This window comes from Alligator mississippiensis, chromosome 1, assembly GCF_030867095.1.
Source record: "Alligator mississippiensis isolate rAllMis1 chromosome 1, rAllMis1, whole genome shotgun sequence".
Taxonomy (NCBI): domain Eukaryota; kingdom Metazoa; phylum Chordata; order Crocodylia; family Alligatoridae; genus Alligator; species Alligator mississippiensis.
In genome coordinates this window covers 20,235,081-20,307,169 of record NC_081824.1, presented here as the reverse complement: position 1 = coordinate 20,307,169, position 72,089 = coordinate 20,235,081, and the positions used below count along the sequence as shown (strand labels likewise).

The window sequence follows — 72,089 nt, the reverse complement described above, 5'->3', positions numbered from 1 at the left end:
TTCATGGAGAACATTGACATTTTCCATTTTCATTCCGATTTGAAAAGAAGTCTCAATCCGAAACCTTGAGAGCCTCTGCAAATCAGAACTTCCACCTTTTCATAGCATGACTTCTAATAAAAAGGGCAATCCACAGTTCAGAAACCTGTTAAATTAAGTGTAAGGTAGCAAAAAGTGAGGGAACAAGACATTGTCCCACTATCTAGCCTTTATCTAGTGTTTTGTAGCCTAGTGGCAGAAATGAGTTGGCTGAAGGTCAACGAGCATGTGATCTCCATATTAGACTGCTTTCTCCAGGATAAGACAAGGGGTGGGGCTCTTCTTTTCCTATGTGGACATGTAGGGAAGAATCTTATTTCACTTAATGCACCTAAATATTAGTTACACAGCACAGTAAGTGCTATGGGCACACCTAGGACTTTTAAATGTGCAGATGGTGTGGTGCAGCATCCCATATAAGACAACATACATTTTTCTCCAGTTAAAAAGAAAAATAAATGAGATGCTTTAGTAACATGCTAGGGATCTTGGACTATATAATTCCATTTAAAATCAAAGCAAAAAAACAAATATAACTTTATTGGTATATGCATTAATTTGCTATTATGTACAAAAAAATACAATAAATTAGGCAAAAAAAAAATCAAAAAGAATTTATTCATTAGTCTTGTATTCATTAGAGTTAAAAAGCTAACAGACAGCAAAATTGGCAAAAGAAAATTCAAAAAATAATTAAAAAAAAACATATTTTGATTAGTGGAACATCAAGATGGTAAGGTAAAGAAGTATGGGATGGATGAATGGACTGTAAGGTGGATAGAAAACTGGCTGGAGCAGCAGGCTCAGAGGGTAATAATCAATGCCTCAATTTTTAGTTAGTAGCCAGTATCAAGTGGAGTGTTCCTGGAGTCAGTCCTGGAGCCAGTTTTGTTCAATGTCTTCATCAATGACCTGGAAGAAGATGACAGAGTACCTACTCAGCAGGTTTAGAGAAAACACCAAGCTGGGGGGAATAGTAGATATGCTGAAGGGTAGGGCTAGGATTCAGAGTGGCTTAGACAAATTGGAGGATTGGGCCAAAAGAAATCTCATGGGGTTCAGCAAGAACAAGTGGAAAGTCCTGCACTTAGGACGGAACAATCCCATGCACCAGCACAGGCTGGGGGCTGACTGGCTGGGCAGCAGCTCTGCAGAGAAGGACCTGGGTGTTACAGGGGACAATAAGCTGAACACTAGCTGAACTGTGTGCCCTTGTTACCAAGAAGGCTAATGGCATCCTGGACTGCAGTTGTGGGTACATTGCCAGTAAGTCCAGGGAAGTGATTATTCCCCTCTACTCAGCATTGGTGAAGCCACATCTGGAGCACTGTGTTCAGGTTTGGCCACCCCACTACAGAAAGGATGTGGACAAATTGGAGAGAGTCCAGCAAAGGGCAACACAAATGGTGAGGGGGCTGGGGTACATAACTTATGGGAGAGAATGAAGGAGATGGGCTTATTTAGTCTAGAGAAGAAAAGACTGAGTGGATTTAATAGCAGCCTTCAACTATCTGAAGGGGGGTTCAAAAGAGGATGGAGCTGGACTGTGCTCAGTGGTGGCAGATGACAAAACAAGGAGCAATGGCCTCAAGTTGCAGCAAGGGAAGTTTAGGTTAGATATTAGGAAGAATTCTCTCACAGGGGCTAGGACAGAAATTATGCATAAACCAGTTTAAGTAATCAGAAAGGGCATTTATACACATACTTTTTCATCCCACAACATGCCAGAGATCCACCACTTCAAAGCAGATTCAGTTAATTGAGTCTTCTCTGCACGCAAGCTGTTGCTCACCGTGCTGTGCCACGGGCAGTTGTATAAGCAGTGAAATGTGTCAGCATGCAGAAAATGGTGGTGGTGCACTTTTGAACTAAAGCACCTCTGGTGTGTTTTAGTTCAAAAGTGCACCGCCACCATTTTCTCAGAGCTGATGGACATTTTTCTGTTGACACAACTGCAAGTGTTGCACTTTTCAAAGCTCCCGGTGCTGCAGCGCCCATGTTTGTAAAAAATACCCGTTCTGGTTTAAACCTGTAAGAGAACAGAAGCTCAGTGCACATAAACCAGTTTCAAAATGGCTGAAACTGCTTTAAGATAAATCTGGCTGAATGTAGTATCAGACTTAATGGATTTGGGTCAAATCATTTCATAAAACTTCTGTCCCAGACCCCTTCCTGGTTCAAGTTAAATCAGAGTCCCCCAGCATCCCTACATGTTTTGCAGCCCTGGGCTGGGTTGTTCTGTCTGCTCTGGAGAGGAGGGCTAGCCCTGCCCCTCTCCTCCCTAGCTGGAGCAGTGATGGCTGGCTGACCAGGGGTGGGGTAGGGCAAGCCCAGCTGGTGACACAGCCCAGTCTGCAAGGCAGAGGGACTGCCCCCAAGGCAAATCCTTACTTTGGTCCAAGTCCAGGAAGGAAGGTTAAACACCCCTTCCACTGCTCAAACTTACTGCTGGCTGCAACTGTGGACTACAAATCCCAGAGGCACCTGGAAGCAGGAAGCAGAAGTGATGAGCAACCCTGCAGAGTCCTGCTGCTGTGATTTTGGACTTTGAATCCCAGAGACCTCGGGGGCAGCAGGAAGAGGAAGCAAACACACAGCCCATACTGGATGGGCCAGAAAGCTGTGCTCTAGCATCCCCGGACTTCTGGCCTGAGCCACTGCAGGCATGTGACTATTTCATGAATGTCTGTTTAGTGCCGTTTCAGTTTAATCTCTGCAGCTCAGACTAACCTGCAAAAAAGCGAATCAGTTCAGCCACAGGCTTCTTGACTCTGTATTTAGCCTCAGAGGGTAGTAAGACACTGGAACAGGTTACCCAGGGAAGTGGTGGAGTGTAACAGGTTGCTCTCCCCAGTGCCATCTTTTGTATTATCTGCGCCCTATGTGGGGGCACCCCTGGAGTCCTCTTAAGGTTTCCCGCTCTCTACTCATCTGCCATGTCTTGATGGAAATATAAGCAGGAGACTGCCTACTGTTTTTGTATGTTGGGGTCCTCTGCCAACATTGTCCTTGACCCCAGTCTCTCTAGCTAGGCCTCCCCGTTTAAACCCACCAGGTAGGGTTCAACTCCGAGGCTCTAGCTCTTTAGTCTTGGGGCTCGTGGCCCTCCTTTTTGGCTCCAATCTGGAACCCAGCCTCCCTAGCCCAAAGGCCCATCCACCGCCCACCCTCCAGCCAGGGGGTCATAAGTTCAAAGCTGGGCAAAGGCCCTAGACCTCCAACGTCCCAGTTTAGAAGGAGAAGAAGAAAACAAAAACAACATTAACAACAAAAACCATGCACAGTCATACCCCGGGTGCACCAGGCTCCCCCGGTCTTTTAGGCTTGCCCTCTATGGTGTTGGGCCTGTGCCCCATGTATTGCACCTTCTCTGTCACTGTGCTTATGCGACCCAACCACTGCACCTACACAGGTACCAGAGCTCCCACGCTATGGTGGGGCTCCAATGAGGCCTCTTCCTTCCCCAAATAGCCTCACCCAAACCACCAGTCTTGTTCAATTAAGGGGGGGGGGGGGGAAAGGAAAATATGAACAGTCTTGTCCATGGACTATAACCATCACCAAGAAATTATGATTAAAGAGGGCAGCATGCCAGCTTACAGTTTCTCAGGGGTTCATGCTTCTGCTCCCTCACCATCTGCTACAGTCCTTCTCCTGGGGTTGCTACCACCACTCCAGGAGTCCTCAGTAGTTCCCCTCCTGCAGCCACTGGACCTCTCTCCAAGCCTCTCCAGGGAGTTCTGGGATATACTCCTTCTCCTTTGGCTGCCAGGCTCCACTGCTGCCCAGCCCAGGGTTTTTATAGATCTGGTCTGCCCCCTTCCGGTCAGCTGACTACCTGTCCAGGCTCAGCTTTTAACCCCCACCTTACCAGCCTGCTGTGCCCAGAAAGTTTAAGTCTTAAAGGGGCCAGCCTGCCTTCTGGTAACAGGGCTAGGGTTCCCTGTTATATGGAGTCTTCATCCTTGGAGGGTTTTAAGACCTGGCTAGACAAAACCTTAGCTTGGATAATCTTGTTGAGACTGGTCCTGCTTTGAGCAGGGGGTTGGACTAGATGACCTCCTGTGGTCCCTTCCAACCTTAATTTTCTATGATTTTCTATGATTCTAGGATTTTTAAAAAGGAGAGAAGGTCATTAACACCTGTGGAGTGAAGAGTTTAGAAGGAATCAGGTAAATTATTATGAGCCATCAAGTCAATTGACTCTCTCACTGCTGCTTGAATAGAAATGCTGCTGCCATTGCCAGGCAGTTAGTTTTAAAATTTGGGTGGACCAAGAATCAAAGCAGATGTGACTGTACCGCTCCACAGATTCACAGGATTTTAGGGTGGAAGGGACCTTGTGAAATCATCAGGTCCAGCCCCCCTGCTCTGGGCAGGAAAGATTGCTGGGGTCAAATAACCTCAGCAAGGTGAGCATCCAGTCTCCTTTTGAAGATCACCAGGGCAGGTGCCTGCACCAACCCCGCTGGGAGTCTATTCCAAAGTCTGATCACATGAACTGTGAAGAAGTTTTTCCTTACATCCAGTATTAAACCTTCTTCTAGGAGTTTATGACCATTGCTCCTGGTTTTCCCCTGGGGCACTTTGGTGTATAGTTGTTCACCTAGCCCCTGATGCTCACCCAATATATTTGTAAGCTCCCACCAAATCCTCCCAAAGTCTTCTCTTTTCTAGGCTGAACAATTCCTTATCTATCAGCCTTTCCTCATATGGCTTGCTCTTCCAGCCTCTAGTCATATGAGTGGCTTTTCTCTACATTCTCTCAAGCTTCTCCACATCCTTCTTGAAGTGCGGCGCCCAGAACTGGATGCAATACTCCAGCTGCAGCCTCACCAGTGCTGAGTACAGTGGGAGAATAACTTCCTTAGTTTTACTTGAGATGCATCTGTTGATGCATGCCAGCATATTGTTTGCTCTGCTAACTGTAGCATCACATTGGTGGCTCGTATTCATTTTATGGTCAATTATGACCCCCCAGGCCCCTTTCGGACGTGGTGCTAGCTACTGTAGCACCACCAAGCCTGTAAGTTTGGTGTGGATTTTTCCCCCCACCTCTCTAGATCTGCCCTGACTGCAGTCAGCAAAGCTTTGCCACTTTAGTAGACACAGGGTCAAGCTATACCCAATATGCCATTTACACTTTAAATGGAAAAAAGCTTAGGAAGGTCACAAGTGACTAATCTCATCTCATTATTTCAGTAATTTATCTAAGGTGAAAATAGGTTCTTTAATGGGAAATCACAGACAGTACTCTTACAAATAAAAATGACACTAGTTTGGCTAAATGAATGCCTTTTATTGTATTACACTACTTCAGCACCTAGGAAATTGCACTCCATTTGTGGCACATTGATGAAGCACTTGCTCCAGCAGACTGAACCATGCATTTTCTAGATGTTGCAGTCTGAGTTTCCGGCGAAAGCCAGCTAATTATGTTTCTGCGTGGTGCTGAAATATTACCTTGGTGTGTAATTATTTGTTTACCCTTTCTTACAGGTAATAGACAATTTCATTTGTGTCAGGATATAAGGGAGCGAGGACATTCATTTACCTAATATGCAGCAGTTCTCGTTGCCAAGGGAATGCTCACGAGGATACTTTGCAGGTCAGAGTGTAATTGTTCGAATATTTTTTCTCCACTTTGGCTAATTGCTTTGTGCAGATTTGTTTGAAGGTACCGGACCACAAAGTAAGATCAGAGCATTTAGCACGTGACACACAACAGCATATAGTCACCTTATTATATATTATATATAGTTGCTGAACTAGGAATCCTTGATGAGGTTATAAGCAATGGTGCACACAGCTGCAGATGAACATATGAGTAATAGCTGAGTCTGGTTCATTTACCGCATCTATAAAAAAATGTGAATATTATTTTTTTTTTCCAATGAGTTAGATACCGAGGTTTCTATTCAGGCAAAATTCCATTTAAGGTCAGTGGCAATTTTGTCTGAGAAAGGGCTTAATAGTAACAAAGACCTTCCAGCTTTTTCAGGGCTCTAAAGTCACAATCTGGCCCCAAACTGGTTTTGAAGGACCAGGTTCTGGGCTGAGTTTTCAAATATGTAATCTGGGGAGCCAGCTGAGCCTTCTAAATTTAGGCCCATACAACATGAACTGATTTACTTACACAAGGGGAAAAAACCCTAAGGAATTCAATCTCTGAACATCGAGTCATGAGTTTAATGCCTCTAAGTGCAATGTGCTTTTTCTCTGCTGTCTGTTTTTCTGTGGTTTGTATTATCATTCGCTAAACTTATCTGAGACATACTATTTAGTTTAAAGTTTTGTGTGCGACTTCCCCTTCTTAAGCCCAAATCTTTGGGAATTTCACAAATAAATTAATAGATTACGGGTTTAAAAGAAAAGCACATTTATATCTTGTTCTTTATCCAATGAATTCATTGTCCGGGGCTTTTGAAGCTTTGTGGTGGCAATCTGAAACTCCTGTAGAAAGGGATATTTCAGGCCCCAGTAATACTGAAGCACAATCCAGCATCAGCCTTGCTTGCTCAGTCTGATGACATTAAAGCATCTACAATTTGTAAACGGACTGCTTTGCGCCTCCAAAAAACAATAATGAGCTGAGGAGATCTGAGGGTTCGCAGTCGTGTTTCAGTTCTGCTTAGGAATGTCTAAGGAAGTGGTAATGATCGAGGAATGAAAGGAATTAGTGCCTCTACTTGAGTTAATATCTTGGCACTTTTCAGCCTGTATCTATAGTTTTACTGGGTTGCACAGGATGAGGATCCAAGCATTCAGTATTCTGTAAAAGTCAGATTCAGTGAACATTCCCATAATATGTTGCTGATAGGCAAAGCTGAGCAAAATATATTCTTTTTATGGAAAATGTTGGCTTTTCTTCAGTTGGACTGAATGAAAATGCAAGCAGTTAGTATACTATCAAATCAGATTCAACAAAAAGACAGCCCCTTGATATAATGCTGATATGGAGATCTGGTCTAAAACTATATAGTGAATATGCAGATCTGGTCTAAAAATATAAAGATTTATATATATATATATATATATATATATATATATATATATATATATAAGAAAAGTATAACTAAAAAGAAAAAAAGGATATTTTAGCCACTGGAAATATTTTAGCTAAACCAGCTGAAAACTGAAGGGAATTCTGCTTTTCACCAAAAAGGTTTGGGTTATGACATTTTTGATGGAAAAATTCAAGATGTTGAGAGAAGCAGGACCTTCCCGTGAAGAATTTCATTAGTCTAAAACAGAAGTTTGTTTTTTTAGAAGCTTCACTGGAAAATATTTGACCCTCCCTACTGAGAAACTGGTGTCAGGAGGCTGTTGAGGGCTTGTCTGCCTCAAGGCAGTGGTGGGTCTGTCCCAGCCAGGAAGGTCTCCTGTGTCCCACACACCCACATATATTTCAAGCCTCAAAGGTCACGGGAGTCACTCAGGATGTTCCCCTGCAGCTTCTATCAGCTTCTTGGTCTCCAGCAGAATTGAGAGCAGCTTCTGGAGCTGAACCAGGAGCAACCTCACAGCTGTAGTTCTCCATTTGGTCCGTGCCTGTAGGCATGGATGCGTGGTGCATGCTCACACCTGCTTTGGCTAAGATAGGCCCCTCGTGGTCATTTTTAAAGGTCAGTATTAACCTCTTTATGGTTTGGCCTGTAAAATGATCTGTTACAAAATCAAAATCAAACAGGTGAGGTTCTGTTTGACCTGGCAAAAGGGTGTAACAAGGGGCAGAGGAAGAAAGCAGCATCTTCCAGTTCTGCCAGGAGGGCATCCATAATCATGACTAATGGACTCTCAAAAGGCCATTACTGCCTCTCTGGCAGGACCAGAATTGAGACTGATTAGAGGATGTTTTCATGGAGATGTTTTCGCTTCCTTTCTCAAAGACAATCGGATTTCTTTAGGTTTGCAATTAGGATGAAGCCCTGTTGCATGAAAAAATGGTAGCGGGATAGGGACAGATAGTTCTGCTGCCCTGAGGGGAGAATCCAGCCAGAGGCAGAGCTAATAAGAGTGTCTTCCCTTGAAGATTGGAAGCAAGCAGTAGATATGACTGCTTTTGAACCCGGGAGACTGTCATATCTGTATCAGAGTCTTGTATCTCGGGTCTGCTGCCAACTTCACCATTCCTGTGAATGAAAAGCCCTTTCTGGGTGTAGGCAGAAGTGACAACTTTTGCCTGATCTGGCCGCAGAAAGCAATTTATAGCTGTGACCAAACACAAGTACATCGCTGCAGACCACTTCATGTCTGATCAGATGAAGATCTGAACCCTCATTGCCTGAGGGTTCAGATGAAGATGTTTCAAAACATAGCGTCTTCTGTAACTTGTGTCTGCCTGCCTGCCAGCCTGTCACCATTTTCAGAATGGGAATGGGGAAAGGGAGCAGGAGGAATTAAGTCTGGGGTTTTTTCAGCCCCCGCTGGATGGTGGGGTAGGTGAATTGGAGCTCCCCTACCCTATCTTGGGAGCTGGGGGACCCCTACAACAAGCTCCGCCTGCTCCCGTTCCCTCCCTCCCGTTCTAAAAACAGCGTGGGCTGGCAGGGAGGAGGGACCATTGCTAGGTGAAACCAGATGCAGGGTCCGAGCCAGCAGCTAGATCCTCCTCCTCCTGCGCACCAGTGAACTTGTGTTTGGTCTGGGGCATTGTTGTAACTCAGAACACTTCCTGCAAAGTGTTCTGAGTTACAGCGGGGAGCTGCACCTCTGTCTGCACCCAGTGTTTCTTCTTTCAGCTCCTTTCTCAACGCAAAATCTCGAACAAAACTCTTCTCTGCTTTAACAGAAGAAATTAAACAAGGAAGGGGTGGTTGGGAATCATATAGTGGTAGTGCCATCACTTGTGTATGCTTTCCAAATTAAGTTTAGAGTGTAATTGTCTGCTTCATTCTGTTATGCATCTCCAATAATCAAGATTCACTAGGAAAGTTTCCTTTGCACATTGGCCCATCCATGGTTGTTCGGTTTTTTTCCCCCTGGTCTGTCTCAATTTGCACATGGGTTGTGTTGCAAAGGTTCATTAATAAAGCTTTCATATCTGGAGTTATGTCCCAACATCAAATGCATACTTAACATAATTTACATTCATGACCATTAAAAGCAGAAACACCTTAGGCACTCAGCTAAGATTTTTCATTACCATATTTGGGAGTTTAGCACATAGTGAAGTCACTGTTGAACTGCTATCTTCCCCCAACAGAAATGTCGAGAGTTACAAGTAAAACATTAATTTGAGGAATCTAATGGAAGGGCCAGGTAACTCACCAAAGTTGACTTAAGTTTCCTGGTTCTTGCTGGCAGTACATGTGTCTCCAGCCACAACTAGGTGCAATGCTATGTAGTATGAGTGGACTACAAAAAGACTGCTGCTTAAATATTTTGGTTGCTTCCAGAGGGTTCTTTTAGATTATAAAGATATTTGTGTTGAGAATACAGTGATTTTTCTGATACAGGTAATAAGATATAAAGTTTTTCTAATAAAAACTCAGTCCTTTCAAGACAGAATTTCATTCTTTTTGCAAAATAGGACACTCTTTATCCATTTGAAGAATTTTCCCTAAAATTACTATTTCTATTGAATACGAATGAGGCCATATCTGAAGTAGCTCCACTAGCTTTTGATGGGGTTACTTCAGATTTGCTATGGTGCAGCTGGAAGCAAAATTTGACTCAAACTTTGTACTTCCAAGTCCACAGTCAGCCATTAAGGCCCATAAACTGTCATTAGCATTTGAAGGAAAGTAGAGTAATGACTTTGAAATAGGAAGTTACATAATACAAAATACAAGTATCTGTCTTCAATAAATTGCAAGTTCTATGTATGTTACTGCCATTATGCAAATCAGACTACGTGCATCTTGCATTCTGCTTTTTTAATGGAGCAGCTAGAAATGTACTTCTTTCCTTTTCTTCTTCTTTTTTTTTTTTTTTTGCTTTTTTAATATTATCATTTCCCTGACCACCATCAATAGAAAATTTCCAGTATTAACCAAGTAATAAAAACACACACACTACAGCTATTATATTTCAAATGACAGGCTTTTTTTGAGCTTTAGAGGGCTGGTCAGGCAGCAAGGCTATCACAGTGAGTGCCCCTTGTAGGATTCGACAGGCAATGTCCCTCCTGTGTGTGCCAACGATGGTATTGGTACAGGTCCTCTAGCATCTAACACAGTGCTGCAGATGCTGTCCGCTCTGACTGAGCTATGCAGAAAAGCAGCAGCTATGGTGCCTTCCAAATTGGTGGTGGGGTCCTCTGTTTCAGGGCAACCTGAGAATAGTGATAGAAATAATAATTTAGAAAGGTTCCCTAACAGGAGACTGAGGAATCTGGGAATTGTGAGATGGTCCCTCAGTTAGTTAGTTAGTTAGTTAGTTAGAGTCATATAGACGGTCTACAGAGGTGGCCTACTACTCCAAAAATAATATGCATTATTTAGTTCTTCTCATGCACGTATGCCTGTGTTTACTGAAACTGGTAATCACTACACTGGGTACAGGCTATGTGGGCCTGCCCGTTAATCCACCCCTGAGTAAAATGCTTTCTATGCTTTAAATGAAAAACATGAGTGGGAAATGCTATAATTTCTCTTATACGTGTCTCCGTAAATAAGCTGTCTGATCAGCTGTTTGTTGGTTGTTTATTGTTCAACATGACTAAACCTGTTTTGTTAGGAGTTTAGAGGCTATACAGGCACTACGAGAACCCAAGGAAGCTTCTGACCTTGATCCTCCTCCTTAGTAGTAATACTTTCATATTAATCCTCATTGTTCGCAGTGGATGGAAGCAGTTCAACTTGGGTGCGTCAGTGTTTCTAGGCTTTGTGGAAGACGAGAGGTTTGGGATGAGTTTGAAAGAGCAGACAGTGAATGCTAGGGATGCGGGAAGGGGTGTGAGAGATCAGGTCTGTGACAAAGCCGTGAAAGAGCAAAGTTTCAGCACTTTTTCACCGTAGGGTAATACCTACAATTTTGCACGAGGTTTGGTCTTTTGTAGTAACAGTGGCGCTCTTTGTCTGTCCTGGGTTGAGTCACACCATTATCTCAGTAACAGGAAGCAGCCTAGCAACAACGTTAGTAAACACCCATTAGTAAACATTATATTTACCCTTTCACTGCCGGATTAAAAAGAGCTGTCCATTGAAGTTGAAGCCCATTTTATGAAGAACATTGGCTAATACCACAGATATCCTGGTGGGCCCTGGCAGTACTTGTCAGCTGTGCCAGGTTGGCTGTGCTTAAATTTTTGATTCCTGTGCAGGCCAACATACGGGTCTCCTTTGTGGGCCAAAACAACACTTAGCCCAGGTTTTCTGGCTGTAGGTTGACAATAGTAGTGCTGACTTTCTATTAGTAGCATCAATACTTGTGCAAGAACCTAGTGACCAAGACAAGATATAAAAAGAAAAGAAGCAAAAATTGTGTTTCTTTTAATATAAACCTTTTTGTGTGATGTTTGTATGTGACTGGTATTTTTGTATTGCTAAAAGGGTTTTAAATACATTAAGTGTTTTCAGTAGATGAAGAATTAAACATGGGAAATATTTCCTTATCATGGAGGATATTAAGATTTTTTTAATAGAACTTCTTGGCCTATTTTGGCTGTGAGGTCTAATTAGAGAATACATATGGCTGCAAAGAGCTCTTTATGGGCATGCTGTTGTTTTTTTATTTTTTTCCCCAAACTCCACAAATCTTATAAAGCCTAATGCTTACAGCATGATGAGTGCACTGAGTGGAACTGGCCAAGCATGCGTTGAATGAAAATGTCTTTCATTCATTTCAACAAATTGATTGAAGCCAAACTTTTGGCAGGAAAGAATGGCTGCCACAAGTTTCTTGACTCAAAACATTTTTGGGAAAATGTCTAAATTATTTCATGGGAACACTTTTGACATTTTACCAATGAAAAATTCTGCTTTGTTTGTATAAAATTGTATTTCTTTTCTTTTCTTTTCTTTTCTTTTCTAGCTAGTTATAACCAAAAAATGTTCACACTTGAAACAAAGCATTTCAAAAGCTGAAGCGAAATGTTAGGACCCACACTGAATAGTTCATTCTCCATAACCCTGATGCAGACACACAGGCTTCATATAAACACAACTGAGTAGGTGGGTTAGATGCCTAACCCACACAGCTAACAAACAGAGCTAAGGAGCAGGTTATGTCTTAAACCCCTCTAGGACTTAGTCACCTATGTGTCAGGATCCCTTCTACGGTTATAATTATGTTGTGATTTATGTGCTAATCGCAGCATAAATGACAAAAGTGCTATATGTGTATCCAATTTAAGGCCGTTTAAAATGGCAAACAAGCCATAAAACTGTTGCACATATAATGTTGAATAATTTTATGGCTGATTTGTATGGTGCTGTATATTGAACATTATCATCCAACTGTCAGCTCAGGTCGGGGACCACACCAGGGCCTGGAATGGGCCCCAGCGTAGTCCCAGCTGGGCTGACAATCAGCTGATTGTTGGCCTGGCAGGAACTGCACTGGGGCCGGTTCCAGAGCCTGGTGTGGTCCCTGTCCCAAGTTGACTATCTGTTCATTGTTGGCCCTGGCCCTAGCCCTGTGGCCACCCAGCTTTCAATCTGCTGGTACAGGGGACAGCCCAGGCTCCCCCTACAGTACCAAGTGGGACACAATTGGGATCTGATCCCTGATTCCAAAATTGCAGCTCCTGCCATGCACATGTGTCATGGCAGGAGGCGCAATTGTTGGGATGGGTGATCAGGTCCCATGGTGCATTTTGATGAATGTCTGCCAGGAGCCTGGGATTCACAGCCTTGCCCTCTCACCTGGACTTGGATCCCTGTGCCAGCCCTTGCTGACAAACACAGTTAATAGTGTCATGCTCCTGCATCTATGCAATGGCACAGTCAGTACTGCAACGAGGGCAGGGCAAGAGGGGCACAAGCCCTGGTTTCCACAATGGCTTCCAATAGGGAACCTGCACAATGGCAGCAGCAACCAAGGTGCAGGGAATCTATGCCATGGTAATGGGAGCAGCAGCTCGGCACCCCTTTCCCCTTCTCCCCACTCTCTGACACTGAGCCTCTCCTCCCTCCACTCTGGCATCTCTACCCAGGGCACCAAAACTTCTAGTTACCCCTCTCGCCTTATTTACCCAGGTTTTAGAAGCTCAAGTACAATTCTGTTTCCAGCTAAAAAGGATTTGAACCTGAATCCTTTATTTTCTTGTGGCATGCACTGACATTTGGGTTATTAGGTATCCTGGCATTAGGGAGGTATTCCCCCTCCCTCCTGCTGAAGCTGTTCCACTTGGTTTGAGACTGTTAAATCAAAGACTGTAGATATGTGTGTGGATCACCCTTGCTCCAGACCAGCTCTCCAGATAGCTAAGAACAATTGCCCCTCACAATTCAGGTAAAGTTTGTTTGCTCAGTGAGGCATGTTCAGGAACAAGTTTCCGTTTTGCTCACTTTCAGTTGGTATTCAAAGCTTGAGATTTCTGAAACGCCATGGCTGTAGAATTGGCTGCAGAATCAACTCACTGCCAGTGAATCATGCCGCTGTACTTAAGCCGTAAGCCAGAAAACCAACTATCACCTGCAGTCTTGGAACCCGTTCTCCACTCAGGCCAATAAGCTCATCAGATCTGCAGATGGCATGTCACCCACAGCATGGACCTCCCATCAGTGGAGCAGGCAATAGGCCGCACAAAAACTGTGGCTAAAGAATTTCATCCCCAACACCAGCTTCCACCCCTCAGGCTGGCAACTGCCCCACAGGGCCTGGACTGCTCTTAACTGTCTCAGAACGGGCATTGGGGCCTCGCCAATGACTGGTTGAAGCTGTGGTGCTCAAGCTCAGCCAGCCTATCACATCATCTGTGAATGTGCTCATGGCCCTCCTTCGGGAGCCCAAGGTCCTATTGACATTGACCATTCAACCTGTTGCTGGCTTTCTGGCCCTTATGCCTCTGACATGAGTGTGGCAACACTCACTTCATCATCATCACCTAAGATGTCAGGTTTAAAAACATGTTATCCTACATTAAGTCTGCTTTACACTTCTGGGAGAATGGAAAAGGCCTTTAGGATGGAAATAAATTACATCTGTAACCATCTTGAGGCTCCGATACAGAAGTGGATTGATGTGGCCTTACTTTATAAAATAAATTGGGCTTTACATCCCCAGTCCTTATCCTTGGCAGGAGATGAGGGAGCCACCTTCTGAATTTGCAGCTGGGCATTGATGTTTAGGGGCGTGTGTAGATGAAACAGGGGCCCTAAATTGAAGCGGTGGGTTTTTAAAAACACCGCTTCAATTCAGGGCTGATTAAACCCCCGTGTCCTGCACACACCAGACTTACTTAACCTTCCGGTGGCAGGGAGGGGAGGGTAAGCTGCCAGCAGGTGGAGCAGTCCCTGGGCTGTGGGGATGGCTGGTGCTTCCCTCTGTGGCAGCAGCAGCCCCACCCCAGATGGTACCTGCTTGCAGACACCCTGCTCGGGTGGTCCCAGGGGGCACTGCAGCCACGGAGAGAAGCACCAGGCCCCTGCACAGCTCAGGCAGGCTCTGGGGTGGAGGGGGAAAATAGATCAGGCTTGCTGCTTTTCTTGAGCAGAGCCTGCCTTCCCAGGCTGCTGCCAGGCTGCCTGTAGGGCTTCCTGCAGAGCCGTGGAGCTGCATAGAGCCCAGTGCTTCACTCCGTGGCTGTAGAGGCAGCAGTTTGCTGCGCCCCAAGTCATTTAAGGCCCATTATGCTGCCGAATTTCCTACAGCAGCTGGAATTAAAGCACAATACACTGCTGAGGCGTGCAAACACCGACACCATTAAAGCAATGCAAAAACATTTAGCCCACTTTGAAGTGTCGTGCACATATGACCCTCGTTTCATCTACACGCAACCTAGATCACAATTTAGTAGGATTTTACAGCCACTTGGCACTCATTTCGTAGAGGTATAAATACCTAGACAAGCTTCAGGATACTGAAAAGTACCCTAAAAATTGTTAGTGTTGTGTTGAATTCCCTGATTAATTCATGTATGGTTCATTCAGAAACCTAGTGATTCTAGTGTGTATGTAAACATTATTAATTATTTAACTTGGTAATTTGTTTGCTGGAGACATTTATCTAGTGTCCTAGTCTCTCTCTCTGGACAATGCAGTGGCATGCATTGGGAAGATAGAGGTCAGCAGGCAGGGTTGCTGGAGTGAGGAACTAGCGATGATAGATTCACAAAAATAGTAAAATCAACGTACCCAGAGTTTACAGCTGTCACTTCAGGGTGGTAGGTGGGGTTTTTTAACAATATACTAGTAGATATTTTGTGCAGATGCAGTTACAGCAGTATAAACGTGTCTTATCTCAGAAGAGTTTAATCCCTATTTTGGAAGAGAATAAACCACCCTGATATAACTACAACACAAACTAACCATATCTCTAGTCAGATGTTTCTTCTTTTAACTATTCATCCAATTTAATCTGGGTCCAAGTAACTCCATCCTTGCCCACAAAGGGAAGGGAAAGAGAAGATGCATCCTCACTTTGCTCTGAAGAAATATAAGGTCCATTTTCCTGAGCCTACAGCCTGCCCTGGCCAGCCATCAAAACCCCCTTACTTTCCCTTATGTCATCTCCAGTACAATTACATGGAAAGATATACAGCACATTAAAGAAGTTTCTGAAAAGACAGCATAAAATACGTATAATTAAATACAAAAGTCAGCCTGATAGGGCTATTGCACCTTGTACATGGACTAGTTAATGAATTAAAATCTTCCATTTTTAAAGCTTCCTTGATTTTTGCCTCAGGGTTTTCTTCATTTTCTGCCACAATTCAGTGCCTGTGTGCTGTCAGAATTAGCTGCAGCATTAAGGCCCTGCGTGTCACTGAATACATTGTGCCTCAATTATATCATCATGTCCCCTAGAGTATATTTACTTGGATTACTTTCCTTTGTGGGAGAAAAGCCTGTTGGCAACTAAAGTGTAGCTAGTACAATTGTTTTCATGTCGGGTCTCACATACTGTATGAGGAAGTTCAAACAAGCACCTTCTAAGTTACAGTCTTCCCAACACTGATAATCAGCTATGGTTACTCACAGAAAGCTCCATAACCGAGACAAGTGTCATTATTTGACAAGCTATGTAAGTCTCCTTGTATACAATATCTGGCAGCATTTAAATATTTCCAGCATGCCAGCCAACTGCAGAGATCTTCTTGTAGGATTAAGAAACTTCACACTGCTTTCCACAGGAGATACAAGCTAGACTTGATTTTTCACAATGCTGATTGCAACATAAAGGAGGAAAAAAACCAGCAGAACTTTCATAGGACCTCATAAATAATCCAATCAGCATTTCCCTCTGACAGTGACGGAAAGTCTCCCTTTAGCAGGATGGGTTGCTGCTCTGTGGTGACTTGTCACTACCTGAATCTGCACAGGCAAGACTGCAAAGTTTACAGGAAAATAAATATGAACCTGCATTCAGCTAAATGTACCAACCTTGAAAGAAAAGTGCCCATGTAACACAGACAGCTATTTGTTCTGAGATGCCATTTTGTAAATGGTAGCATAAGAGGTGTGTTTTGCCCTTCAAAATGTGTGAACTCTTGCTGGCTATATCAACTATCGATGGGCTTCATTAGATAACACTGAAAAACCAAGGAAAGAAATTAAGTCTTGGGGAGGTGGAGAGGAGAACTGAATGAGATAGTCACTTCATTACTGTTGTGATGTTTCCTTTTCTTGCCTGGTTAAGTGTTTCCAGGACAGCTCCATTTTTAATGCCACCCTATGCTGAGAGATCAGTTATACTAGTCAGGCAGATGTGCACTGCAGTGTAATGTGCCTTGAGGAGTAGCACTTTAAGTGGGGAGCACTTCACTTATGTGACTTCTCAATGGAACCGATCTTCCGCATCTCACTAAAAGAAAAGCACCGTGTGTCTCTTTCAATAAAAACCATGGCAGCCTCCCAAAATGAAGGCATACTTTAAGTGAAACACCCTAGGAAACACAGAAATACATCATCAAAATTGCAGGGTGAAAAGTTCCCGAGTTACAAGAATCTGCCAGAACTTGCCAAGCTCAGGGCTGCTGGACAGAAAGTTCAGCTCCTGCTTGGTGGAAACAACATAGAGAACTTCACTTTGTGTGGGTCATATTTGTTCAGCCACTTCAGGGTGCATTATTGATCATTGTGATTTATTTGACTTCCCTCTTTGAGTCATACTTTGCTACTTCTCAGCTATATGAACAGCAAAATTACTCAGTTCTCCGTTACAAGTAAAAAAAGGGATCCTGGGAACGATGTCATTTTTATTGACATATATTAGTCATTCCAAAGTCTGACACGCCTTTACAATGATGCAATTCTGCTCCTACTGAAGGTAACAGGACCTGGGAAGCAGGCTAATACTGTTTGAGTGAAGTAGTAAAATAAAGGGCAGACAGGGCTAGATTCAGAGAAATGCTGAGTAAGTGGAGCTCACTGAATTCAGTGGGCACGTCTACACGGATGCTAAAGGAGCAGTAGACTAATTCTACTGCGCATTAGCGCGTCAAGTGTTGATAATCTTATTAAATCCCATAGGCACCTGGCTCACAGCCTTGCAGGAGATTCAAAAGGTGACATGCTCTCCTTTGAGTCACCAATACATCAATATGTAAGCATCTGTTTTTTAACAGAGGAACAGTGTTTTGAATGAATTATCAATTCTAAGCATTTGTTTTCATTAGATCTAATTCCTGATCCTTTTTGTAAAAAGTAAGGATAATCGTAGGGTTCTGGCCAAATACCAATTCAGGTAATTGCATTCTGATTCTATAAAGAGTATTTGTTACTGTCTTACCTAAATCTTTGGGGAGTCTGGTTGTACACTATTAAAGAGCTGCTATTCTACCCCAGATATATCTGGTTTCAACAATGGGAAAATGATTGCTGCTATATTTTTCCATACAGATATCTAGGGCTAAGGCAACATGCATGTTGGAAAGTAATGGACCTGCATATCTAGAAATGCAACATAAAATTTGGAAGTTCAACTGTAACTGCACCTCTTTTGCATATATCATAAGATATAATTTCCTTTATAGCCTGAAATGACATACATAGGAACTGATTGTACAGCAAGTACTATTGCCTTCCTCTGTAGTAGGGGGCATGGTCTGCTTCCTGGGATCTCTTGAATGTATTTTTAACGAACCTTACTATAGCAGGACATTGGCTGCTGTGGTCCCCCTGCTTTCCCTGTGGCAGATTAGGGTGTTACATCTTCTGTTGTGTCTGAGTTGACTGTGTAGTTCTGTTAACAAGTTAGACAATGGATCTAAGGTTAATGAGAAAGCTTCGTGTCAGTATGTGCTGGTATAAAATTATTGGCCAACCCAGTTACTCTTCTTAGCAGCTGTAGTACTAAAGCACCAAGGATGAGCAGTAGGTTAACACCACGCATGACAAACATGTAGTTCCCTTAGCTGAATGAGTTACATTTACTACTCTGGCAGCTGATGCCACTTTTGCGAATCATTCAGCCATGTGCTGGGCTCAGCATACAAGACACAATAAGAGCAAGAACCAGTTCTGTCTCTTCCGTTCCGACACCAATTAGAAATGGCCCTGCGGGAAATTGTGAAACTATTTTCAAGCTGTGGGAAAAGGCTGGGTCACCAATGATGGGGCAGTGCTTGAGAGATAATAGCTAATTGGCCATGAGGTTTTAGGTAAAGAGCTTAGTGTGATTCATTTTAAGTATTTCCATACCCTCACTTAAAACTCCCAATTTAAAGAAAGCCAGTTAGGCCAAAATACCCCAGAAAGGGATCATTTCCAAAGGCCTTTTTAAGGAAACAAAGGCCATGTCTACTGCTAAAATACTTACCCAACCTCTTGGGTAGGTTTTGCAACAAATCATGAGCTTTGTACTGCTTTTGCTACCTTGCTGAAAGAAACCCAAGCTTGCTAGTTTAAACCTTATTTGCAGCCGTCTACACAAGCTGCAGTCGTAAGAGTAACTGCATTATGGACATACCCTAGGACTGGAAACTCACATTGTGAGCTTAAATGGTTTGAATACTGGGGCCAGTTGGGCCAGGTTGGAGAACCGGCACCAGACCACAATCTTCCACATCCAAGTGCCCACCTTCTCCCCTTCTCAGCTGGGGATCACACACAGGCGGGTCCCCTAGGCAGCACAGAGATGTCACTCAGAGTGTGGTTTGAATGCCAGGGCTGGTCGGGCCAGGTGTGTGAACTGGCACCGGACCGGGGTCACCCACCTCCAAGTGCATTATGGACACACTAGGAAATACTAGGACTGAAAACTCACACTGAGCTTAAGTAGGCTAAGAGCTTATTGACATGAACAATAAATATGGTGGGAAAGTAAGAGAAGTTATGGGTGGGCGTGTGTGTGTGTGTGTGTGTGTGTGTGTGTGTGTGTGTGTGTGTGTGTGTGTGTGCACGTGCGTAATATGGCAGACAGTTCCTTCTTTCTCTATATGCTTATTAATACACTGTCCCCTCTCTTAGAATTAGCAGAGAGAGAGCTAAGGTTTTGGGGTAAAAGAAGTGGAAAAGTATTTTCAGTATTCAGGGAAATATTTCCTATGCCACAAATGAACAGGTAAATAATTTCTGACTTCACTCATTAGATTGATTCTCACTTCTTTTCCGATGCTTTTACAACATGCCAGCTATTTGCTATACACGATGTATTGGCATATTCAATATTCATTTTTTGTTGTAGGTAGAAGATTTGGAAAAGGTGAAGGAATTGAAAGATGAATTAGCTGAATGGTGTTAAAGGTTCTCCAGATGATATTGCTGTATTTGATGGGTTTATATAAGTGCTGAAAAGGGGTCATACCATGTTTCTTACAGTCTGGTTCCCATGTTAAAATATTAAAAAGCAGATACCACAAAAGTCAGCAGCAGACCAGAAACATGTGAATCTTTATTTGTATAAAACATTCATTGCATTCCTCCTTGTTCAACTTACAAATTCAGCTTTGGACTGTAACTATAACGCTGAACATTTAGATATTTTTATTTTGTTATTTTTATTGTGGTCTTCCTCTGTGTATAATTATTTTATTCTAATTTGACTTGTTTCTTAGATCTCAGTGGACACATCTACATGAAACCCCTTAATGCACAGTGGACTGTTCTACTGCACATTAGTGTGTCATGGCAAAAACCATGTTAATCCACTAATGTGTGGTATAATTAGTGCACTATGCATTAAGCATCACAAGAAAAACATTTGCCTTTACTACCGTGCATTAGGGCAGCTACTGCACTTTTATTTAGTACCTCATGATAGAAGTACTAAACTTAATAGGCATTTATATGCATATATTTGTCTGCTCTGACACACCGGAGATCCGGTGCCTCAGAGCAGACTTGATTAACCGAGTCTGCTCCACTTATGAGCTGACACACCCGGCGCTGCATCATTTGCATTTGTGTAAATGGCAAAATGCACATCAGCACTGAGAAAATGGTGGCAGTGCACTTTTGAACTAAACCGCCTTCAATGTGTTTTAGTTCAAAAGTGTGCTGCCACCATTTCTCCGTGCTGACATGCATTTCGCCGTTCATACAAATGCACACACCTGGCGCTGCGGCGCAAGCTTGTGTACAGATGCCTAATGTGCAGTAGCAAAGGTGCATTAATGGATGTGTAGATGCTCTCACTGGGCATGTCTACATGAGACACTGCATCACTGTAGCAACAAGCTATGATGATGTAGCTCATCGCTATGATGACGTAGTGGCAGTGGGCATGAACTGTGATGCCAATGGTACTGCGCAATAGCAAAAAACTCCGCAATGGCGGTGTGGGAGCTGGGAGATTCTTATCTCGAGCCTTGGCTCTGCAGCTGTGGAGCTGAGGCTGGGAGATAAGACTCCCCCAGTCCCTGCTCTGCGATTGTGATTGCAGAGTGGGGGCTGGGAGCTCCCTGCTGCCAGGACGGGGGGCATTGTCCCCTCCTGGGTTCTGGTGGCAGAGCCCACTCCAGCAGCAGGCAGCTCCCGTGGGTAGAGAGCAATGTCCTAGGCCCTGCCAGGAGACAGGAGTCTCCTGGCCCTGTGCTTCCTGCCAACCCCTGGGCTAGCACCCAGGGGGAGTCTAGAGCTCACCCTGACTACTGCAGGGGGCCAGTGCAGGGACCACAGGGGCAGGAGTTGACCGCTGCCAGGAGCAGCAAATCTGCTCCCGCTTCCCTGCACATGTAGACACCTGCCTGGGCTAGGTTTACTCTACAGCAGGAACTCCCTGCTGCCAGGGCAGGGGGACATTGTCCCTGCCCATGCTCTGGTGGTGGAGCCTGCCCTGGCTGTAGGCAGCTCCCAGGAGCAGGGAGCAATCTCCCAACCCCTGCTGCCTGGCTAACCGGGAGCACATTTGCTCCCAGTCAGCCATCTACATGTGCCATACGGTGCAGTAATTATTCCCGAGTAAATTTGCTACTTGTATTTACAGGTAGCAAATTTACTTGGGATTAGAGCAAATTACTGTCCAGTAAGTGTCTGCATGTATAGATAATGATGCTTACTGTGCAGTAATTTGCACTAATCTCAAGTAAAGCATCTCGTGTAGATGCACCCACTGGGTCATGGGTTCTTCTAGTCAACAGAACTGTAGCTCAAGTTTCATGGCACTGTGATACCTTTCAGTGACCTTGTCAAAGTCCCTCAGGAGAAAGAGTAGTCTGTTGCTTTGATATTTCATGTAGAAGCAGGTTTTTTAACATTGTGAGATCAACTTTATACATTGTAAAAAAGCTGTAATGGCACAGAGTCATTGTTTAGCCATTTATTTTACAATTGTGGCTAGTGCCGTTTCATGCACAGTATAGATGGGTCATAAGGCTGTTGACATTTTCCCCACTTTTCTAGGCACCCAAGTGCAGTGGAAACAGGCTGCTGGGTCTCCATAGTAACTGAGTGGCCTACAGCTCTTTGCATGTCTCTTTACTTTACAAAGCAGGAATTACATGCTGCTCTACTCAAAAGCTTTCTAGTGGGATTTGTTCACTTCAAGCCTTGCAAGCAATTAATAAGCAGCATAGCTTATGAAGCAGTTAATAGGCACTTGAGGTGTTGATTGCATCTCTGTTCTAAGTATTCTCTTATCTTCCTCCATAATCATTGTCGGGACATGGGACTGTGGGGGGGCCCTTGGTCCAACAGGTCATTGTCTGCCCTCTCGTTGTACATGGCTCATTTACACTGAAGAACTCACTGAGTTTGTAACTAAATATAAAATGGCTGACTCCACACCCCATATGGTTGAGGGGCTGTGCAATGGTGTCTGAAGGTGGTTACATCCCTAACTTCAATTCTTTCAACTTGGGTTGTAAAAGCTCATGCTTTTTCTTTTTTGGAGGTCCCCAAGTTAATGCCCAGTATATCACCCAACATAGTGGCCTTTCCATCCACCAGAAGAATAAGGAGGCATATGGTGCCTTTAGGTCTCCTGTACCAAAGACAAGGATTTATCTGAGCCTAGCAGCCTAATGAGCTGCCATAATTATTGCACATTAGGGTGTGTATAGTTGAAACGGGGGTCCTAAATTGAAGTGGTGGGTTTTAAAAAAACACTGCTTCAATTTAGGGCTGATTAAACCCCCGTGTCATGCACACACCTTACCTGCCTCTCTGGCGGGGAGGGGAGGGCGAGCTGCTGGTGGGCAGAGTGGTCTCTGGGCTGCAGAGAAGGGGTGGGGGGCTCATGCTTCCCTCCATGGCAGTGGTGGCACCCCTCCCACAGGCACCCACCCACAGGGACCCACCTTAGGCAGTCCCAGGGTGCACTGCAGCCACAGAGCGAAGCACTAGGCCCCCATGCTGCTCAGGCAGGCAGGCAGGGTCTGCTGGGGAGGGGAAGATCAGGTTTGCTGCTTTTCTTGGGCAGAGCCTGCCTTCCCAGGCTGCTGCCAGCCTGCCTGCAGGGCTTCCTGCAGAGCTGTGGAGTTGCATAGAGCCCGGTGCTTCACTCCGCAGCTGTAGGGGCAGTTTGCTGCACCCCAAGTCATTTAAGGCACATTACGCTTCCAAATTTCCTGCAACTGCTGGAATTAATGCACAATACGCCATCGAGGTGTGCAAACACTGACACCATTAAAGCAGTGCAAAAGCATTTAGCCCACTTTAAAATGTTGTACACACATGCCTCTCATTTCATCTACACACAGCCTTAGATTCTGTAGCCACCAGTATACAAGGGACTAATGGGGCTAACATCACAGCTAGTATCTGCTTTCCCTTACCAGGGTTGACCAAGGGCAGACTGGGCATGAGTCCTGAGGGCGGGGTTCAGTCATACATCTCTGCAGCTGTTTCAAGACACCTTCACTGCTCTGCCACTGCACCCTATACAATACTGTGAGAGCCCTTGGAGCTGCTGTTCTCCTTCCCGTGGAAGTTGGCAGAGAAGGAGGTCATCTGTGCCAGGCAAACGACTGTCAGATTTTTCCTAAGGGGCAAAAGTCTTTGGAGCCAGAAGCTAGTCCCAGGTGGTGTTCTGCGGGTATGTGGCCACTTCCTTTGGACTCATGACAAGGCCCACAATCAAGCTCAAAGACAGGATAGTCCTGATACTGCTGGGATCTAGCTTGGCTGTAATTTTTTTTTCAGTCACTGCAAGCAATTCCTGTGTCTGTGCATAAGAGAATTTGTGAAAGTCAACACAAGAAAAAATGGGGAAGTTGAATGCATTGTAAAACCACAACCTAATCACAAACTCCCATAGGCACATATGTGTGTGGGTGTCTGTCTGTCTGCGTCTGTGTTTGTGTCTGTGCCTGCAGTGTTCAACCAGATAGTACCAACTGTCAGGGAACAGATCCTAGGACATAGTCCCAGACCTCGGGAACTGGAACTGGAACTGGCCTATGGACTCCTGGATCCATGTAGGCTTGCCACTTTAGGGCAATGCTGTGTGATGGCTAATTATCTCTCCTGACAGGAAAAGCAAATCAACCCAGGAGATGCAGCATGATGCAGGCTGGCATGGGGGGCAGGGGGCATGGGGATGGTGAGGGGGAGCAATCCATGACCAATTTTTCTAAATCTGGACAAAAATCTCATTTCAAGAACTCTTCAGGGGCCCTGAGACACAGCTCCCAAACCTGGGACCTGCCAGAAAGTTAAGGACAGTCAGTGTTCAGTAGTCCTCTGTAGGAGAGACATCCTACTATGTCTGCTTAGCCAGATTAGCCAGTTCCAATAAACTGTGTCATGTGAAATACATTTACAGCCCGCTCTGACACCATTAGCTAGGGGTAAATGAACTAGTTATTTAGATTTCACCACGTTGCCCCGTTAGAACTGCAGTTGGGTTGCAGGCCAATGCAGCTGACCTATTGCGGCACGAAAAAAACAACCGGGTAGACAAATGTTCAGAATCAAGTTAATTATCACCCTGTTAATGGACTTGTTCTAACCTGGATGTGTCCACTGCAGTTCTGTTCAGTGTGAAGAGGAAGTTAGGCAAGGAACCCATGTCAGCCAGGTCATGTAGACAAGACTAGCAAAACAGGGAGCAAGCCTTTTTAAGGCATATGGAAACATTTTGGTGGTTCAGACATCCAGTTTCAAATTGTATTTCACCATGACTCATACTCTTGAAGGAGGCTGGGCAGTATTTCAGCCTTCCTGCCCTGGGTGTATAAACAGAGCTATGCAGTGAATAATGTGCATGTGAAGACTCTCACAGTGCAGACTGCTCGGACCAGAACTCTTTGGACTTTAAAAGCCATTAATGATACACTGACCACACTAGAGGGCTAGACAGAAAATCCCACTAAGTGCAGTGACCGCTGATGCTACCCATGTGTAATGCTGCTGTCATGATGCTCTCATTGCTAGATTTGTTTTTGATTCACTGCACTCACAGCTGTACCTCCAATCCTGTTGAGTGGCCCTGTTTAGCCTCTGTCAGTGGATCAGGAATTCATGAAGATACTTTTTATCTCTCTTTGGTCTTTTTAATCAAGTACATCTTGTCCTCCAGCAGGCTATTGTGAAAGCATGTCATGTTACAGCTCTCTAGCCAAAAAACCACTGGCAAATTTGCAGGAATCAATGGGGTATATGAGAAAGAGATTTGATGTAGTGTTTCTTTGGGATGGTGATCACCAAGCAAGCGTGTCTCCTGGGTCTGGGTGAGGCACCCAGGGTCCCCCCGTGGCTCATTGCCAAGCGGGGGGGGGGGGGGGGCAGGGGACACCAACTTCCCGGTTTGCCACCGAGCACACAGGGGTCCCCCATGCTCCTCTGGGATGCTCCATCCTCCTCACCATCTCAGTGTTCACGAGCCATGCCTGGTACCTTGAGGTATCTAGAAAAAAACATTTAAAGCTGTGTCTGTGGCCGAATCACTGATTCTCCAAATCAGCATCGACTCTTCAGTTGGCCAAAGCGAATTGGGGACAGTGATCTGAATCAGCAAATCAAATCACTGTCCCCAATTCAGGCCAAATCCGAATTGAATACGGTGTGTTTCGCACACCCCTACTAGAAATTCAGTAGTGGCTGGATGTGATGCTAGCTACAAGTCCCCTGTGTGCCACTGGCTAAAAAACTCATGTTCCTTACTCTAAATAGCCAAGTGAGCTATTATATTCAATAAGACCGTCCATGAGTCTGTGCTCAGCCTTTAAGCAAAAACATTTACCAGAAGTTACAAACAGGTAGCCCTGGAGGTACATGCTCTACCCATTTCATTGTAATTTGAGGGAGATGGCCACCACTGTGCTCAACCCCACAGATTGCTCCAAAGACCTCAAAAATTGACAATGCAAGTGTCTACAGACAAACCCTTTAGTTCAGAACTGTAACAGACTCCTTTCCTCTGTGTATTGGACATTGGATGGAAGTGATTTAACATCCACTGACCCTAACTAGGGGAATACATGGGTACTAAGGATGTGGGATGTTTATAAACAGTATCAGGGGATAGCTAGGTCCAAGGACAATTTCAGATCTGTATTTCCTTACTAGTGCAGTTCTACCTGTCGTACAAGAGTGGAAACAACAAAGTTGACAGAGTGCTTTTGACCCTGTGTCCTCTACTTGCAGTTAATTGCAGCTTTCAGTCACTATGGTGGTAAAAACACTTTAACCCTACTGACACTACTTCTTAGACTAATGATGTTGTTTACCATAAGATAGACACTGAATTTTCCTGGGGAGAGAAGGAAAAAGAGGTGTGGGGGGGAGGGAGCTCGGCTTAGGCCTAATTGCTAGGGGAAAGATGACTTTGACTTGGATGGAGTGTCATATTATAAAATGATTGTTCCACAGCTGTATTCTAACCTGCATTAGCCTTGCCTACAGTATGCGTCCGAGTCAAATTACTGAACTCTGCTCCTGCTTCTACTATGATTGCCCAACATTTTTTTAAATACCTAGGTATTACATGATCTGACTGTACTCACCTTTGAACCAAACTGTTATACAAGTTCTGGCACAATTTTCAGAACAATGTTTTAATTGCATAAAGGCCATAAGGGGACTTTGCCTAATGCAGCTTCTGAATATATATAAATAAATAATCATCCATCTACTTTGAGCAGGGAAACTATGTTACCACCAGGATGGATACAGCCATATTGAAAACCAGGTGTCAAAAAGAGGTTTGAACCCAGTGGTACCTACCATAGTCTAAGCCATACACTGGCCAACAAGTTACCATTTGTGTTCAGAAGATGACTTTCTTGACAGATGCTGCATACAGCTCTGGTGTTTCTAATCTGTGGGCACTTTTACATGTCCTCCGAGAGATGCTCTAATTAAAGCGCCGCGCCATCTCGTGTATCAATGTCCCCATGCTTCCAAATGGTGGCAGGAGCGTTTGAACTAAAGCTTGTTTGATGAGCTTTAGTTCAAGCAACCTCACCATCATTTTGAAGCATGGGGACACTGATACACAAGATGCAGTAAGCTACTGAAGTGCCATAATTGCCACACTCCAACAGACTCGATTAATTGAGTCAGTCAACTCTGATGCACTGTAATTGCAGCATGTCAGAGCAGCCTCCGTGCTTGTGTACAGGCACCTGGTATGCTTAAGAGCTTATGATTTAAAAGATGATTGGCTCTTTCTGAACAAAGAGCCATAAATGAAGGGCCTGCTCTATTAAGACCTATATTATCTACAATTTGTTACTTTTTAATGTCTCCATAGCTGTCTAGGAAACAAGTTCTTCTGCAGTTTATAAGGGAACTGTCCCGCCTATTAATTATTCTTTTTTTGTGAATTCTTATTTTCACCCAACTGTAACTCAGCTGATAGGACAGCAGGTAGACATTCATCCCCATGTTTTTAGGCTCCAAAAGGTCTGAAGATGTGGAAGCGTTATGCATAGGAAAAGGGGAATTCTGGATCCTGGGTCATGCCTCCAAGGACATGGCGGTGGGGGTGGTTAAGTCGTCTTGCTACCTCTCCAGACTGCAAATTATACTAATGCCAAAGGCAACCTCTGGTCAACCTGGCTACCTGGTTATTTGGGCTAGGAAAGCAAAGAGGGGTAGATTAAACTAGCCACAGCACTTCTCTGTATGATCTTGGCTTTAACCATGCAAACCTGATGATCTCTCAGGTTCAGGTAGGCATTTGGCCAGTTCAGGTAGGCAGTTGACTGACACTTCTGCTGCTCTCTCTGTGGGAGACTGACAGCAACAGTGATGTGAGGAGTGATATCTGAGGCTGAAAGTCCTGCAGTCTCCAGTAGAACCAAATCAGGTTTGGCCTCAAGGATTTTGCTTGAGACCAAAGATTAGAAAAGCAGCCAAGATGGGCAAGGGGCAATCTGTATTCTGACAGATCTTCGTGAAAAGGCAGTCAGTCGCTGGTTAATATTTCACCAGCTTCTGAAGTACAGTAATTGTTTGAAACAGCTGCCTAGGACGCAATGTAAAAGCCGCCTTTTTCTAGTTAGTGCAGTGACCCAGGGCAGAAGGGTGCGGTGGGGTTCCTCTTCCAAATGCAGCGACTTTATATCGCAAAGTTAAAGAGGCTAACACACGGGGAGGTGCGGGGGAACAAAAGAGACTGATCTAGAGGTGTTGAAATCATCATAGAGAGGTTTATTTGTGGGCACAGTGCATGCTGTCGGAGTTACAGCTCTGGGAGGTCATTTACTCAACTGTTCAAACAGGAAGTTCCTTACCCTACAGCTGTCATCATTGCCCGAGTTGGCAGATCACGCCTGGTTTATTGTCAAAGGAGATAGGAACTTACCACTACACCATCTGGCAATTGCCCCCATGATGAAGAATTCTTAAATATCCTCTGGTACTTTGCATCGTTTAGATTAAATAATTCAATGGTGGGGCATGCCCTAATTGAATCTCTAACATGGTGGTGGCCAACCTATGGCACAAATGTCTCAAGTGCCATGGGCAGCCTCTGTTTGTGGCATGCAACAGATAAGGGAGGGGGCAGGCAGCACAGCAGCAGACAGTTCAGGAAGCAGAAGACCAAGCAGGAGATTGGGCAAAGAGCACAAAGGAGAGAACAGAAAGCAGAGCAGGAGATTGGGCAGAGGGAGGGGAAGAGAGTGGCGCTCAGAAAGGGTGCAGGTCTAATTTGGGGCACACCTGCCAAAGAGGTAGGCCCCTACTGCTCAAATAGATCTTCCAGGGTCTCGGGAGCTTTCCAGTTATTCTGCCTAGATTTTTCTTTCTCCAATTTCACCCATCTTGTATTTGTTACTGCCCATCATTTCTGTAGCATTTAAGCCCAAACAATTTTTCATCCTCCTTGCCATCTATTCCATTCCCATAATAGCACATAGGTGTCTTCATTTCTGTCCAATCCTTAGCGATCATTTAGTTCAACCAACTTCTACGTATGACACCAAATTACTACAGCTGGCTTCATTGGAGAGGGTGAGGAAGGAGTTACTCTTTAAATGCAAGACAAGAAAAGGGTGGATACTGAGATAGAAAGGCTTCCATTTTCCAGCAGGGACAAAATCTCTGACCACATCATTGTTTTCAGAGGTGAGGGGGAGTATCTGACCTTGTATTGACTCCTAGGTGGCAATGGATTTGCCAAGCACCATCATTCAAAAAGCTGACAGAAAATTAAATTAAATTCAGGAGATTTACTATTAATCCCCAATGTCCACAAAAACATGTCTCCACCTTGCAAATGCCTTGCCTCCCACAGCTGTATTATTCATTATACACCCCCAAAAAGAACATGTGCAATACTTCAGGGAAGTGATATTTTCTAGCCATCAGCATTATGGCTCTTCACTTTCTGTCTCGTAATTACCAAGGATTCCCTGAAATACTTGTGATTTATTGCATTAAACCTGACAGGACCATTCAAAAAACTACTGAAGTCTAAGAATACAGGTATTGGCTTCTTAAGCTTTCATTCTGAATCAGTGTCTCCGTTCTCTTGAACTGTGGCCATCCATTTCTCTTCTTTAAATATCTTCCTATATGTTGATATCCTTTCAGACATGGAGGCAGACAAACTGAATGTATTGAGTCTGGTTCACCACTGTGTTACTCTAGGTTCTTACCATAGAATCCCATTGATTTGCAGATGTAAAACTGGACTAGTAGAGTGACAAAATGGGCCCTGCGTCTAAGGACACAGGAGACATCATCAAAAGGGAAAAGCAGGAAAACCACAATAGAAGCACTAGTTTAAAAATGACATTTCTCCCACTTTCCTCAAACAAATTTTAGTTTTGCACCAGTCTTCAAGGACATACATTCTTCAAACAATCCACTGTCAAGGAGTTGGCCAACTAGATGGCTATTCAAAACAGTACTTTATCACCAAGTTTTCCAGATGTTTGCACAGCCTCTTTGATCTGTGTAATGGTCCAAGTGTCTTGTACAAAATGCTAAACATTCATTCTCAAAGTAAAACTTATTAAAAATGTTCTATGAAGTATGGGACAAGACAATTTGAAGGAGTTGATGGATACGAGCAAATGGTCATTAGGAATAAATGAACAGGAGAAATGATTATTTCAGTAGTTTGCTGACCAGAAGATACCCAGAAGAAACTTTAAATGTCTGTAAGTAGCTTACTGTATCTTACACTGAGGTTGAATTATATTTTATCTTCTTATCACGTTCTTTTTATGGCCAGTATAAGATAGAGACTTATCTTTTCTAACTACAATGTTGAAAAACATGTTGAATAATATTGCGTTAGTATGGCTCTACTCGGACCAGTGATTATGTAAGAATGGCACCTTCTTACTCCATAGACCTATTATTTAATAAGAGCATTCAGAGCTGGGGGCAAAATATTTTTACTCCTTTTTTAATCCTGTTGGTACTTAGAGCCAATACAGCAAAGAAAAAATAATCTAAACCAGGGGTGGGCAATTAACTGTCGAGGACCGCAAAAGTAGCCCCACCCCTTGACAGGTGCTCCACCCCGGATGCCATCTTGGAACCAGAAGTCCCACCTTTGACCCCTGACCTTTGACACCAGAAGTCCCTCCTCTTGCCCCTGGAAGTACTCCTTTTAGGGAGGTGGTTTGCCATCTTGGAACTGGAAAAAACAGAAATTGTATACCAAAAAGTAAATATCTACAACAACATATTTTAATTTTATTTCAAAAAATATTTTTGTCCTGATTTGTGTGTATTTGCATCATGTAATTGCATAAGAGTTCACTCTTGTATATTGTGGGGCGGAGGGGTGTGAAGTGGGGAATGAGTGGGTGGAAATGGGGTTTGTGGGGGACTAGGAATGTATGTGTGTGGGGGGTGTATGTGGGGGAGTTAGGTAGGTGTGGGGGTGCATGTGGGGGGTATGGGGTTTTTGGGGGGCTGTGGGTATGTGTATGGGGGGTGTGTGGGAAGGTTTGGGGGTATATGTGGGGGGGGTATGGGGTGTGTGGAGGGGCCTCCCTACAAACATGTCCCACATTGTGCACAGCCCCTGCCACCAGCAGAAGCAGCAGGTGGAGACCCCCAGTGGCACATGGTCCCAGTAAAATCCAGAACTGTGGCCAGGGCTCTGGCTCCATCGCAGGGGGCTCACATGCCTGAGCCTCACGCCACCAGGGGGAGCCCCATGTAATAAAGCCAGTGGAGCAGTCATGGGACTCGGCTGGGGTGGCAGGGAGAAGGACAGAGCTGGCCCAGCTGCACAGCACAGAGCTCTGCATGGTTCCCCATGATCTGGGCAGTGAGCAGGGCTGTGCTTCTGGCTCCATCAAGCGTGCAGCACAGGTGGAGAACCCAGGAACTGCATGCAAGCCCTGTGTGATGCAACTAGATGGACCCAGAGCCCCCAGTCGCCCGGGCTCCATACTTCTGCTACACCCTAGATTTCTGCTAGCCCTGGCCCCAGGACACCGGCATGGGCCCTGCACTCCCACTCAGCTGCCACTTAGCTCCCACCCACTACCACCACTGCCACTGCCCCTCACCTGCTCCACCGCCGCTGCTGCCACCACCACTCCCACCCCCTACTACCGCCACCACCACCACCCTTCACTGCCACCTTCCCCTGCTGCTTTCCTACCTTCCCACCCACTCACCACTCTCCCCTCTCCTCCCTCTGCCTGCCCACCCACCTGTCACCACTGCCACTTCTCCCCCACCACCTGCCACCACGACTGACACTACTTCCCCTGCCCACCACTGCTGCCCTTAACTTTCCTGCCACAGCTTACCTACCTGTGGGGTCAGGGTCATACTGCAGGTGAGGGTAGGAGCACAGCACACGCTGCCCCTGCAGGAGTGAGCAGGGTTTAGCCCCATGCAAGCGCAGCAGGGGCAGCCCAGGGCTGGGCTGGATGCAGTGAATTGGTAGGCACCCACCCATAGGCTGGATGAGAGCACCTGACAGGCCGGATGCAGCCCACAGGTCGCATTTTGCCTGCCCCTGATCTAAGCTCTGCAAAACCTTCTGCCCAAGGGACTGAGAGAGCATTTTTGGACCACAGATATTAATACCTTCTTTTCCTTCCCCTCCTGTGCCTATCTTTCTCACAATCTGTTTGCACTGAATAGCGAGATTTTTCTACCACTTCTCCCTAGTGGTTAGTGCCAGTGCTGATTTCCTCTTATGTCAATGGAAAAGCCCTCAGCACCTCTGAAAATAAGAGCTTGAAATCTTGTTGAGGCAATTGAGATTTGAAAATGTTTTTTGGCTGTGGTTCCTTGTTCATGACTATGTGACAAGTGAATCTTTGGCAGAACCAGAAGCTGAACTTTCTAACTCCAAATGTATTGCCCTAGACCACACTGCTGCCATGGTAATGAGCTGCCAACCATTGAGATCAGCGACCAACAAGAGTGTATCATAACCTTCACAGTCCCGTACACCTTCCTGCTTTGCAAACTTTAAAAGGAAGCAAATAACCAAGAACAAATGACACAGGTATGTCTTCACAGTTGCCTGCAAACAACCACACATGAAGATGACTGAAATAGTAACGCTGGTTTTATTGATTTTGTTTCTTTATCAGAAACATGCAAATATTTCTTCTTTGACCCTAAATCAGCTGGATGGCTGCACATTCATTTGTAAAAGAAAAGAAAAGAAGAGAAAAACAGCTAGTAATAACTCGCCACATGAAACAATGTGCTCTTTTAATACTAATGGAGGGATCTAGCTGAGACATGTTTCTACTTCCTTTTGAAACAAGTATCAAAGAAAAAAAAAATACCTGGCAAATGAAAAGCAAGTTCCTGCCTGTTTATGACAAAGAGGCTGAATGCTAATAAGCACTTTCAGATATAAAAAAGAAATACAGTCAAGTACAAAACGAAGCACCACTTTCCACGGCATTCTCCCAACAAACCACCTCTAATCCATCACTGCATGAAATCTGACTGAACTGATGAAGTCTCTCTGAATCCTAATTCATATAAATTGAGTTGTGCTCCAATGGGAAAGTATCTGGGGGAAGGTCACTAAAAATGCTAGCTGTCAGAGTGCAGACTTCCAAAGATTTAGAAATGGTAGAATCTGCAAATGCCTTTCAGGCTGAAATGTCAATTTGTTTGAAAACATTTGGAAAAGAAACAGATATGGTGTTTAGGTCATTTTGGCCTAACAACAACAACAAAATCATGATAAACCTTAGATCATTGTGGGTTGTATAGCACTATATGTGGTTTCAGGTAATGTTTACTCTTTGGATTTTCATTTCATCCTGACACCAGATTTTTACCAATGAGATTCTTCTTTCTAAAGCATCTGCTAAGTGATACAAAGTCCATATGCTTTTATAGTGGTGTCCACATTTATGACTCAGAATAGCATTGATTACTTTTTTCCACCTCTTTAATAGTTACATCTGATAACACAGACAGGGTTGCACTGAGAGGAAACTATGACCTCTCTGAGGGGTAAAAAATAGAAGATGAGTAAAAAAGAACCCCAAATGTATGTTGTAAAATGTCACTTTTTCCTTTGCTGATTTAATTATGTAGAGAAAGGGGAGTCACCTGTGATTTTTTAATGCTTAGGGTTCTTAGTGATGTCTGATACTTTGTACTAGGAAATATCCAGGATATAGTTACTAGAAAAAAGGCACATCTACACATCACCCTATGTCATTGTAGTGACGCACTGCATCACCATACGGTGCGCTGCAGCAACATAGCGATCATGTGGGTCTATGCATGATCTGCAGCTACAGCACCATACTGGCGCTCTCCCCTGTTTTAGCACAACACTATGGCGACGTAGCAGCAAAATCTAACCATGCACCATGCACGCAGCGCGGTACAGGCGGTTACTGCACTGTGCTTTACTACTTCCAAAAGACACCTCGCTGTACGGCAGCCTGTAGATGTGCCCAGAGCTTCTTAACTACTCAGCTAATTTTCTGAAGAGCTCAGCTCATTGGAAACTAGACGCAATTAGAAAGGAAGTATTTCCTTCTCCTGCTGATGGACATGTTCTGTATATTTCAGTGTGTTGCAGAAAGGAAATTCAGTGATCTTTCCAAAGACTAAGAATAAAGGAGCAGCCTGCTGAAGACACTGAAGACCACAGGTAGGAGATGGGGTAGAGAGGATGTTTGAAGAATTTACAAGATATCAGTAGGAAACAGACAGACCCGTGGGTTGCTGCGCAGGATGGGATATCTCCTTAGGTATGAGAAACATCTGCATGGGGGAAAACTTTGATGGATTTCCCTGATGTTCTTCCAGAGAGATTTGGCAAACTGTAGTAGACCTCAAAAACCAGACTCCATTCACACGAGCTCAAGGCACATAGCAAAGCTGCAGTTACAATAGAGTTGTGCCTCAGCAGCTGGATTCCAACAGCCACTTTCTTATTTGAGGGCCATGTCAACATTCGTGGAAACAAAAATACTCTTCCGTGCTGTGAACAAATGATCTGGACTTTTATTGTAGTTTTGCCATTAAACTCACATTTGCACAAACAGCTTAAGGTCCTAATAGTACAAAGCAAAGCCAGCCCTACAGCAGAGGCATATCAGAGCTCTGATTGTGGCCTCAAATGTCTCCGAGTTGTGACTTCATAGTAATTGCATTCACATGTTCTGGAGAACCAGCTGATTACCTCCTCTGTTCCCAGAGATGGATCTCCAGATAAGCAACAATAGTTCCTTGTTTAGACCCAGATTTGGGGGTTATGTTGCCCTGTGCAAAGCAAAACAGGAGCCTGAAGCAAGATTCCATACCCAACCCGCTCCAGTTCGGGGGTGGAGAAATGGGAGCAACGGCATAAAATATTTGTCATTTGGGAAACAGAACTAGATTTTAGTAGCTGGAGAAAGGGGCTAAATGCTCTAGTCATTACAGCGGCAATATGGAGGTTTTTCAGAAGATGCTGATGTTCAGGAATTGTCCCTCAAATTCTCAATTGTAGAAACCACATATCTATTTAATTTGTCTTGGCAGATTGGAGGAGGTTGTACAGGCCGTGGGGTCAGAAAAAAGAAAGTGTGTGACAGAACATAGTCCAGCCCCAGTCTTTACAAGCAGCAGGACCTTGCTCCAAACTTTCCCACTATGCTAAGAGTGGTACTCAGCCTTTTCCTCACTGGGGATGCTAGAGGACTCCTTGGTTCATCTACCTAGGTTTTTCTCCTACTTACGAATATGGGAAAGGCAGAGCAGTTATGACCGTCTGACTCCTTGTTGTTGCACCCATGATCTGATATTGAGAAACCCCGTGCTAACAGGGCTTAAGCCAATTCCTCTAAGGTAGTTCAAGATTGACCTCTTATAGAAGTTTTGTGTTTTACGTGACACAAAAGGTCAGATCCCAATATCCTTCATAAAATTGGGAGCTTGGACAGATCTAGACCTGGATATCAATGATGGCTCCTCTTTTGGGTGAAACTGAATTTCTGAATCTGATCACTAGAAAAAGTCTGTTATAAATCCACACTCAGACCTGGACATGGTGTTAATAGGAAATGCACTGCTTTATTACCTAGGTTCAATTATGCCCTACTCCCCTCCACCCCCCCCCCAGTACAAAAAAAAAAAAATGTGTTTCTAAAAAATCTTGCTCTTATTTATATGAAAGCAGCTTTGTTGACTGCATGTTGCAAGGTCACGGGACAGTGGCCTGAAGCAAACCAGTGAACTAAGAAGTCAAGCTATAATAAGCCTGTCTTTTCTTAAAAAGGCAAGGGTAAGACACAGTGTGTATTAATTACACTAACTTCTAATTAGTTTTGCTTGTTTTCTTCCTTCATCTAAAAGGAACTTTGAAGAAACTTTTCCATTGGCATTTGTATTTTCTCACTTACATGGCTCCTCCCCCATGACAACAGCATTATCTACTTTAAAAGTACTTTGATCCTCTCCCAACACATTTAACAGAAGCATAAATGGTCAATGGGGTTGATTCAGGCCAAAACTTTCCTGCCAGGCCCTTGAGTTGAGAATCTCAGGCTTCAAGGTCCATTGTGCTGCCCTTGTTCCCTGCCTGCCATAAACCTTTGAGCTATGCCTGCTTTTGAGGTTCTGGCAAGGAATAAGACTAAACTATAAGCAAAAATATATATTTTTACATACATGGAGGATAATATGGAACATCTGATGTGGGCATTTATGCAGGGAAATAGGGAGATAATGGGTAGAGGTTCCCTATTAAATAAGACTCGGGACAATGTGCTGTGTGTTGAGGCCAGAATGTTACTTGAAGTGGGAGGATGTCAGCCCCTGTCCTACCTCAGGTGGCAACGACACCAGCCCGTTAAGTGCCATCACTCTACTGTTGGAAGCCTCTGTGACCTCTGCGTTTGGAAACATTGGCCAAGTCCACCCTCTATAAAGCCTTGGTATGGATGGTCCTCACATTGGGAAATAGATGATTACCGGGGGGGGGGGGGAGAGGAAAGGTAACAAGGTAAACAGGTCAGACAAATCCATTGCACAATGCTATGGAAAAATGAAGCAGAGAGCCGCCTCTTCAGGTAGCAAGTAGTAGAATCAAAGACTCTCAGGGCTGAGATGAGATTTTTCCCATCCACATGTTTTTACAGCTGTGGTTAATGTGTGACTAATGCTTACTGTGGAGTAACCACACAACCACTCCTTAGAGCTGAATACAACCGTACTTTGTTAGTGAGAGGCTTGTTTAAACGTAGAAAGGGTGACAAAAATCAGATTGAAACCAACTACACTTAACACAAACTCTGTGTTAGTGTGTGCACTGCCCCAGATTGTAGGAATAAACCAATGCAACTCGATTTCAGCTCCTGCTTTAAAATAACCGTCAGACCAGTCACCTGACATGACTGGTAAACAGTCCAAAGGCTCCTTTTTATAGGCAGTTGCCATCAAATATTAACAGCAAGATTTCAATAGTAAGAGCAGGCTTGACTAAAGTCTCTAGCAGCTGTACGCAAATTGATTCTTTCTCCAGTGCAGTAATAATGATAATAAAAATCCCTTACACATTCAGAAGTCTGGAAAAGAATAATTAAGGTCACACAAGTGATCTTCTCTCTCTCTCTCGCTCCCTCTGGTACCACTTGGTGAACAATTAGAAATTCCAAACACCATTAGGACATCTCTTCTACACTATTAGGAGATTAGCATTCATGTACTGTCCTTTTTGGCCACTCATGAAGTGAACGTTTACGGCAACCAGATAATCTTATGTCAGACTTTCTTACTGCCATCAAGGTGGCTTTTCCGATGCTCAAACCCTGTGGTGACGAGGTCATAAATGGTTAGATAGGGTGCGACTTTAACTGTGTTTTTGCAAACTGTAACAATATGTATATTATAATATAAATAAATACACATATTTGTAATGTATGACCTCAGATTGCAATTTCTAGGCTTTGCAAAGTTGAAGTTGTGATTTTTCTGAAAACAACTATTGTCAAAAGATGATTCTTGACTGAAATTCCTTCAACCTGAATTCCAAGTTCAGGTCATTGTTTTGCGTGCGTGTTTGCATAGCTTTCCAAATGTTGTGTGAACTGCTCAGTGGCAGGAATCCCTGCAAGACTTGTAATGCTGCAAGCACTAGTAGTGGGTGAAGGGGTTGGACCCCATTTTTCCAAAATGACTTCCCCAGGTGACTTAATATCTTTCCTATTCACTGTATCAAGCTCCTGGGGCACATCTACACATGGGTGACTGATGCTGCCTTAGCTGGGGGGGCATGTTCTCCCCCAGCAACCAGTCAGCAACTGGGGGGCATCCTCCTGCAGCCAATCCTGCCAACTGGGGGTAGGGTCCCCCATGGCCATTCTCACCAACTGGGGGGAGGTCCCCCTGCAGCCAATTGCAAGATGGACAATTGCTGTGGCCAAATAAGAGATGGCTGATCACTGCAGCCACTTCTGGAAACAGCTGAGGCTGCTTCTGGGAGCTCAATAACACTCCACTCCCCAGCTGGTGCTTGCAAGGGGGCACCAGTGCTTCTGACTGCTTCCCCCTGCCCATTACTTAAGTGGCAAGCATGGTGGGTCAGGGGGTGCAACGGTGTGCTCAGAGTGCACATGCATCCCCACGCACCCTCCACATGTCACAACTGCATCTACATATGCATAATCATGTGGTGCAATATGCACTGGACTTTTTTGCTCCCAGGCACACATGTAAATATGTGCCTAGGACCACAGCATGTTGAGCTAGGTTGGAGCAGCCCTGGTCAGCAGCGGGTCTGGGGTGTCCCCAGGGCTGCTCCAAGCCAGTTCAATGTGCTGCAGAGGGGTTGGCTGGGGCATAAGGGGCTAACTGGGCTGGCCCTCGCACTGAAGCACCCTCATGCCCTACTACAGTTTATTACTTTACTTCAGCCTGATAATCCTGCATGTGTAGACACCAAGTCATTTACTGCAGAGCTAAGTAGGCAACTGTAATAAACATCTTGTGTAGATGCATCCCTCACCTTGTCTGCAGCTTCCTTTCCATTCCTTCAAAGACAAAAAAATAAAATAAATAAATAAATCTACCTGTAGCCTATTGTTCTCAGTATAACGTTTCCCTACCATGGCCATATGCACCTGGGCTATTGTGTGAAGTAATTAATGTAGGTTTACTGCACCTGCACACTGAGCAAAGCCCTTCAGCAAACTAATGTGTGTATTCTAGAGAATTCACACAATCACCCTATAGTGTGTGCATATATGTCTTTAAGTACAAAGTCATCTTTGGTTTTGTATTTATACTTCAAATATTTAGTTAATTGCTACTCAACAGCACTGTACCTCTAATAAAGTAATTAGTGTATCTGTTTTACTTCAAAGTCATGCTGTAAAGTTTTAGTGAACAACCTACTTTCTGGTTAATGATTCCTCTTACTTATTTACAGTTCTGGTTTGTCTTAACATATGCATGTACATACTGTGGGCATGCCCAAGTTCAGATTGTGGCCTGCATGTGGTATCATGGTTCATGTATCTGCTCACTCAGCGTAGTAGCTTACTGACTTTTCAAGAATGTCTTCCAACAAGGTCACTGCTGTTCTCATGTTCAAGCAAAAGAGGAGAAATAGAACTGTTAAAGAGGGCAGAACAAAGAAAAATGAGATCAATTAGAATCATAGAAAGTTAGTGTTGGAAAGGACCTCAGGAGGTCACATCTAGTCCAACCCCCTGCTCAAAGCAGGACCACCCCCAGCTAGATCATCCCAACCAAGACTTTGTCTAGCCAGGTCTTGAAAACCTCCAAGGATGGAGAGTCCACAACCTTTCTGGGTAACCCTCCTAGTGAGAAAGTTTTTCCTAATATCCAACCCAAACTTCTCTTGCTGCAACTTGAGACCATTGCTCCTTGTTCCGTCATCAGGCACCTCTGAGTACAGTCCAGCTCCATCCTCTTTCAAAGCACCCTTCTGGTAATTGAAGGCTGCTATTAAATACACTCAGTCTTCTCTTCTCTAGACTAAATAAACCCAGTTCTCTCAGCCTCTCCTCAGAAGTCGTGTCCCAACCCCCTGGATATCCAGGGGTCAAAAAACAACCCCAAAACCCCACCACCCCGTGATGCTACATTGCAGAACAGAGAACAGCTGAACATGTGGTATGTGGCACCACAACCGTGTCTATAGCACCACATACCGTACGGCTGCCTCATCTGGATGCAGCCATTGAGAGCTTTGCCTCAGTTTTTATTTAGGTTTTGGGATGTTTCCACATCATCTTTAATCTGTACCCCAGCTTCACTGCACAGCAGCTCCACTTCCTTTTCGTTTAATGGCTAAAGGACCTTTTGCCATTTAAATTTTCCTTTGCAAGGTCTAACTGCACTTAGCAGGAGCTAAGCAAAGTTAGTATATAGGTGATGGTGAGCATACTGTATTCCTTATATTGTAGAGATAACATTTTCCAATTTGGCCTTCTCAGCATTAAATGGTAATCTTAGCACCCTCACACAAGGAGCTGAAGTACACCTCTTCTATATGGTGAATTGTGTCTCATTAATTCCTCCTCCAAAGGAGGAAGTATACAATTTGTTGAGCTAAGATACCTAATCTGGCCTGAGTTTTGAGAGCACTTTGAACTGATCCTGCTGACATGCAGGATCCATTTTGTACCCTCTCAAGATCCGTCTGTGTTCTGCCAAAGAACAAGATCAGATTTCTATGCTCTCTAGAGATCCACAAAGAGCAGCCAAACATCAGTCCCAGAGCTGGAAAGACAGTCATATAGGGTCCTTTCTAACCAAGGCTCCTCTAACTTTTCCTCCAATTGAGCCATGCCCAGATTTTACACTCTTTTGCTAGGTACTAGGGGCAAATTCTACTCCCCTTCCTGAAAAAGTCATCCGAATAGGTATCAAACACCTTTACCTGGCCCTACAAGTCTTTTCAAACAACTTTCTTAAAGCACAATGTAGGCAAATAGCTGAAGGGTACCTAGAGAGTAAAAGGTAATTAAATTCATCATGTAGGCTTCCCACAGAAGCAGTGCTGTACTTAAAAGCTTAGTTTATGGATAGCCCCATTTCAGGCAGAAGAGAATTAAAAGATGTGTGTTTTTCCTCTTGGAGGCGGCTCCATTTACCAGGTTGCACAAGAAAAGCAGCTTCTCAGAACAGGTCCTTGCATGTTCTGCCTACGTGCCAGTTGCACATGGTTGTTTTTCCATTTAGTCCAGGATCCATTCTTGGGCACAGGAGCATCCAAGTCCTACAGCCTCCTGTGGGGTATGCCCGTCGTCCAGGATCCTTTCTTGGCATGTGTCCAGTCCAGTCCCTTCTTTCCTTCACTCCTCAGTGCTTGAAACCAAACGAGCACCTTTGTGAAAGGAAAGGGTTGGTGGTAGATTACTTAGTCATAAAAGGTACAAATCTATCCTGCTTTCTAGTAGATTTAAAAACACAGCCCTCACCTCTGCTTGGGACACTATGTACTCCCCCCCCCCCCAACCCTTACCTGTGAAATAGCCTTGTGTTCCAGTCTCACTCACCTGCAGGCCCCCTCCTGTGCATTTGGGAATCTGTCCAAGAGAAAGAAAGCACCCCCCCCCCCCCCCCGGGATGGCACTTTAGTAACTTAAGCAGCTATGATACCAGGACCTCAGGCAACAGGGATGCAGATAACCTTGGTTCCCACCTCAAGGCTAAGTTCTTACCCAGGACTGCCCTTAAAACCCATCCAGAAGCTACAGCTGGTGCAACAGCCCATGTTCTGACAAAGGTTAATTGCAATGGCTTCCAATAGCTTTCTGGGCTCAATTCAAGATGCTGGTTTTGACCTCCAAGGCCCTAAATACCCAAGGGACTGCCTTTACACCCCATCATGATCCCCCAGTTCAGCTGGGCAGTCTCCTGCAAATACCATCAGCAGGCCAAGTCCACTTGTCCAAAAAAAAAAAAAAAAAAAAGCACATAGGAGGTTGGTCATTCTTGGCTCCCTCTCGCAAGGTCCCCCAGTGCCCATGTAGGTGACAAAGGGAACAACAAGTCACTTGCCAAAATGCCATTTATTGCATGTGTCTCTTTACACGGTGTACTGATAACCAACTGAAGTATCTTCCATTAAAATTCATTTGCACCACTTAAATAATGAAGAATAGCTAGAATTAGGGAAACCAAGCATGACAATAAGCTACCAAAATATACAAAGTTATTTTTTTATTCCCTCTACAAAGTGGTGAGGTACAACTGAAGTTATTTTAGATTCCTGTGGTTTGCAAGCATTTCTCTCAAAAAGAGAAAAAAAAACCCCAAAGCAAAAAACAAAACAAAAACAAAAAACCATCAAGAAAACCTGCTATCAAAACAGCATTTCTGCATTCCTATACAAAGCAAAGTTACAGCTGCAATTAACACCATCCAGTTGTTGCATTAACTTATAAAAACTCAGTGTAAAAAAAAAAAAAAAGGCAGTGATTAACATTTCAAATTTTATTTTCTTAGAAAATTAAGAGCAAACTGCTAAACAGGCAATTAATCTAGTGCATAAATAAGTTTGGAATCAAACAAGTACTTTCTTGGTTTGGTTGAGAAAAATTGAAAAAGGCACCAGTTTTAGGCAAGTAGTAACTCAGGAATGTTTTCTACTTCATTTAAGTTAAAATAATTTTTTTCCACCCTACATGTGCCAACTGCTGCCAATGTTCTCCAATCACTTCCTCGGCACTATAAATATTTACATCCTAATTGTAAACATTCATCTCTTCCTTCTACCTTCACTAAGAGCAGGAAAGAACCTTATCGACTTGGAACATAATACGAAGTCCAGATGGCAAAGCAAAAGGCAAAGATTATGCAGTATTTTAGGAAGTCTAACATTTCTTCCGCATTTATGGTTTAAACCAAGGTCACTCAATTCCATTTCATGGACAAGTGTAGTTAAACGCATCCATCTATTTAGATTGTCACGACACTTCACTGTGAAGTTCTATTGTATATTAAAACCCACCAATTTCTGGCAAAACTTTTGAAACAAGCTACTTCCCTTTACATCTTTTCTACTCAAAGCAACAAAAGCTCCTTGGCTTGGAAGGTTAGCCAGGTGATACTGTAAAGATGAAGGTACACGCTTATCCATAACATCCTTGTACATAAGGATATTGGTCTGAAGACAAATTTCCTTAAATTGCAACAGCTGACATTTCTATAAAACTGGCTGTGTTCATTGAGCTTGTGCCAGTTTAAATACATAATATGCTTCCATGCTCCCTGGTTCTTGGGGATAGCATCCCCAGACACTTGGTCTGCCCTGGTTTTTGTACCATTCACACTATGAACAAATGCAGTAGGCATCAGGTATACTCATGGCAGATTTAGTTGCAGTGGTCACTTCCACTCTAACAGCACAGAGGTAGAGGCTAGAATATGGAATCAGAGTATCACATAGTGGTGCGGGATACAACAGGATCAACCCCAAGACTAGAAGGGAAATTTGGCATCTAAAGAATGGTGGGATTAGACCATCTAATCCCAAGTCATTTCTTGGTTTAAATCAGCCTGGAAGGATTAAGTAGGATAAGGAAGCTCCGTTTCCGTATAGAGCATACAGTTTTGTCTAGTTAAACCCTCAATAAAAAAGTACCAGTATGTGTACCGACTTAAGGAACTAGTTAGGGAAACTGTTAAAATAGTCTTTTCTGAAAAGTATAAATTAGACTCTTTAATTCAGTGGCAGTCAAATAAGCCTGCCCTATCCTTTCACTCCTCCTCTTAACTAGTAGTCATCTTCTGTATGCTGTCTTATGGCCATTAAGTGCTATAATTTTGGCAGCTAGGAAAAAAAAAAAAAAAGCCTGGAAGGTACCAACCTTTCCTGCCAAATGCAGGTAATCATACTACATACAGTTTTGTCAGTTAAAACATGGAAAAAAATTCTGTATACCAGAGATCAAGCTTTCTTAGCTGTTTATTCCTGCCAGTTTTCTAACCATCAAACAGTTTATATACATGCAGTTCTCCCTCATCTCCTTTCACCCAGCAGTCTTTAGCTAAACCAAAGCAAGTTTAGGAGCTTTGCAGTCCTACTTTAAAAAGATCTTTGTGCAAGAAAGCAGGATGGAGATCAGTGAATCCAGATCTATTTTGTAGTCTGAATTTCCAATGGCAAGGTAGCAGGAGTTGCACCCAACGGTCATATGGCTCGAGTTTAATGCAGAAAACCAGGAGGAGGTCCATGTGCAGGGACAGGAGAGCCCAAGAAAAAAACAAAACAAACAAAAAACAAAAAAAACAAAAGGTGAATTAAATGTCCTGAATATCAGTGTTTACGCATAGAATTCTTCTTGTTTGTGTGGTTTTTGGTATCCTCCATTCGACTGCTTTGGTTCATCCAATGAATAGCTTCCTTCGTCTTTCTTCTTCATTCTATACAGCATAAACCCAACTAGGAACACTGCAAATAGCAGGCCTACTAATCCTCCAGCAATGACACCTGCAGGGAAGGGGAGGGGAAGCAACAAAAAAACAAACAAACCACTGTATTTGATACCATGCTCAATACTGACATCCCACCTGCTATGCCAAATTTCAGGGTTACCCAATAGAAGCATAAACTAGTATTGCATAAAGCAGTTTCATTGTTAGACGAGTATTCCCCCCCCCCCCACCCAAAAGTATATTTTGGGCACAGATCAGACCAATTCATACAGTACACAATGTGGATTGCAAAGTAAAATGCCTTCTTTCAAGAGCTTTTCCTATTCCCCCCCCAAAAAGAATAACACTTTTCCTAAAGTGGTGGGGGCAGGTGACAGCTGCATTAATTGCTGCAGTTCCCAGAGTTTGAAGACTGAGTCACCCATAGTGATTTCCCATCACTTAAGGCCTACTTGTCTAGGTGAGCCACACCCAGAGTTGCAAAAGCTGTTTGAAAGTGATCAGAAGAGAGTTTTGATCTTTAACACCTGGCTGCAAAGTCACAGCAGTGCTCTAGAGCAGGGGTGGGCAAAATACGGCCAGTGAGGCCATTCTATCCAGCCCACAGAGCCCCTAAAAAAAAAAAAAATTTAGAAAGTTAAAATTCATCTGTCCTTGGTTCCTGTCTGGCCCCACCCCCCAGCTGGAAGCCCCAGCAGGGGCTTCTGGCCTGGGGCGGTGTGGCAGCCCCACATCGGAACCGCAGGTGGGGAGGCAGATGACAAGCTAGTGTGGAGCACGGAGAAAAAAGTGGCCCCTTCCCTGCCCTGTGGCTGGTGCCCTGCACTGCAGCCACTTGCAGGCTGCACAGGGCTGTCCTGAGCAGGCACAGGCAGCCCCATGCAGGCTGCAAGCAGCTGCAGCACAAGCTGCCGGCCACCCCCCCTGCCCCACTCAGCACCAGCTTGTAACTTGCCCCCGCAGCCAGTTTGGGCCCCGTGCCAGCTCTGGGCTTGCCTGTCAGGGCTGCACTGCAGCAGCAGCTGCAGTCCCCCACTTGCCGCGCTGGGAAGCATTTGCTGCTGCTGCTGCTGCCGCCGCCTGCCTGGAGCTCGCAACACAGTAGACTGCGGTGAGGCTGCCATCGCCACCTCTGGGCGAGGTCTGGGCAGGCAGCAGCAGCAAATACTATGCAGCGCACCAAGCAGGGGGGCTGCAGCTGCTAAAAAATAAGTAAAGCCACACACAGCCCTGACGAGCAAGGCCCGGAGCCAGTGTGGGGCCCAGGCTGACTGTGGCAGTGGGTTACAAGCTGGCGCTGAGTGCGGGGGAGACAAAGTAGCCCCTCGCCTGCCCTGTGCTACAGCTGCTCACAGCCTGTGTGGGGCTGCCTGCGCCAGCTCAGAACAGTCCTGCACAGGCTGCGAGCAGCTGCAGCGTGGGCCATGAGGCAGGCAAGGGGCTGTTTTTCCCCCCCATGCTCTGTACCAGCTCATTACCTGCCGCTGAGCAGGGGGTTGGGGCCGTACGCTTGTCCCCCCCCCCAGGGCTGGGGGGCACTGGGAGTGAGCAGGTGCAGGATGACAGGAGTACAGGGCTATGGAGCTGGGCCAGCTTCCCACTCTCCCTGCTGGTGCAGCCCAGCCCAGCTCCACAGACCCCTGCCAGCCTGCACCCCGCTCTGGGCTCCACTGGTGCTGGCCCTGGGACATTGGTCCCAAGATGGTGACCAGGTGGCGGGGCACCTGTCAGGGGTGGGGCAACCCATGCAGCCCTCAACAGCTTGCCACAACTAGGTAAGCAGCCCTCCGCCTGAATAACTGCCCACCCCCACTCTAGGGAGTTCAAGCATGTTTTACACTTTGAAGCAGAAGCTCAGAATCCGAATCAATCACATTGCTACTAAACCAGACAAACTGGAGCCCTCTAGTCTAGAATATTTTTAAATACCTCCTAGGACTTCTTTCCGGTCCATTATTCCCAAGGCTCCTGCAGCTTTACTATTCCTTTCAGAGTCAACATCTGTATTCCTGTCGGAGTCTACTAGTTTTTCATCATTCCTAGAGATGAAGAAGTCTCCCTGTTGAAAAAATGCAACCCAGGTTAGTCATACTTCAAGATCCTTAAGTTACTGAAATGTCATTGCTTTACTTAACTGTGTATCAATTTTTAAATCGTATTTAAAAGTACAATTTTAGCACAGTTGTTTTCCCCATCACTACACATACAATGTGAAATTCACTTAACGTATGGAGCGAAACCGAAAAGTTAGTGGAATCTGATCACTTTGGCATTAGAAGTTACAGGGAAGACACACATTTCAATTTATGTTCTTACCACGTCTCCAGAGCCATCCTCAGAAGTCAGAATCTCTCCATCTTCATGTGCTGGAATGTCAGTCCTAAGGGTAGTGGTTGTGTGGACAGCAGCTGTAGTGACATCTTCCTTGCTAGCAGGGGGAAAGTTGGGATCATGCGCTTCTTTAGCAAAATCACCCACATCAAAACTATGGATGGCAGGTTCCACTGCATCAGCTGTACTCAAGACTGGTGAGGTAGTTAGTTTGACACTGGGACTATGAGTAGTAGGACTTGTAGTCATCACTTCCTCCCTTTCACCGGCAATGAAGGTGACCAGTTCATGCGTTTCATCCGGGACATCTACTTCTGGCTCATCTGTCACCACATCACTGCTGGAGGATGGAGCCACTACTTCCTTGTCAGCTGGGCTTCCCGTCTCATGGAGATAGTAAATAGTTGTTTGAAGTTTTTCAACATCTATGGATGAATTTGTAGGTCCTACTAGAATAATCGCCTCCACAGAATGAGACAATGCACCTAAGCAAACATTAGAATTCTTGTTTAATGGAGGTAGAGACCATTTGCTGCAATAAGCTACTAGCCTACACATTTCTTTTAAAGGGAAAAAAAAAAAAGTGTTACTGTAAGAATTGAATTAAATCTAAAAAGCAGTTTGCTTCTTACCTTCATCCCTACCCCACCCAATCTGAAGTCGTTCAGAATATGGCAGCACTCACAAAGTGCTATACCAGGAGAACAAGGGGACTTTGTAAAGAAACACCCACCTGCTGAAACATGAGTTCACAAGTATTCAATTTACTCTTCGTTGGAGCATCAAGAGTTGTCCTCTACTCATACCCCACTGCGTAGTTCTATGCAGCAGCTTTAATATTAGTTGGCAGATTGAGAGATCCACTCCAGATCACCTACCTCCCCTAACCTGTCTCAGCTACCTTATTTACATGAAGCAAAGGTGCTTAATTACTGCACGTCCAGGACATGCAGCTCTGGAATTAGAGTCTCTGCAGTACTGCTTGGTGGGAAGCTCACTTTAGCTCTCACCTTTCTGCTTTTCCTCATGAAATAGCATGAGCCATGACAATTAAGAGTACAGGGAGAAAGAGGGGAGGATGGAAAGAAACAATCCCCTTGCAGATGTCCTTACAGTAAGCAGAGGGCAAGGAACAAATCTAAGCAAAGATCTACAGAGAAAGTGAGGTCTTGGAATATGGGACAACTCAGCAGTAAGAAATGCACTTACCAGCACCTGAGCCAGAGAAAGCGTCATCATCATCTCCAGATGAGTCCAAGTCTTCAGGAGGAAGGTTCAGATCTGTAGTTTGCTTTAGAGGGAAAGAAAGATTGTATAAGTCTTCCTGAAGTCTTTCTGCTAAGTGCATTGCCTTTAAAACTCCCAGCCAAACAGACTCTATGCAGGGAATCCAAGTCTATTATTAACTCTTCCCAAGATTAGCAAAGCTAGAAATCCAGCTTCTCCCCACCATTTGGACAACAATAGATAGCTTCTCCAAGGCAACACTGTGCTGCATCCTCCCATAAGATACACTTGCTTCTTTAGACCGTTCTACCTAGTGGAATAAAGCTTCAGCTCTGCTCTGCCCTTTTCTTTTCTTTAAAAAAAAAAAAAAAGAGAAGAACCTGCATTCTGATCCATGTTTGAGAAGTCCACATCCCTTCCTTGTTACCAGCCTCAAGCATCTCCAAGTCATCAAGATTTAAAGTTTGCATGCATTTAAGATTAGTACTCAAAGGCCAGGCCTTATGGCTGCAGAGAAGTTTGAGGATGGAAACACAGCATTCTTGCTTAGACCCAGGCCTCTAGGGCATCACAAACAACAGCAGACAATTAAAGGGAAAACCCAACAACTTAACTGCTATTTGAAGCTTTAATGCTGCTGGAAAAAAGAAAGTCATTTAACAATTGAAATGGACAGGTGACTCTCAAACAGCAGGCAGTTTCTGGCTTTGTCCTGCTAAACCAAGGGTGGGCAAAAGTGAGGCCCATGGGCTGGATGCGGCCCACCAGGCCATTCTATCCAGCCTGCGGGGCCCCCCCAAACCTTAGAAAATTAATTATTTATCTGCCCCTGGCTGCCTATCATGTAGCCCTCAATGGCTTGCCAAACTCAGTAAGTGGCCCTCCACCTGAAATAACTGCCTGCCCCTGTACTAAACCCTCTTGAAGTCCTAAACCAAAAAGCCTTGCAAAATCATCGCAGGTTAGCCTCCATGTCGTTAGCTGGTCTGTATCGTTAGAAGATGGACATGTGCAGCTTGTTCTAGCAAGACCATTTCATGTATTTTAAGGCCCAAGGTCTATCCCAGAAGAAGTCTAGCATACAACAGTCATTTCCTGATGGCAGTCTGAAAATTTTCTTCTGGTATCACAAGCCAGTTTAGGTTTTCAAACCTCAAGTCTCCTCCATCTCCATCTGCCCCGAGTGGTTTTTCAGGGGGAGAATATCCCTCAAAATTAAAAAAGAATTAAGTTGGCTCAGGCAGCTCCTCTGCACATTTCAAGGAAGGGTTTGGGGGGGAAAAAAAAAGTGGAAAACCCAACCTCAGGTTCAGTTAGGCTGCAAGACCTAGTACAGGAGTTTAAAAAAGCAAAAAAAAAAAAAAAAAAAAAAAGCTTGTGGACCATATTAGACCAGCTCATATAGGCTGCTATCCCATGCTAACAGCAAAGGGATGTTTACAAGCTGGGTGTCACTCAGCCCCAGCCTAAAAACAGCAGAGAGCCTATAACAGTGTATAGGGAACCATTAGTGCCTATACAGCAGCATTTTGGTCACCTTTAAAATTTTCCTTATAAACTGTCCCAAGTAGGAAAAGGCAATGTAGGATAAGTTTTTACAGGGTTGTACAGCTTGCCAGGCCTACTGCGATGGAAAAGGCATGCTTTTGGAAAGAATAAGTGTTCCCCCTTACGTAGCTGCACTCCCAGAATGGGAGCAGTCTGTCAGGGCCCAAGAACTTGGCTTTGGCAATAAATTGGATTAGTGAGTTTACCAGATAGTATTAGCTATTTACAAGGAAAGCTTCCTTCAAGCAAGGGAGCCAGGCAGGCAGAGCTCAGAGCAGCTCTTCCCCAGTAATCATGGGATCCGAGGACTGCCTCAATACACAATGAGTAAGTTTATACATCTGCAGAAGTCCTGTAAATTTGTGCTTCCACTACTGCTGGGAAATAACTTGTAATAAGTTCCAGAGGCAGAAAGCTACTGCTGGTAATTTAGCTTCATACCAAGCTATTCACAGTTCAAAAAGCCTAGGATCCAACTTTTCCTGATCTTGCGATTTTAAGTAGAGTGAAAGACTGGAAGGGTGTTCACTGCATGAAGACAGTTTGACCAACCTGAAGTGGTCAAGAGGCATGTTAAATGGGAGCTGGTCTTGCTCCCTCCCCCTTTTTTGGAAGCATACATGGCTGACCAGAACTTGATCTGGCAAGACTAAATGTTTAGTTCATGACCCAAAAAGCTTGATTGTCTCCAGTTATAAAAAAAACAAACCAACAAAAAATGGAGTCAAATCAGCCATAGTCTCTACTGTGATGAAGCAGTGAGTTTTGTAGCCCAACGGCCATGGAAACCACCACCACCTCTGCAAGGAAACAGCCCTGGATTGTTCTCCTTAATGTTGCTTAGTTATTGGGACAGTATCTGAAGGATGGTAAGAGATCAGTTTGGCAATATTTTGGCAACAGGTCTGGGAACGGTTGGAGCTCTTAAGCAAGTCAGGAGGAGAAAATTGGCTGATAGTCAGTTCAAGCATGCAGAGCAAGGTAGTAAAATAAAGGTCATTTTGCAATTGTCAGCTAGTGAAGAGGATATCCTTCTCTTTAAGAGTTTTCCCACACCACTGGCACCTCCTGGTTAAAGTGCGTGTCTTTTCAGTGTCGATCTTTTTAAGAGTCTGAATACTCTGACACTTAACTCTTTAGACTGGGGGTTAAACTCATTCAACCCCATGGATCCAGAGCAAGAGGCTGTCATCTGCCTTGTGGGGTTGCCTGCAGGGCCAGAAGTTTGGTGGTGGGGCAAGTGACAGCTGCTTAATTGCTGCAGGTCTCAGAGCCATAGTAGCTGCCACTCATCCCCACCAAATTCCCAGCCCGCGAACAGCCCCATGGGTCAGATGACATGGTTCAACAGGCCAGGTCCAGCCTGTGGGCCATCCCTTTTACACCTCAGATATAATGTGCACCCCAGGTTTCACTATGGGCTGCACGTACTTCAAATGCAAGAGGAAAATGTAGGAAAGGTGAACTAAAAAGCCAATTAAAGATGAAAATCCAATGCCTTAAAGTAAATAAGAGCATGTTGCAAAAAGTATTGTAAAACACACCAAGACCTAGCATAACCATTTCCAGAAGTGACAGGCTGAACAACTATCATCTGAAAAGGAAAGGATGAGGGTCGAGTCCAATTGTCTACAGCAGAGGTTCCCAAACTGTGGTATGTGTACCCCTGGGGGTATGCAAGACACCTCTGGGGGCTACACGCAAGAAATTGTGTAGTGGCAGATTTAATTTTCATTATAATAATTGGCATTTAAGGGGTTAAAATGTAAAGCTACTAGGGGTATGCGGGCAGCTAGTAAATCTGAAAGGGTGTATGCAATAAAAAACGAACAAAAAAAAAAATCCAAAAAAGTTTGAGAGCTTCTGGTCGACAGATGTGCAAGATTCACCATTTCGAAACCATCCCAGATCCATGCCAGCCTCCTCTTAACCTTGCCAACAAGAGCAGTTCCACTGTTGCACGGTTCTGTCACATGAAGCCCCCCCTACCCCATTTCAGATGAAATCTGCTTTTGCTATAGTTTTAAACCTACTGCCCTCCCATCCTGCCTCCTGTGGCAAGGGAGAAAGAACTTTCTCCATCAGCTTGTCAGAGAAGTTGCCAACTACATTAAGAACTGCTATCACATGCTCTCAATCTGCAGAAGAAAATTTATTTCTTCAACCTTTCCTCGTGTGGCTTGCAGCCCCTACTGCAGCTTACTCCCAGATCCTCCAGTTTCTCTATGTTCCCTTTAGCGTGTAGCGTCCAAAACTAGACACAGGACTCTACAGGAGTCTTAATTACCGTTAGGTAGAGTGGCGCTGTTGCATCCTGTCTGCAGCAAAACACTTCTGTTAATGCAGCCCAAAGAGTTAATGCAGTTTTGAGGCACTCAGCCAGCAATGAGATAGCAAGTCTGTGATCCATGATACCTACCCCTCCAAACCCCACGTCCACATCCCTTATCATGCCAGTATTTGTGCATTTGAGTCGAGTTCTCTTCCCTAGGTGTCAGCCAGGTACTGATCCGTTAATATGGTTGCCTTTGTCTCTTGCTGTTCCATTATGTATCCACCCGAAAACAGGTATTAGTCTACGCTTCTTCAACCACATACCAAAAAAACCTTTACTGCAGTCCTAGCCTACACTGATGTCCAGTGCATTCCCCTTATCCACAAAGCCAGTTAACTTCTCAGGACCAATGTCATATTAGCTGTTAGTGACTTCTCAGGACCCTTTATCCTCCACTTAAGGACTATAATCAATGTGGTCTAGTAAGTTCTTAAGCACAGAAGTCCAGACTAGTCTACAATTCGCCAGGCCCTTTTCTCTATGTATTCACTTTAAACATGAGCATGACCTTCACCTTTTCCCAGTACACCACCCCTCCTCCATGACTTTGCCAATTGCTGCTAGCGACTCCAAGATAGCTTCTTCTAGTACCTTCAGTGTGTTGGGATGCAGTCAATCACCACCAAAGACTTGAATTAGTTTTGAAAAGTTGTCAAACTTTCTGGGTCATTCTTCACTTATCCTGAACTATAGCTTTCCCCCTTGTTTGTTAATACTGCTAGTCATCTGGGTCAATGTTTTGCAGTGGAGAAAATAAATTGGGCATTATGCAACTCTACCTTCTTTGCATCTCACCTTCCCCACTGCAGGGAGAAAACTAGGCCCAAGTGTCTCTTTCCATCTGCCAATTTCTAAGCCTCCCATTAAAAACAGCTTGTTAGGTGTAACTTGTTTTTCCACCTTTGCCTACGTGTTTGTGTTATTGTCCTGTACACTTCCTTGGGCGACACACAGGGAATGAAGCCAGGTTATATCTCCTGATTTTCAGATAGCCAAAGAGCTCCTGTTTACCCACATCCTTCTCATGCAATTCCTCTCATCTTTCTTCTGCATTGAAATACTCGACATTCCAGTACAAGGACTTTCCAGGGCTCTCGGAGTCTGAATGTGTCTGTCCCTGCAGCCCATTTTTGAATGGACTGTGGGAGAAGAGGGGGAACCCAGAATTTTAACTATTTTCAGGACTATTTCTCCTTAGGGTCATGAATCTTCTCATTAAAAAAAAAGAAAAATTAAGGAAAAAAAAAAAATTACAGACACTTTCAAAATTCAGTCCAACTAAACTTAGGGTAATTATCCCCTCCCTTGCTTCCTCAGCCTTCTGAAAGAAGGAGTTGTCCAAATACCTTCCACATGTTAAGAAGGTTGCTGTTTCACAATAATTTACCCAAGATCCATTAAACGGAGAAATTCCAGTTCCCCTATTGTTATTATCTGCCTTATCCCGACCTATAGTTAACCCCCAAGAAAAACCACTACTGTTTTCCTCCTCTCTCCCTACTGTCTCACTTTAAACAAAACTCCTTCAAGAAGTTGCCTGAGAGTGGCAGTATCAGAGCAGACCAAGCCAGCTTGAATCCCCTGAACCAGGAAGGGAGAAGTCCCCCTCTGCTTTCAGTGGGGGAGGATGATGGGCTGCCTGCCTTTGCCATTGTTTCAGCAAGTTTTATACTACCTTAAAGCCAGGATTGAAATACACTCCTTTCACCACTTATCAGCTTACTGCCATCCCATATTCTTGGCATACTTTAATCTCAGAGCGAGGTGGAAGATCAGGTCCTCAGTCAAAGCCATAAAAGATATCCACAGAGAAAAGGAAGGGTTGTTGCAATACTGCAAGTTCTACCCCCTCCCATCAAGTGAAGTAGAGGTCCTCTTTCCAATGGATCCATTTACTACATGCAGCTGGATGTTGAACCTCCCTCTTAACTGTGTTTTATCCAACTCTAATTGCCCTTGTGAAGGAGATGTACTAGAAGAAACACTCAAGTATCTCAAATGAGATGTTTTCCTGCCTTGCCTAGAGACAGGCGAAGAGAATCTGCTGCACAGACGTTGCGCCACTCGTACGTAGTGGTTTCCCAGCAAGTACAGCCAAAATGCTGAGATACATGGACTCATTTCACAACAACCTAAATACAAGGTATGTGCTGTAAATCCAGGTTGGGTTAGCCATGAACAGTCGCTTGAAAAAACCAACCATCCCCTTGGTAAACCCCATCCCCTCCCTCCCACAAGCCAAGTACTTATTTGCAGGCAGGTACCACCATTCTTGGTCCCTCAGATGACAGCACACTGGCGCCTTGCTGGTAATTCAATTAATTAAATGAGAGTGGGTTTCATGAAGACAGTCCACCTTCTCAAGAAGGTGGGAGGGAAAAACTATAGAAGCATAACCTGAGCGCACACAATTAAGCAACAGTAAGTAGACTTTAGTACTCTACAATATCCCAGAGTCAAGATGAAAGCTTTCATATTTTAGTCAGGAAGAACTTTGATGAGCTACAACAGAAGAAAGAAGGGTCAGATTGTAGTTATTACACCCCTCCCCTCCCCCTGCCATAGGATCTGGGTCTGGGAAAGATGTTTTGTTCAACAGCAGGACAAGGAGTGCTACTAGATGGGATTTCTGTATTGACACACTCCTTGAGAAGTTACCTGCCCTTTTCAACAAGCAAGGTATAACTCTGTTTATGGGATTAAGATAATGTCTGCTAATATCAGGCTAACCCAGGTTTTGATCAAAGAGAGGGATTATGATGTTCAGACAGTGAACACACCTTGTGGTCAAGGCTTTTCCATAACCTTTTACTGGAGTTGCAGTTTATATAGTCACCAGGAAGCTTTTGATTAGTCAGAAAGATTAAAGTTACAGGACATGGGTAGTGTTACTGATTTGTGCTGCTGTACGTGAAGGCTGAAGATTAATTATTAGCTAAAACACAGGGCCACCTTTCCAGTGCAACATAGTGCTTCCTGGCAGCCACGGCAAGAGTAGTTGCATACCAGATATACCTGGAAGTCCCTTCCCTGCTCTGAAGGAGTAGTTCCCAGGCACTGCTTGCTATTCAGCAGTACCTCGTGCCAGACTCCACACAACTTAATAAGCCAGTTCATGACAGCATCCCTCTGGTCCATTTGCTACTGTTTTTTACTGGGGGAAGGGGGGGGAAGAGAAGAGAAATCTCACTTTTTACCCCCCCCCCAAAAAAAAATTAAAAAAAGCAGGGGAGGAGATTAAGAAAAATTGTGTGGACACCCAAGTACTTAAAAAGGAAAAAGCTGCTCTACCCATACATACTCAGCCTTTGTTGCACTGTTTGGTCTGAACAGATGTCATGCATAGCATTTTTTGGTTCCTTTCATCCCGAGACATTTCCAGCCCCTCCCTGCTAGTGTTCAGCATGACAAAGTATTGCCTCGAGTTGACGCTTGCTTGTGTTCAAACCCCACCCAAGCTTGGAAGCGACTTTTTCATTTTCTGCCAGGAGAGACAAATGGAAGCAGCTTGTTTGATTAGCTATTGAAAAGATGGATCGGAGCCAAAGTTTGAAAAGAAATCTCCTTCAACTAAATTAAGGATGATTTGTATCCCATTTGTATTAATCCCTGGTTAGTGATCAGTCTATTAATTTTGACAGATTGCTGCACTCTTCAGAGTAAGACCTCAAGATCCTCCATTATCTGTTGCAAATGCTGCTATGCACTTGCGTGTTTGTTTGTCTCAAGTAATAAGCCTGCCAACTGCAGCTTCCCTTCTTTTATTTGTGTGATCACCACACTGTGATCTTATGCCCAGTGTGCTACAAAACCTCTCATTACCAGAAGAGCCAATATTGTTCCTCCCGATACTCCCTGTCCTCAAAGCAGCAGAGAATGTGCAACTGACCTTCCCTAGTTTGCCCACCAAGCTCCAGGGAAGATTTAATTGAAATTAAATATAGGACTGAAATCTATTTGGAAAAAAAAAAAAACAAAAAACACACACACACAATTTGAATCACTAGTCAGGAAGACTTGATTTTATCATTGTTTTCTACAAAAAGTGCAGTCTTGCTGTACACAAACCTGCAGAGACAACAGGGCTGATGGGTGGGTAAGCAGGTCTGTTCTCTCTCTTTCACACACACAGCTGTTAACAAGGATGTTATCTCCCTAAACTCTCCCTAGTCCTGAAGAAGGGTGTTTGTGCCCAAAAGTTTGCAAAGAACAATTTTTCCCAACTATTTAGTTGGTGTAATAAGAGATAATCACATCTGCTCAGAGGACCTTGTCTGCCTATGATCTCTGGAGACACAAATCCACAGTTTGAGAAGTGTAACTAAGAATCACAGAGATGCTTCATGGGATCTTCTAGACTGAGCACCGAGTCCCACTGGGTACAGTGGTTTTCTTTGATCTTTCAAGAATCTATAGAGGAGCCTCTGGGAATCCCACAAGATTGGGCCCCTGATCTAGTCCAAGGCCTGTTGTGACCTATTTATAAAACTTCTAGAAAGGTTACATGAATATTGTCTCAAATAGTATAATTAGAAGTTATAATCCCTACTCCATTATGATATATTCGCGTTTCAATAGATCTTAAATGAAATCCATCTTTATATAATTTTTTTTTTTTTTTAAATAGCATCTTAAATAAAAAATGATGAAATAGAAAAAAAAAACCAAACGAACCCCAAATTGATTTTTATCCACGCTGGTTTTTCTAGATACTCTATGGACTTCATCTACTTGTGAGTTTTAATGTGTCCTTCATCCCCTCTGACATGCTGCAGGCAACAGCTCAGTTGGAAGGCCTGGGTTTAAGACAGGGTAACAGCTTGAAGAGCTTTTTACCTTGGTATTGATACCCATGAGTGGGAGGAGAGTCTCCTACAGAGAGAAATTTTAGCTTCTGTTAAACCTTGAGAGGCTTCAATTAGTGTTTATGTGATTAACTCCGGTTCCAGCTGCTCCGACCTGCAGGAGGCCAAAAATGGCATTGCCAGAGGCTTTAGATTAGTTATTTTTGGTACTACCCAGCAGTGTCCACCATCCATAGTCCTCCCAAAAAGGCACAAAAAGAACTGGAAGCATTAAACTGACAGCACCTGCCATCCACTTAAAGCCATGAGCCAATTTAGTATTTGGATGCCTAAAGAACAGTAAAATTTCCTCCCCTGCCACAAAACAGAAGTTAAGCAAGGCCAGTGTATACACCTATAGGAAGGAAATGGTTGTATTTCTGAATCGTGCAGTCTTGGCCGCTGCATGGTTTTGTGGTAACCACAAATCAGAGGAGCAGCAGCCAGACCGCTCAATTGGAGCCCTACCGTTGCTTGAGCCCCTTGAAGGGTGTTAACAGATGAACACATTAGCTAGATTTCTAGAAGAGCAGCCAAATACCTAAACTAGCCACTTACACCCAAGCCAGCCAGAGACTAACATAAGCTATGTTAGCAATACAGTCACCCCAAACTGTTCTGGATGGGTTTGGGGCTTTGAGTGAAGACCACCTTCTTTCTGGGGAGAAAGGGTAACAGATCTAGACCTGTACTAGGGAAATGCATCAAAAGATACAGCAGCATTGGCTCCCAATGGGGCTGCTGGGGTCTTTGTGTTTGAAGGATGTGCCCTCCCTTCTCCCACCACCCCAAAGTGGTCCAGCGCTGTATTTGCATACAGATGAAGTGCCTTTTCTATACTAGCATCTGCACCACTAGCACCAGAGAGCTGCCATGGTGGATAGCTGGCAGGGGTCCAGAAAGCAAAGCAGAAATTGCACTTTGGGCCCTAGTCCTATGCATACAAACTTGCTGGGCTGCAGAATCCACAGAGTAGGGAAGAATTACTGATGAAGGCAAGCTAAGAGTAAGCTGTTTGCCTCAGTTATTTTCAGAATAGGCCCTGCTCTTTGATACAATACTGGCCCATATGTAGTACAGAGATGCAAGAACAAAACTGGAGCCAGCTGATCCCCAAAGCAAACTGGAGAACAACAGTCACAGCAGAGGGGGCCAGTTTTCCATCTTCTAGGAAGAGACAGTAGTTTAGACATGGGCCTCACCATCCTCTCCTTTACTTGAGTGACATTTTAGCATGAGAAGAAAGCCTCAGGGGGGCAGTGTCAACCCCACTCGAGCAGAGACATTTGGCTGTATAGCCAGGCTGGTTACCATGCATTTGTGACAGTCACCTCCTCCCAGTACTCAACTACTGTCAGCGACAAGAGCTTATACCTAGCAAGCACGTAACCAAGAAACAGAGCAAGTCTGCAGGATTTAGCTTGCTGGGATGCTTACAGTAGGCTAACTCAGCCCGTCATCTTCCTAGGACACAACACTCTGCATTTATGCCTGCAAAACGCCACCAGGATGGGCCACACCTTTGCTGGAGGGGAATACAAGAAAAGTGACTATCACGACAACAACCGGTTGCACCGCTGCTGCCCTGGGTGTCCTCCTGCCTGGCCCTCAAGACTGAGTAACTTGTGACAAGGCAAGAGGCTCACAGCCTGAAAAGTTGTAGTCTGAAGATACTGTATGCAAATCAGTAATAGATTGTTTTACATTACCTTCTACAGAAAGCAAATTTTGGAAGCCAAAAACTTCCGCTTTTAAAGAAAAGAACCACAAATCCTCAGTCTAACATGGGGATTAAACAATCCAGGCACTGCTTGTGAGCCCTAAACAGTTTTCCAGCCAGCCAGGTTCAATCTGGATGCAGCTATGTCAGCAAGGAAGTCTTCCGATCTTTCTTCCCTGTTGCACAAAGGACCATACATCCGAGGCCTTTCCGACAAGTCTACACCCTAGTGAACTCTGCAGTGATCAGTACCCAGGTCAGATCAGCCCAGCCAGCATAAGCTTTCCTTTCCAGAGCTATCGAGGCCCTGAGTCATCACTGATACCATATTCATCCGTGTTGCTACAGCCACTCACCGATACCACATTAATCGGTGTTGCTACAGCTTTGGAGGGCCCATAGGATATTCCCAGCACAGCCACTTTTTTTTAAACTCAGAAGACAGAGTTTAGTCCCTACTCCAGGCTGAGGGAGAACAAATCTGCAGACTGAGATTTGCCAGCCACCAAAAATGGGCGAATTACAAGCTGCTTTCACTGGAGCTGGTCAGCTTGGCCAGCCATGCTAGCTACCCTGGGCAAAGAGCCCCGTGTTCTGGAGAGGGGTTCATCTAAAAGTTCTGGACAACTTGGCTCCTTAACTCTATATCAAGGACATACTCTCTCACTTTAGGCCTACAGGCATAATATAGTACTGTACAGAGGTACCCAAGCCAGCTTGGTACTAAAACTAACGTTAGTAGCTCTTCCAGTAGGATGTATGCCCCATGCCAATAATGTCTTGAGTCTACGTTTCAATAGATGCCATTTAGCAAGTTCACAGCCTTCGGAGTCAGTGTGAAACAAGCCACTCCCAGAACAATTTAGGTGAAGTCCATTAAGAGAATCAAACCATTGTTACTCTTGTTTTATGCAGCCTGGTTGTAGTAAATTAAATCCATACCTTTACTCAAGGAGGGTGACAAACCTATGGCACACATGCTGCAGGAGGCCACAGCCCAATCAGGGAAGGAGCAGGCAGCACAAGGCAAAGAGCAGAAATCAGAGCAGCAGATCAGGCAGGAGAAGGGGATCAGAGCGACACTCAAGGAGGGTGTGGGACTTAGTGTGGCATGCCTGCCAGAAACACTGGTCCCCACTGCCTTTAGTTATATCAAAGCCCCCAATCATTTAGACCAAGGCATTTAAAATAGCTAAGGTTGACCGTTTTCAGAGTGGAAGCTAGTTTCTCTGCTCGTTTAGAACCATAATTGACTACTTAAAATTTAAGGATGCTTATTCCAATAGTCACATTTACAACGCACCTCTTGAGTGGTACCACACTACTTGCCTTCAGTAGGACATTGGATAGGTCTACAATAGGAGAAAATGGCTCAAGTATCTGTGTTCCCTGGACCTGGACTCACTACAATGGGAGCAGAGCACCTGGCTCTTCTGGATGTTAAGTAGGAGTCATCTGGCATGAGACTAAATTGCCACAAGCAGATGAGACTTGGTGCTTGAAGAGGCAGGATGATACTCAGACTGCAGAGGGAAAAAAAAAAAAAAAAAGTTAACCCAGAATCAACTTGTCCCTTCAGTAGTTTTGGCACAGATGCCACCTGATCAGCGCCAACAGCACTCTATAGCTTAGAGTGTGCCTTGCAACTCAGAGGTACCCATACCCCTCAGATAAACCTACGAAAACCAAAAAAAAAAAACCAAAAAAAAACTTGCAGGGCAACATTGCAGTTGAAGACACTGAACAGGAACTTATCCTTTCTTCTTGAGGGAGAAGTCAAGTTCAGCCTTGGCCCATTACACCCATTCATACAAGCCTCAAGATCAGTCCAGCGCACCTCTAGAATAGGCATAATAGAGTCAATAGATCAGACTGAGATGCATCAAGTTTCTGCAGAGTTGGTCTGCTGGTCACAGAAGAAGCCATCTGCTTCCCAGGAAAAAACTGCTACTGCTACAACAGAACGAGGAATCTTTTCTTCAGCCAGGTTTCAAGTTAGTGAAGTTGGCATAGTCTTGGGAAACCCGGAAGGGGAGGAGAAGGAGAATTGTCAAAGCCTTGCAGAGATGGAAGCAGGACGCAGCAAGCTGCAGCTTCTGCTTGTGGTGGTTTCAATACAAGCCTCCACTTTTGTAGGGGAGTTGCCTGCAAGGAATCAGCCTGCAACAGATCCACAGCCACTTGGAAGTTATATGCACTAGGTGTGTCCACACAGCAATTTGGACTACTTTACATGGGGAAACAGTTGCAAAGTGGACAAGCCATTTAAAAGAACTACCCCCCCCTTCCCTTAAGCTTCATAATTAGTAGGCAACTAGTTACAAAGCACTGTTGAATATACATACAAATCGTACCACTTGTGTTGCTGGAAAAAAAAAATAAATAAAAAAAAAAAAATGAACCCTGCATTTTTTCCAGTGCAAGAAAAGCTACTGAGACAATCTAGAGAATGGAGAGCCCGTCATGAGGCAGGACTAAGGAGAAATTGAGTTATTTAGCCTCTAACATGAAGGCTAGAAAGGATTACTGTCTATTTTATAAACATGGTGTAGGAAGAAGGGAGGAAGGGGGTTAAGATAAAGTATAGTGCTAGCACAAGAAAAAAAAATTGGACATGCTGGTCGTAAATTATTTTATTTAGCAGACTTATTTTCTAGTCTATCAGATGAGGCCGGTCATTCTGGAACAGCCTGCCAGATTTTTTGGCCCCCGTCCCCATACTCTTATGAAGTAATTAAAGATGATAATTGGGACTAGGAAGCGGCAAGATAGAAGGGATGCAACTTGTCAACCCAGGAATTCCTTCCAGTTCTTATTACTCAAATATTTAGGACATTTTAAAATGTTTCCTCCCCACCCTGAGCAGCACTAACAAAAATTAGAGATATTGCTCTTCAGTGCTTGTTACATGCATTTTGGCATCCACTGCTCTACTGCCTCTGTACAAGCCAGAAGTCAGAGGTCTTTCCTTTCTGTGTTTTGCTGTAAATTCATATCCATCTTTTCAAGTCCCACCACACAGGAGTTCTGGCATCGCTTGCTTCCCCAGGCCTCCGAATAGCAGATTTTTCATTAATATTTGACCACACAGGCCACATACACTTTGACCTGGCCTCCACTTGCAAGCACGAAAGTAGAAATACACTGACTTTGCAGCTGGAAGCCAGCAACCCATAGGTGTGATTAGTTGCTAGCCTGCAACAGCAAGGCCAACTCTGACCACCTCTATTCTCGTGGATGTCTGGATGCCAGGGCATACAATTTCTTTCAAGATGCAGGAAGGCTGGCTCATGCCAAGCTCCTTGGCCATGACAACACACAACAATTCACAGCTAGCTACAGCTAGGCTGTTATCTGCAGCCAGTTCCACTGCTCCTGTACAGGACTGGACTTGCTGCACCTTGTAGAGTTGAAACAGGTCAGCTGATAAGCAAGAGCTACACTAGCCTAGACCAAGGGAGAAAAACAGTTTACAGCTCCATCTGTGGCTCAGAGGTCAGCCTCTGTGCTTTTGGCAAGGGTTTGCTAATCTTTCTGAGAATTCCCAATGCAGCCCTGTGCGCTAGACTTCAGTTACTCAATTAGATGCGTTATGGTTCAGTGCAAGACAGAAAAAGCATTTCAGCAAGGTCTACAAGCAGCACAGACAGAGCCCATGATTTAAGAGGCCAAGTTTGTGCTGCTTGGTGTGCCCAAAGACACATGGAGCATGCTTTGAACTAAGTCAGCATCGTTAACAAGAGTGGTGCCCATCACTACAGTGGTGCATCCTTAAATAATCACACTTAAATAAGCAAAGAGCATCCTGGTACCTCCTTACCAAAAGTACATTCCTACCTCTTCCTACCAAGCAGTGTAACCCTTATGTTTCTACAATACACTCAGGCTGTGGAAGAGAGGAAGTACATAATTCACTATCCCAACTCCTGTACGAGTGTCCTGCCACATGAAAAGGAAGCACAAAGTTGGAGGGGGGAGTTTCATGGTACAGTAATTTAATAGTTTAATGCAAATTTACTATTAAGAATCTTTGCTACCAAGACCTTTAGAGCACAGAGGGTCATTGCAATAGCCCCATAAAGTGCACAAGCCAAACAAGCTTAGGTTATACACTTGGTTACAGATCCAAGACACTGAGCCAGCATTCAGCCAGGGACTGAACTCGAGCTGTGTCCTGAAGGCCACCAAGCTTCTGTAAAAGGTCCCCCAAACAGCATGACTGGCACAGCTGGATTTTAAGCAAGAAGAATGACTGAGGTTAAGTTGTGAAGCCAATAGTTATTCTGTTAGGGCCGCGAGTCAGCCTATGCAAGGGAGAGGTGGAAGCGCTTCACTCCTGCCCAGACATGCTGGGAGTCAGCCCCTTTTTGGAGATAAACCTTTGTACACAGGTTTATCTCCACACGGCCTCAAAGAGCTGCTCAGCACAGCTCAAAGACAAAGACACTCCCACGGACCTAGAGGGACAGCCTTCCATCTTCAGCTCCTTCTGTGCAAGAAGCAAGTTTATTGCCTACGTATGGGAAGTTTTTACAATCTACATTTTTCCTAGAGCCTGACGAAGGCACTTTGTTCTGAAAGCTTGCAGAAGAGGATGATTTTCTTGCAATTTCTGTGTTGGTCTAATGAAAGGTATCATTTTGGAACCAAGAGTTCTAGTTTTTGTGTGTCCCCACGTGGCCTGCACTTGCCTGTTTCATGTTACCAACAGCAGCTTGACATCCTGGGCATCTCCACATGCCACTGCAGCAATTTTCTTAAGGTGCCAATTGGGTAAATGTACATGTTAAAACCAGTTTGGTGGAAGAGCTTCCTTAGATCATCAATTGTCTGGCTAGTACTCAATTTCTCACACCTGAACTGGGACTGAAAGTGGTGGTGTTTTTTCAGAGCCACCATACAGTTCTCAAACATCTCCATCAGACACTCTAATATTACTGGTTTTTCCAGGTGAAATACTCCCTCAATAGTGCTCATCCATGTATAGCAACAGTCCCCATAAAAGGCTTTGAAGGGCATAGTTTAGTTCTAGTCAAGATAAGTTTTTACAAGCATGTTAATTCAGCAGTGGTTAGTAACGCAGGTTAATCCCTAAAGGACCACAGAATTGCTTCTGCCCTGAAGAGTCTTGCAGACTACAGTGCACCACAAGCCTGACTGCAGCACCCCGTTTCTGGTATAACTGAGGCAGCATGCCCTAGCTGCAGAAATAAAAGCTAAAGGAGGAGGGTATTCAGAGTCTATTCATCTAGGGAAGGATCAAGCATGTCCAACTCCCTTACCAGAGCTCCCCAGTTTTGCAGTTGGAGCATCTCTTCCATGTGCCATTGAGAACTAGTCAATGTGAAGCCAGGTATGAGCAAAAAAAGTTTATTTTTCTTCTGCTTGCATGGAAAAGCAAAGCAATGCAAACTGAACAAATGCCTGCTTCTGGCATGTAGCACCTAGATTTAAGAGCCACAGAGCCCATGGGATTTCTGTAATTCAAGGAGACTGTAAGGGACCACAAAACCCTGACAAATAATGACCCCCGCCCATTGGTTCAGAAAGTTGCGTGTTTATTTGTTTATTTTAAGTAAAATTAGGGCTCGCAACCTAGCTTTACTGCTTCCCTATTGTCTTCCAGACTCCCTCCTTAGATCATAAAAGGAATCTGAGCTTCCACTTCAGTTAGGAACAGGACATTTGAGGGGAGATGAGGATTTTACTTCGGGTCAGAGTAGTCAGCTAGCTTTTCCCTCCTGTACTGCTGCAGCAGCCAGGCCTGATCCCAAGGGAGCCGATGCAGGCCCTTACCAGCCCCTGCAGTTTCAAAGTAACAGCCTTGCAGCACCGACTTTCCAGAGACCTCTCATCTGGAAACGGTTATGTTAACAGTCGCTCGCTCTCCAGATGGCAGACTGGCTCCATTCCCCTTCCCTACCCACCCCTGGGCTTGCTATGCAGTCTGTTCTTCTAGTAATCCCTGGATGCTCCTTGGGCGAGTGCTGTTGTCTGGCTCCAGTTGGCACATGTGCTGCTGGCGGTGCTAAAAGCCTTTCTTAGATTCACTCTCAAATTTAGCTCAAAACTTGATGTCCTCCAGTGCCTCACAAGACACAGTTGAGGAGATACTGCCACTGTTTAAGACCCCTGCTCTTTCCTGGAGTAAGAGCAATCTGGATTTGAACAAGTTCTATTCATGCCCCTCCCTCCAGCGTAGGACACAGGCTCCTAGGTGTGCAAAAAGTCCCGGTTCGAACTGGTGTGCAAGTGCCCCACTGCCAGACTAGCTTCTCACTAAGAAGCTACTGCTCAGTTCTGCAGCTAGCTTGGTATTTTGCAGAAAGCCTTCAAAGCAACGCACCATACCAGACGCAGGCACCAAGATCATGATCTTGGCTCGAACATTACAGGGGGACTAACAAGTTCCTATAACAGGGCAAGGCAGACATACTGTTATTCACTTCCCCCTCCCCATAAGGAAGATACCCAAGATGAGCATTAGTATTTTTCAGCATTCAGTGGCACCCAGTCGAGTTAGCGGTTAGCGAACACCCCACTAAAAACTAAAGAAAGCCCAAAACGCCATGGGTACACCCCTGCCCATTTGGATTTCAGCAACCTACTTGTCAGGATAAGCACGGAGGGGAATGGCATTTTCTAAAAGGAGCAGCAAAGTCAGGCAAACCACATGGATTGCTTCATTTAATCGCAAAATGCCCCAGAGGGGTTCCTTGCTATGGCTACAGCATGAGAAGTCAGATTGCCACATGTTGGAGGATTTGGTTGAAACTACAGCTTCAGTGACTCAACAGGAACTTAACAACTAGACAATGACCCAGCAAAGCAGATGTGTCACTCCCCAGACAACTTGCATAAGTCTTTGCAGACCCAAACATCCAACTTCAGTATTCGCTCCAAATCAGGGCTTAATAAGAGAACTGGTGCCATGTTACTACTTCATGGGGAAGCCACACTTCAGCTTTTTAAGATTGAGGTACCTTAAAAAGATCTTACTTCTTCCACAGCTACACCACTATAGCTCTTCCTCATTGCAAAATTAACTTTCCTATACCTCTGACCAGCTTTCCAAGCCAGCAAGCTATCCAAGTTAGTAGATTTATTTCAAGCAGGTTTGCGTAATACATACTGGCCAAGTGCGCATACCAAAAAAGAAGGATCATGCCAAACAGCTAAATCAGGTGGCCCAGTATTCAAAAGGTGCCACATACAATATTCACAACCCCCCTTCAGGGGTGGTGACAACACAACACCTTTGAATATTAGGTCATTCATTGAGAGCAATACCTTTATGCTTCTACATTTGAAAGTCTAGAGGAGTGGTTCTCAATCTTGGTAGGCAAAAAGTACCCCTTGTTGTTACCCCTTGGAAAATGCTAACTTTCACTTTATTATTTTTCCATAATGTGTAAAAAAAAGAACAATTTTTCTGTTGCAAAGAACTCAGAAAGGTACGGACAGGTCAGAATGGATTCCTATGTGAAGTCTCTGGGTTTCGCTTGTGAATCATGCATTCACAAATGAAGTGTGAAGAGGGGGGTGGAAATCACTGCTCTAGTGCATGAACAGTGAACCAGTCAGGCATACTGTACAGTAGGCAGTCCTCCGCAAATCCCATCAAGATTCGTTAACATGAAAGAACGTTCAACAGAAAGCTTTACTAAAAAAAAGCCTAGCTTAGTATGCACTACTGAAGCAGTTTGATGTTACAGTGAGGTAGAGCTGGCTTGGAAGTTCTGACAGTGGGTTTTCCACCCACCAGAAAACACCAGTTCATCTACAGCCAAAATGATTTTTTCAGAAATGCTGCTCCCATGCATTTCCCATTACACTGGCAGAGCTCTGATGGACCAGGGATGGCTGCCAGCCAGCTCACTTGGGGACTTCCAGCCTCTGCCTGGGACAAGGCAGCTCTCAAAGCTCACTGAGGAAACCTCTGGAGCCTGGGAGAGCCAGCTGCTTGTTTTGGGAGAGAGACTCAGAGGGCAATATTTCATTTTCCACCCAAACTGAAATTAAGTTCGTCTTCCAGAACAACAAAGTCAGAAGAGAGCCCTGGATGATCAAATCTTAAGTACTGATAAAGTTTTGCATTTTCAACTATCCAGGTCTTGGATGAAAAGGCCAGTCTAGTTTGTGCCTTCTTTAGTTTTGGGTTTTTTTTTCAGATATCTGCAAGAGGCTTGTTCAAAATTGCAGCAGGGTTGGGCCCTGGTTTGTGCAGCACCTGAACAAAGGGGTGGGATACGTACCGTTTATCTTGCCTGCATGTAGCTCCATGTCAGGAAAGTTACAGAACCCAGCCATGTTCCTGAAGTCCTACTACGCCCTGAACGAAGCACGGATGCAGCATGGTTTATTTAAGGATGCCTTCAGAGCCTGCTTATATTACAAGAGCCCTGTCGCTACAGCTATGCCAGCACAGTCACTTATGGCAAATGTGACTAATGGTGGCAGAAGGGTATTGTTCCTGCCAGCTGACACTTATTCTTTGAACACCACAAGCTAAATTAGTAAGAAGCCCTCCACTGGAGGAGCTACATCCACACCAGGGTTTTGCCAACACAGCAGTGCCAATAGGGGTGTGACCTTTCCAGCCGATCTAGCCATGCCAATACAGCAAGACTGGACTACCTGTTCTAGTTTAAGGGTGGCCAACCCACAGCACACACAAATAGCACAAGTGCAAGGGGCAACCTTTGTGCATGGCATGTGGCAGATCAGGGAACGGGCAAGGAACACAGGGATAAAGAGTGCAAGGAGCAGCGAACAGAGCAACACATTAGGCAGGGAGCAGAAAGCAGAGGATCAGCCAATGGAAAGGGATCAGCATGACACTTGGGAAAAGATGCAGGGCTTACACTTCATGGCACACCTGCCAATAAGGTTAGCCCCAGTTATCTAGTCTAAGATAGGACACGATTTCAGTTTTGTCTGGAAAACTGCCATTTGATACAGTTTAGATAACCCTTTGCTACACAGAACTTAGCAATGATTTCTTCTTTGCTTCATGATGTTTTCAGCACTTTTCTAGAAGTTTCTAGTTTAACAGTAACAAATTAATGGCTCTTAATGAAGTAAAAAATGTGACCTATGTTCTCAAGGATGCTCCAGTGCTTTCACATCACAGTCAAACCATGACCGCCTCCTTTCATAGGAAAGGATAGCTGAGAAGACTCACCCCACCCCTATTGTCAAGTGAAAAATTCTAGTGTTATAACCTCCAGTAAAACACTCCCAGGGGTCCAATTACTTTGATTTAATCAGGCAAGATCAGGATAGAGGGGTCTACACTGCACTTAAAGGTCTGAAAACACCTGCTACAATAACCACACGTTCTATCAGCTGTGGGACATTAAATTACTGATGTTCACTGCTGTCCCAGCTACAATTCAAGTTAGTGCAGTTGGTGGGATAGCCTCTCCACTTCTCTTTTTTATATAGAAGTTTTACAGGTTTGCTGTGCTTGCTGTAACCTGCCTCAGGTTGTCAGAAAGGATTGCTTCATTTCCAGATGTTTCAGAGCATTGCCATTAGAAAGTGTTAAATCATTTGCTAGTACTAGTCAAGTTGCTTCCATTTTTGGCTGATGTGAGAATTACAGTTGGTATCTCTGTTCACTGTTTTTACCTGGCAAGCTGGGCAACAATTATAACCGAGACTAACCACACTAGAGTCAGTATTTTACAAAAGGTAGCCCTCAGCAGCGAGCCAAGTCCTGTCTAGGCTGCTTTGCATGTGTAACAAGCACCATTACAATAGTTGTTACACTTGTTCAAGCTAACATTTCTGGATGGATTCCTTCATTTTCCACAGGCCAGAAAATTTTAAAACAGGAAAACTGGTCTAGCCAAGTCTCTTGCAAGCAGTTAATTACCATGCAGGTAATTATGTTTGAACTAAACTAATCTGCAACTGCACACTATACGGGGTAAGCCAGACTCTGTCCAACCTAGGCTTGTGCTAGCTTTTAGCATGCATCTTACACCAGACAAAACCCAACTATTTAGAAGCCAAGCATGGTTTAGAGTAGGTGATACAGGCATCAGTATAGTAAGCTCCTCTGGCCCATCACACCAAGTTGTGCAGTAATCATCTCCTGCTCTCCTCTAGCCAAGCCCAATGTAAGCTTGCTGAGGTCCTATGTAGGATAACGAACTTCAGGGACTGTCTCACCCAGCCAAACATGCTCTGTTCTGTTATACGGAGATGCACCAGCCATCTAGTTGGATTGCACTAGACCTGCCTTTAACCTGCATTCCCCCCCCCCCCACCCAAACACACACACACACACACACACACACACACACACACACACACACACTGAAGTCTCTGATCCTAGCAGTCTTTCCTACCCACATGCACGGGGGCTGGACTGGATGATCTGGAAGGGACCTTCCAGTCCCTAACAACTATGAAACTATGTGCTCCTCGTTGGGTGAAGCTTTTGGACTACACAGCTGGGCAGGGCAGAGCACAGGACAGGCAGAAACAGGAGCCACTGTCCTGGGAGACTGGAAGGGAGGCAAGGGCCATCCAGATCTTCCTAGTTTTGTGGGAAGATGCTCACTCCTACTGCAAAACCTTGGGTTCTGCAGAAGCAGAGTTCAACTGACAAGCCCCAGAGAGCACCAGCCTCCTTATCCCTGCTGTGCTTCAGCTTCTTTAGCTCCCACCCCACCACTTCTACATGGGGAAGAAGGGGTCAGCAGCCTCCCCCCAGCCACAGATCAGTAACAATGGACCACCTCCTCCCTCACAGGTAACACAGCACTTGGGTCACCATCCCAAGCTTTACCTCCAGTGTACCACAACAAGCAGAGGGATGGGATAGGCCAGGAGTAACTGCTTCTGTGGCTTTGTGCTGAAAAGGATGAGGCAGTATATTATGCAGCAGTGCCCAGGGCAGCACAGTGGTGTCACACCAACTTCAAAGCCAGAGCACATTTTCTACTACTTTTCCAAGGAGCTGGTGAAGGAACCCAGCTGAAACCCCTCAACAAGCATACTGGACGTGACCATGTCTGACATGCTCCCCTCCGTAGCAGACAGAGGCCTACAGAGTACCACCCGACTTCCCAAACCCCTTAGTTAAGATCATCTATGGTAGTTGTGTGCTCCAGGTTGAGGGACAGGTGAAGGGGAAAACCCGCTTTGGTCTACATTTGCCAGCAGCATTCACTTGAACATGAAAAAGCATGTGTGGGCATCATGTACAAAGGAAGCTGTTTAAGGGCTGAGTCACTACAGTGTTGCCTACTTCGAGACTTTTGTTCCTCAGTTTGCTCACCGGTGCCCTGAGTATTGACAAAACTGCCATGCAGCTCTGACTCTTCTAGGGATTACTGCATTTTTGCAATCAGCTTAGTGCTAAATGTCTGCATGGATCTCCAAATAAGGGAGCTGCTGCCCTAGGACAGGTTTCTCCTTTCCCACCCCAAAAAGCTTTGCAACACCCATCAAAGTAGTTTACTTTTCCCTTTTTGGGAAAGAGCAGGCTTGAAACCAAGCTCAAGACGAGGAGACGGAGATCTGTTCAGGTCCAAGCACGCTGCCGTGCTCCGTTACATTTCCTGGTCCTGGCACGTCCAAGTGGGAAGACAGTTCTAAGCAAGGCAGAATTAAATCTTACCGGGCGCAGACAGAAGTGACAATTTTTGCCCAATCCGGCCACAGAACGCAGTCTATTGCGTGACCCAACAAGCACGTGGTGGCAGACTGCTTCAGAAATGGGCACAGATCAGGACCCTCCTTGTACAAGGGTTCAGATGAAGACATTTCAAAACAGCATCATCTGTAATTCGTCTGTGCTGACAGGCACATAAGCAGAACAAAAGGGAGCGTCTTCATACAAGTATAGAAAAGTAGGACTGGAAGGGACCTCCGGAGGTCATTTGGTCCAACCCCCTGCCGAAGGCAGGATCATCCCTATCCAAACTATCAGCGAACTACATAAAACTGCCGTCAATCCTGACGCAACAGACCTAACCCTAACCTGCTGCAGGTAAAGCAGCCAAGGCCCTGCTTCCACGAAACGGTGTGGATACACGTTCGAGAGACTTGCAGCACGGAGAAGGAGCGCGCAGGCTCAGCTTTACTCAGCCGAAGCCGGACACGCACAAGAGTCACGCAAGGAAGATCAACCCTGTACACGCACAGCAGTTGCTCCACTCCGGACCCTGCCAAGCCCTTTTCCTCGCTCCTTCCTGGACTACAGAGACGCCTTCGTCTCTCGTGAAGATTTACCATCCTTGGTTTCTGCTTTGACCAAATTGCAGAGCGCCGGCTGCCCTTCACGGAGAACAAATCCGCGCGCTGCCCTTTCGGCCGAGGCACAAACGCAGACCGTGGGCGGCCTTGGCAAGCTACCAGGCACCCAGCAACGGTGCTTGAGACATGCCTATGCGACAGCCCTGCCCCAGGAACCTGGCTGTGCCTCCTCCCGCCCCAACGTGCCACCCCTGCCAGGGGTCCTGCTTCTCGCACACCCTAACTGTGCAGCCGGGGGCTCTTCTCTGAGCAAGCTTCCGGGAGCCATCCCCCCTTTCAGACACGGGTCTAATCAAAACAAGCTATCCCATGTGCTCAAGGGTCCAGCCTAGCCCCGCGCCACAACCAAACCCGCTCCATTTATCGCGCGCTCCCCCCTGAATCGCTTCCCAGCCCGCGGCGCAATAAAGGCGACGGAGCGCGGGGCCGGGGCAAGGCTGCCCCCTGGCGGCCGCCCGCAGCCCGAGCCCGAAAGCCCCATTGTCCGCCCCGCGCCGCGCCAAGAGCCCGCCCGCCCGCTGCAGCCGCACGTGGAGCTGCGGGAAGCGCTAGCGCGGCCCCGGCCCCGGCCCCGGCCCCGGCCCCTCTCCTCTCACCGCCCGGCATAGCAGGGCCAGCAGCCACACGGCCCCCGCGGTCCTCATACTTCCTCCTGCGCCTGCCACCAGCTCTGCCCGCGCCGCCCGGCTCTGCCTGCTCATAAAGCCGCACCTAGCGCCGCCCCCGCCGGGCCGGCCCGCCCCGCCCCGCCCCGCCCCGCGCCGCGCCGCCGGCCCCTCCAGCTGTGCGCACCGCAGCCGGCGTGGGAACTGCGGCCCCCCGCCTGTTTGGGCACCTGGGCGGGGCGGGGAGGTCACCCCAATGAAACCGGTCTCGAGTCCAAACTCCCCCCTTCCCAGGTCTGCTCTTTCTTAATCCCTTGCTGCCTTGAGAGCGGCTGCGGGAGGGACCTGCTGGGGTTTGAGGTGACTGAGGAGTCCCATCCCCCGGGCTGCAGAAGTTGCAACATATCTCTCCTTTTCCTCCCTCTTTTCTGCTTCAAGATGCTTGGCCTCCAAATGGGCAGCCGCTTTGGCTCGGGTTGAGGTTGCGGCGCTGTTGGAGGCGGTTGGCAGCCAGCTCCTCCTAGCTCTTCGTGTTGCGGTCTGGGTTTTTGGTTGTAGCCGGGTTGGTTTAAGGAGATAGGCAGGCAAGGTTTTTTGGGTAGATTCATAGATTGTAAGGGGCTGGAAGGGACCTCGTGGATCATTGGGTCCAGCCCCCCAGACAGCTGGGGTTGAGTGACCCCAGCAAGGTGGCTGTCCAGTCTCCTCTTGAAAGCCTCCAGGGTAGGTGACTGCACCACCTCTGGAGGAGTTTATTCCAGTGTGGACACCCTGACTGTGAAGGAGTTTTTCCTGGTATTAAGCCTGAAGCGGCCTTCCAGGAGTTTGTACCCATTGCTCCTGGTCTTCCCCAAGGGTGCCCTAGTGAATAGTTGTTCACCGAGCTCCTGATGTATTCCTCTGATAGAGCGGTAAGCCTACTCTCCCATATGCAAAGATGTGATAGCTTTGATTAGACCAACTGAGTAGTTGGAAAAAGGTTTTTTGCAAGCTTTTGGGTGCAGTCACCCTTTGTCAGGCACAGGGAGAGAGAAAAGCAGAGACTTCCTGTGTCTAAAGAAGGGTGATTGCAGTCAAAAGCTTGCAAAGTATTTTTTTTCCCCCTAACTACTCAGTTGGTCTAATAAAAGAGATCACATCTACCCAAAGCACCTTGCCTTCAAGGTCTGGAACATTTCTTCTGGCCACTGAGAGACCTCAGGCTGTTACTAAAATGGGAACGGCAAATAAAACCCGTCTCTTAGCTTTATAGCGGTTGCCCGCAATATCTCAATGTGAGGATGGTTGCTACCACGGCTCACTGACGGGGCTCGAGGTGACTGAAGAGGCCAGTCCGTGAGCCACAGAGCCATCTGCATAAATTGCAGGTCTTTCCACAGGGAACAGTAGGCTTCAGGCCAGGATTTCTCTCCTTTTCTTCCTCCGCTC

At 45.1% G+C, this 72,089-nt stretch overlaps 1 protein-coding gene across 1 annotated transcript; it reads right to left on the bottom strand.

Annotated features, from left to right (window-relative positions):
* Positions 1-41,391: 41,391 nt before the first annotated feature.
* SDC1 (syndecan 1) lies at positions 41,392-70,775 on the bottom strand. Its single transcript, XM_014601634.3, has 5 exons — positions 70,653-70,775; positions 47,319-47,400; positions 46,095-46,594; positions 45,708-45,837; positions 41,392-43,833 (listed from the first exon to the last, which is right to left on the bottom strand). Exons 1-5 carry the CDS (start codon positions 70,755-70,757, stop codon positions 43,667-43,669), a joined length of 984 nt encoding a protein of 327 aa, XP_014457120.3. The 5' UTR covers positions 70,758-70,775; the 3' UTR covers positions 41,392-43,666.
* Between the last annotated feature and the right edge of the window lie 1,314 nt (positions 70,776-72,089).

Bases quoted from the DNA above. Each gene is read 5' to 3' on its own strand.
- SDC1 (XM_014601634.3), bottom strand. From the start codon at position 70,757: ATGAGCAGGCAGAGCCGGGCGGCGCGGGCAGAGCTGGTGGCAGGCGCA. The intron at 46,595-47,318 runs GTAAGTGCATTT...ATGTTTGCTTAG, and splicing joins TTTCTCTGGCTCAGGTGCTG to GTGCATTGTCTCATTCTGTG. The intron at 43,834-45,707 runs GTATTTAAAAAT...CCTTCCCTGCAG, and splicing joins CCGGAAAGAAGTCCTAGGAG to GTGTCATTGCTGGAGGATTA.